Source organism: Lactuca serriola, chromosome 5, assembly GCF_051521515.1.
Source record: "Lactuca serriola cultivar US96UC23 chromosome 5, Lser_US96UC23_V15, whole genome shotgun sequence".
NCBI classification, from domain to species: Eukaryota; Viridiplantae; Streptophyta; class Magnoliopsida; order Asterales; family Asteraceae; genus Lactuca; species Lactuca serriola.
In genome coordinates this window covers 45,500,674-45,572,762 of record NC_136412.1, presented here as the reverse complement: position 1 = coordinate 45,572,762, position 72,089 = coordinate 45,500,674, and the positions used below count along the sequence as shown (strand labels likewise).

At 36.6% G+C, this 72,089-nt stretch overlaps 4 protein-coding genes, 1 long non-coding RNA gene and 1 other non-coding gene across 7 annotated transcripts; 5 read left to right on the top strand and 1 right to left on the bottom strand.

Annotated features, from left to right (window-relative positions):
* Positions 1–9,378: 9,378 nt before the first annotated feature.
* Positions 9,379–9,485, top strand: LOC145055909 (small nucleolar RNA R71). Its single transcript, XR_013685456.1, has one exon. It is a non-coding gene; the product is annotated as a small nucleolar RNA R71 (small nucleolar RNA).
* Positions 9,486–14,096: 4,611 nt separating this feature from the next.
* Positions 14,097–15,268, top strand: LOC145049483 (uncharacterized). The gene is made up of 4 exons (XM_078997880.1): positions 14,097–14,626; positions 14,908–14,987; positions 15,073–15,146; positions 15,263–15,268. Exons 1-4 carry the CDS (start codon positions 14,097–14,099, stop codon positions 15,266–15,268), a joined length of 690 nt encoding a protein of 229 aa, XP_078854006.1.
* A 12,265-nt stretch (positions 15,269–27,533) lies between these two features.
* Positions 27,534–28,904, top strand: LOC145049826 (uncharacterized). The gene is made up of 3 exons (XR_013683346.1): positions 27,534–27,887; positions 28,091–28,158; positions 28,797–28,904. It is a non-coding gene; the product is annotated as an uncharacterized LOC145049826 (long non-coding RNA).
* Positions 28,905–45,910: 17,006 nt separating this feature from the next.
* Positions 45,911–47,350, top strand: LOC145049482 (uncharacterized). The gene is made up of 4 exons (XM_078997879.1): positions 45,911–46,020; positions 46,144–46,244; positions 46,335–46,855; positions 46,988–47,350. The coding sequence occupies exons 1-4, from the start codon at positions 45,911–45,913 to the stop codon at positions 47,348–47,350; spliced, it is 1,095 nt and encodes a 364-aa protein (XP_078854005.1).
* A 3,018-nt stretch (positions 47,351–50,368) lies between these two features.
* On the top strand, positions 50,369–52,139 carry LOC145052395 (uncharacterized). 2 transcript variants are annotated; one of them, XM_079000220.1, is made up of 7 exons: positions 50,369–50,560; positions 50,816–51,011; positions 51,083–51,216; positions 51,303–51,441; positions 51,515–51,613; positions 51,690–51,779; positions 51,895–52,139. In XM_079000220.1, exons 2-7 carry the CDS (start codon positions 50,829–50,831, stop codon positions 52,024–52,026), a joined length of 777 nt encoding a protein of 258 aa, XP_078856346.1. In that variant the 5' UTR covers positions 50,369–50,560; positions 50,816–50,828; the 3' UTR covers positions 52,027–52,139. The 2 variants fall into 2 exon arrangements, with proteins under 2 accessions (XP_078856346.1, XP_078856345.1); XM_079000219.1 differs by having other exon boundaries at positions 50,373–50,560; positions 50,829–51,011.
* Positions 52,140–53,516: 1,377 nt separating this feature from the next.
* On the bottom strand, positions 53,517–55,651 carry LOC145052393 (putative arabinosyltransferase ARAD1). The gene is made up of 3 exons (XM_079000218.1): positions 55,409–55,651; positions 54,147–55,219; positions 53,517–54,068 (listed from the first exon to the last, which is right to left on the bottom strand). The coding sequence occupies exons 2-3, from the start codon at positions 55,014–55,016 to the stop codon at positions 53,547–53,549; spliced, it is 1,392 nt and encodes a 463-aa protein (XP_078856344.1). The 5' UTR covers positions 55,017–55,219; positions 55,409–55,651; the 3' UTR covers positions 53,517–53,546.
* Between the last annotated feature and the right edge of the window lie 16,438 nt (positions 55,652–72,089).

Here is a 72,089-nt window from a genome sequence, read left to right as displayed (position 1 = left end):
AGAAGAAGATAAATGGTGTAACTAAGGGTTAATCACCAATGGGTAATACGAAGCAGAAAAGAGAGAAAAAACCCACTAAATAATAATCGCAAGAGAAATTTGACCAGCCCTAGCCCTGCCCACGTTTCATCCCATCGGAGAAGAAGGGGAAGGGTGAAAGTAAGGGAAAGTCGTCGACATATTCTGAAAATAAACATTGTATGCTTCAATACTATATTAGGTTGCATAAAATTTGGGACCGTATTCCCGCTTAAAATTTTGAAAAATCATTTTAAAGAAGGTTATGTAAAATAGCTCATATGAGGAGTGTTTCATCAGTGTTGGTGTAGATGCATGTTCACTATGAGAAAGAGAGGAAGGATGCCGATGTATGGCATACATTGTTTTTCTAGTAACAACATAGGGCGTCTCTCAAGGAAGGTCGGAATGGGATAATTGTGGCGTATTATACTAGCAATGTAGTTATATTTATACGAGAGATCATTTATAGAGTATATTATGAGATTTTTTTGAGAGCCAATGTGTAACGCCCTATTTCTAATCAATTCCTAATTCGAGGCTGTGGCCCAAAGGGCGGTCATCATAAGGATTAGGGACTTTGAAGAGGTAAGATATAGGCCCATTTGGATGTGGGTAATGTAGATATCTGACCTAATAGTTCAGTTTGCACTTTGGAGTGAAAGGGTAAAATGAGAATGTAGTGTTTCAAACTTCTTTTATGAATTATGGATTTTATTTCGGTGTGTTTTAAGTCAAAATTAATTAGATAGGGTTGTATAGCTCATCAATACCTTTCAATGGATATAAAGAACATCAAAAACGGAGTTAGAACGAAGAAGTTATGACCGTTTGAAGTTTGGGTAGTTTTGGGCCAAGCTAAGTACGCTGGGTGTACTAATTGAATCTTGAGTACGCTAGGCATACACAATCAGTGCCCAAACCCTATTTTTGTGGTTTAAGCCCTATTTAAGCTCCTTAACTCCCCAAAACTCATTCCATTCTCAGCCTCCACCCCTCCAACATCCCTTTCTTGAAACCCTAACCTTAGATGAGCCTTGTGAGCTAAACGAAGGTGATTTTGAGTGCTTTGGAGTATGCATGGTGCACCTTGGAGAAAAAGGAACTTCTTATAGAAGTGTTGGTTGCATTGGATCTTGTATATCTGGACTTTGTTCACCTTGATCTATCTTATAGAGGTATAAAGTTTGAATCTTGATGATGTATTTGTTCGATCTAGCTAGTTTTGGATGTTGGGAGATTTTGGTCATTTTAGTGCATAAAATATAGATCTTGAAAGTTTGTGACCTTGTTATGGATAAAGTTGGAAACTTTATCCATCTAAACGTCATTGTGATTCAGATATGAAGGTTGGAGACTTAGACATGATGGATTAAGTTGAAAAAGATGCACTTTTGGTCCCATTTGATGCTTAAAGGCTAGATCTTGGTGGTTTGGACCATTCTAATGGATAAAGTTGGAAATTTTATCCATTATGGATCTTTAAGGACCCATCAAAATGTAATCTTGATCCTTTTATACCTTCCATGAAAGGACTTAAGAGATTAAGCACTTAATGGAAAAGTGCCATTTGGCTGGGTATGTCGGGCGTACCTTCGAGTACATTGCGCGTACTCGTATGGGGTCCCGATTCTGGTTGGTAAGTACGCCATGCGTACGAGCTGAGTGTCGGATGAAAGGACTTAAGAGATTAAGCACTTAATGGAAAAGTGCCATTTGGCCGGGTAGGTCGGGCGTACCATCGAGTACGTTGCGCGTACTCGTATGGGGTCCCGATTCTGGTTGGTAAGTATGCCATGTGTACGAGCTGAGTACGCTGGGCGTACTCAGCCTGAAGTTTGATTTGTTTACTTTGACTTCCGTTGGCTGCTAACTTTTGACCAAGTTTGACCTTGGGCCAAACTTGAGAGTTTTGGCCTATTAACTAAGATTTTATATGGTTCTGGTATTGATAGCTCAAAAAGCCGTCGGGGCATCATCTAAGGATTTCGTCTGGGGAGCTTCTGCATTCGAGGTGAGTTTTCCTCAATGTACTAACAGGGTCGAAGGCACCAATGTCGACCCTTTGGATTGTTATCCTGGTTTATCTTTTGCTTGTATGTTGTAGTGATCTGTTAGATCGGTATCCTGGTAGATAGGATGATGCTATGCTTAGTGATCGGTTAGATCTACATGTTATATGTTCTGGCTATATGTTCTCCAGTAGCTTGTGTTGATGTAGTATGGTTGGGTTGAGACTGTACTACTTTGTACTGTCAGTCAACAAACCCAGTAACGTTTACATCAGTACATTATATGCATGCTTATCTGTTATATGTCGACATGGTTTGTGTGTGTGGTTGGTGATGTGCACGAAAGTACCCACTAATTTTAATATTTATAACCTAACAAACTTAGACTAACTATGCACTTGTAGGCAGTGCACCTAGTCAGATTACAGTATAGCTTAGGTAAGTCAGGTGTCGATCACAGGGAACGGTGTTATTAATTAACCTATTCACTACTAAATTAATCTAATTATTAATAAACTAAAAAGGGGTCTTTATCTAATTTTGCAAGTTTAGATGAACTTAATCCTTTAACAAAAACTCAATCAATAATTAAAGACACTCCCATCTAGTTCGAATCCACTTCGTCCTTATGGCTAGCTAATGATTATGGATAATTAAGTTGGTTGTTATTATATTAGTAATTTAGGTCTAAATTTACCAATAGTTAATTAATTCATGTATAACTACGTATGGTCACACATAATTAAACACAAAACCAATTATGTTATGAATATGCTATGTAAGATTTATCATGCAAACACAATTATGGTCATCAATTATGTTCTCTAGCACAGCAAAGTTAATTACTTCAATTAATCACTAAGATTATGGTTGATCCTAGCTCTAGCAATTCAATGTTCACTAAATTACTAGGTTATCATGTTCATGTAGTTAATGGTCACTATGCTACACACAACATGAATTAAGGCAGCTTAAAGTAATAACATGAGCATGCTAGGTAACAATAAATCAAACACAAGAAATTCACCAACTAAATAAATCCATATAAAATTATGCTATTCATAAGTTAGAAGCTTCATCTAGCCAGATAAGAGTAGCTAGATTTAGCTGCTCATAGTAGCAACTAACACATAAACACAATTGAAATAAGAAAACATGTTCATAAGTATTAAACAAGTAAACAAATTATGAACTTTTACTCTCTTGGTGTTGAAAAACCTTTTCTAGAACCTTTCTTCTGATGTAATTCGCCTCCTGGAACATCTTCCTTCAGCCAAAAGTCTCCCTCAATCGTAATGGAGAAGAGTATATATACTTTCTGGAAAATCACTGTTCATGTCGTGAGTATTTAAAACTCACGTCGTGAACTCGAGGTAATCGTGATCGTCAAGGATTCCTTCACCCGGATGCTTATCTTCTAACTTTTTCTACTCACGTCGTGAACCATCAACTGTTCACGTCATGAGTACGTCTTTTTTTTTTGTGGTATTTTTCTTGTCTTTCAAGCCTTCAACCTCCAAAGTTCCATCATTTAATGCTTTTAGTCCCTTTCTTCAAAATGTCTTCTTTTTGGCTGCAAAATATAATTTAACCTTATAAGTATCATTATTCTATGCAAATGACCAAAATATGTATAAATGTACTTAAATGTTGCCTAAAAATATGTATAAATATGGAAAATATCAAAATACCCCACACTTAGGCTTTGCTTTCCCTCAAGCAAATCTACTTATTTAAACTCAAACCTTCATCACTAGCATTTCATAGAACAATCCAATTCCAGCTCAACCATTATGCCAAGACCTCAACGCATGCATTTGTGTCTAATTTTTTTTTTCATAAAGTACCCCCATACTTTAAATACTCACGATCTTCATAAACAATTACCCACTTCTTCCGAACAATGCTCATTTTATGCAACCCTTCGAATCCATCCTCGGAAAGCTTTTTAACCTTAAGATATTTTTGGTTAAGTTGCCCAAGCATACATAATCTAGAAATTACAACTTTAGAAACCACAATGGAGCTCTTGGAATTTTTCACTTCTTTGATATTTGATCTTTGATTGCTTGAATTCACCACATTTATGATTTTTGGTATCTTCAACTTTTGATTCTTTGGAATTTTGATCTTTGATCTTCAAACTTGATAGCTCCAAACTTCTTCAAGAATTTTTTTCTTTAGTAATTTCTCTCTCTTTTTTTACATGTATACCTCACTTTTTTTATTTTTCACTCAAAAACCTACATGCTTAAGTAGGGGCGCTTAACTTCAACCTTTATTGGTTAAGATATATCTTTCTTGGATACATTTCAGGTTCAGGCTGCTAAACATTTTGCATCCCTCAAATTAAGCAGGGTCATGTTTTTGTTCAATGATTTCACTAAAATAAGGGAGACCACAAATGCACTATAACGTGTATTGGCTCAACTAAACATTTGAGCTCTTAACGGATCATCTCATATAACACTAACAACTATAGTTCAAATTATTATTACTAGATTTAATTATTAAAAATTTCAAAATTTACCATTATCTAGCAATTTACTTTTTCTACCCCTACCCCAGACTCGTTTCATACAATGCCCTCACTGTATGCTTAAATTAATATAGAAATTAAAAGAAGAGAAAAAAGGAACAGACTCCCCTGGGATAGTAGCATGACCATCTCCAAAAGTGCGGATGGAATGTGCATCTTGAATACAAACTTTGAGAAATAGAAATTTGAATCTTGAATACGCGAGATAAGTAATGTACCGGCAAAATATGGAACCGAGTCTTCAATATTCAACAAATGTGGTGCAGAAAAATGTGCACAATGGAAAGAACAATGTGGGAAAGCAAACGCCACATTGTATGGTAGAGAAAATGAGCCATTATTATTTTCATAATATTCCCAAAAAGAATGATGGTGAAACACATAATGAATAGGAAAAAAAATAAGATTCCTTTTGTGAAAAATAAAAATTCACGAAGTGAGTGTGTAAATGTTCACGACGTGAATTCGATTGGAAGCGGGTTCTAGAAAGTCACCATATACTGACTCACGACGTGAACAACAAAAGGGTCACGACGTGAAAACTGGATTCTCAGAAATGTATTTCCTCCAACCTTTCTTCCCACTTCTTATATTTACCCCATGTCTTAATGGATTAAGACTCTGCTAACCCTATTAATTTCAACTCTTCTCTCCAACTGTCTTCTCACTTGACTCACCCCACACTTAATTTAAGTTATGGGTCTCGATTGTCAACTTTAAAACTCCCGGCTAAACACATATGCACTCGTATCTCGACATCGTTTATATGCACTCCTAGTAATTCTGAAAAATAACAACGAGGAAGAGAAAAAGTAACATAATATCTAAATAGTTTTACAATCCCAAACAAATAAAAAGAAAATGAAAACAAAACAAAACCAAACAAAACTAAAATAATAAAACTAAAAAAACGATCAATCATCCTCTTCATCCTCGTTCACCCCGCTAGTGCCCGCTCCGTCGCCTCTTGGCATCCACAATTCTTCCCACGTAGGAATATAAGGGCATTGAGGTTGCATGGTGGGTGGTCGCACCACATTCATATGAGAGAACATGGCTTCAATCATTTGGGTGTTATAAGTCATCCCACCGCGTAAATTATCCAAGTAAGAACCCACCCGACTTTGGAACGGGTCGGTGGGTATTCCACCCTCATGTGGTTGGGATCGACCCATCTCCCCCTGGGTTCGTACGTTTCTTCTTCGAGACCTCAGTTGTTGCTCGGGCTCTTCGGTCGGTTGGTCCTCACCCTCGCTATCATTGTACGGTATCCCATAATGCGTCCCATAATTAAGCACAACTCGCATGGTCTCAAGATATCCCATAGAAAATTCGTTCCCTTGTTTACACGTAAGTGTCCGTGTAACCATGGGGACGAGCACGCCATAAGACTTGGCTAAGCGGGTAACAAAGTGGCCAACATAGATTGGGCTCCCAGTTCGGGAACTTACTGCATACTCTGCCAAGTAACGAGCTAAAAAGTAGGGAAGATTGCAACAAAACCCCGGTTGTAAAATAGAGCACAAGAAAAATAAATTAATCTTGGTGACCTTATCTCCAAATTTCTTATGGTGGATGGAGAATATGATTAACCTGTGCAGCAAACGGTGAATGGGTGATTTGATGCTACTTTCTGGTGACACACCGGAGTTGAAAACACCAAAAGCGATATTGGTCCAAAACTCATATCTCGTCATTTCCCCGGAATGAGTACGGACAGAATCTCGTAAGAACATAGAAAACCCGGGGGTCACGGTCTCTTGGGCATCGTATAAACCCATCCTCCATGAGAATTCTACCAAACTGCACTCTCGATACTCCCCACCTAAACGAAAGACCAATGCTTGTGAGTAGTTAGGATCTTGGACATTTTCATGGAACACCACAGTAGAAAAGAATTCAACACACAACTCCTTGTAAACCATTTCCTAGATGGCGAACAAGTTACTCCATCCCTTGCATGTAAATGAATACCCGTTTCCCATTTTTGGTAAGAAACAGGTTTAGTCTGTCAACTAGTCCAACCTCCTAAAGCCTTTGCCAATTAACTGTTGGGGCAATAGCAAAATCCCTGTTATGCAACCATCCCAATCTAGTGTTGTATCGAGCGAGCACGTCCCTAGATATATTTGTCAGGAATACATAAAATGGGTGCAAATTAGCAATCCCGCCTTGGACGTTACTAGCCTCACGTCTAGGTGCCATATTTCTTAAAGGAGAGATTACGTAATCACACGAGTAGATTGTGTTAGATTATGGCCAAAATCGGATGAGGGGGGGACCAGGCGACCGTCTTCACTTCGTGAGAGTAGAAAAGTGGTTTGGTCAAATGATTCTGAATTGTTTAAACTGTGGTCCCGTGTTTTTCAAAACTCACATCGTGAGTTTATTCGGACTCACCTCGTGAGTTCTGTTGGGCTAACTTGTCTGGACATCTATTCTAACAGTCTTGGGCAAATAAATCTATTGTGCTTAAATGTCCTGCCCCGTATATAGAACAGACTCACCTCGTGAGTTCTTTTGAGCTCACCTCGTGAGTTCTGTCTGACCAAAATAATCCTATTTTAATTAACAATTCTTCTTATTTTACCACTTAATTTAGAAACACCACATTCAACTTTTTACCACTTAGTTTTAATGATTTAGATGATTGAATGTCTAAAAACTAAACGAAAAAAAACAAAAACATAAAGGAAAAGAAAATTCAAACCGAGCTCGGGTTGCCTCCCGAAAAGCGCTTCTTTTTGAAGGATTCGTAAGCTAGACTCCGTGCTTCTTTACGTTGAATCGTCAGAAGAATCCACCAATAGGATCTTTTGTTCTTTGAAACGCCTCTTGTAATCTTGAACTCGTCTTTTGTACGCCTTTTTCGAATTTTCCTTTTTAGCTTTGACCTCGTCTTCATCAAGCTTGCATTTGGTCCCTTTAGTTTCTTCCTTGCACTCCATAGCATTCTTCTCTTCTTTCACCATTGGAGTTGTTACTTTTGAAGTAACCTCCTCTTCATCACTCATTTTCTCATCATCTTCCTTGCTCACCCAAGAAATTGGACTCGTATAAGCAATGACTTCAGCTAAACATGGAACATATGTTCTTGGTTTTGTTCTTTTGACTTGATGAATTGTCTTGATCTCTTCTTCCATGAGCTTCTCTAATTCTTCAAGTTCATTGTCTTCATCAATGTTGAACACCTTTTCTTGAGCATGATTTCCTTGAAATCCATCTTCCATTCCAAAAATTTCCTTTTCATTACCAACCCTCAAGGTGAGCTTAGACTCCTGAATGTCAATAAGAGCTCCAACAGTGTTTAGCAGCGGGCGACCAAGAATAATTGGTACATTGGGATCTTCTTTCATATCTAATACTACAAAGTCTATTGGAAAAATGAATTTCCTAATTTTTACTAAAATATATTCCATAATGCCCCGGGGCTGTGTCACTGAACGCTTCGCCATGTGCATAGTCATTCTTGTAGCCTTCAACTTCTGAATATCCAAATTTTGATAAAATGAATATGGCATCAAATTTATGCTAGCCCCAGAATCGGCTAAAGCATAAACCTTAATGTTGTTCCCAAACTCACATGGAAGAGTGAGGCATCCAGGATCCCCCATCTTCTTAGGTATGTCTCCCAAAACAGCCCTTGAATTTTGATCACTTAAAATAACTTTGGAATTCTTCTTTAGTTGCTGACGAGTGTCTATCAAGTCTTGTAAAAAATTTTCATAGTCGGGACTTTTTGATAATGACTCGACAAAGGGAGTATTAATCGAGATACCCTTCACGTGCTTAATAAACTCTATATGCTCTCTTTCCAGTGGACTAAGGGCAGCTCGGGAAGGAAACGACAAAGGTGGCTGATATGCTTGAACAAAGACAGAATTTTTCTGTTCAGACAGAACCCACGACGTGAGTATAGCGGGCTCACATCGTGAACTGGGTGTTCCAGCAGCTTCTTCATTTTCGATCTTTGGCTTTTGATCGGGCTGTGGTGGCTCCTCTTCTAATGCTTCTAGGAACTCAGAGATGGCCTCTTCTTCAGTATCTATGGCCATTATGTGAGATTGAGTCTTCTTTTCAGGATTTTTTGGGGAAAGCTTCTCATGAACCAAAGTTGTTAGTTGACCAAGTTGCACTTCAAGATTATTGATGGAGGCTTGTTGATTTTTTATTAGAGCCTGCTGTTCTACCATCATTGCGTGATGAGTCTTTATCAAAGCTCTTTGTTCATCAATAGCAGAATCAGTAGCCTCGTGTCTCTTTTCTGAAGCTTCCATAAACTTAACTAACATGGTCTCTAGATCATTTTTTTTAACTGGTGGCTGCTCCTTTTGGTAGAAGCCTCGACTTGTTTGCTTATACTTCTCTTCCTTTCGCTTCTTATATTCTTCATATGGCAGCTACTCTTTCTTTGGTTTCCTCCAGTCTTCATCATACTTGTCCCCACTCGAGTAGCATACTTGAGCCTTTTTATTCCCATACTCATCCAAATTGCAGTCCTTGGTCAAGTGTGGACCATTACACCGTTCGCAACCAACTCTTATAGCATGAATTGATTGGTCCATTTGTGTTAACCTCCGGTCCATATTATTTAGCATAGCCATCATAGCTGCTATTTCTTCAGTTTGGGCCCCTCCACCGCCTTTGATTCCATCTTGCCTAGGGTCACGAGAGTGCTTCGCGAATTCTTCAATCAACTCCTTGACCTCCGTTGGATTTTTCTTTGTCAAAGGTCCTTGAGAATCAAGGAGTTGCCTTGTCATAATGTTGACCCCATCATAGAAGATTGACATCTCTTGTTGAACATTAAGATCATGTTGAAGGTAATTTCTGAGCAAGCCTTTGTAACGCTCCCATGCTTCGTATAATGACTCCCCCGGCTGTTGTTCAAAGTTGGCTATTGCCTTCTTGAGTTTAGCTATCTTGGATGGTGGGCAAAATTGGTCAAGAAACTGCTCACGCATTTGAGCCCAAGTGGTGATCGTACCCGGTGGAAGTGATTTTAACCACTCATTAGCAGCTCCCTTGAAAGTAATGGGAAGCATCCTAAGCAAGACGGTGTTTCTGTTGACATTCGGGACATTGAAGTAATCTGCAATGTCATTGACTTCATCAAGATGCTTAAAAGCATCCTCATGATCCTTCCCATAAAATGGAATGTCCTTCAGTGCAGTCAAGATTTGCCCCTTCAGCTCGAACGTGGCAGTGGCAGGTATTGCGGGTTGGACTAAACCGGGACCCACATCCTCTCGGATCCGCTTCTTGTAAGCTCCCATGGACATCTCCTCAATGTTTGCCATTTCTTCCTCTTGCTTGTCTTCGGGCTCATTCGCAAATATTTCAAATTCTGGGTCTGACTCGTATTCTGATTCGTGTGAATTAGAAACTGGACCAAATTCTTCAACTTTGCTTTTATCCCTTGAGGTTGAACTTGACTCTTCTGTCTTCTTTCCCGACTTCCTTGAAAAGGCTGATTTTAGTTCTTGCAATGGCGTCTTCCTTGGCGTGTGATCTTCCTTCGCGTTCTTATTCTTGTTCTTGTGAAGGGCTGACTCTGGATCTTCAAGTGTTGGCACCAAAGGTGTGTTCGAACCTCTGGTCATGAACTCCTGCAGATAATCTATAAAGACCACGTAAAAACGAACTAAAATAGAAAAATAAACTAAAAACTAAAGAAAGCTAAAAATCACAGTTCTCACGTCGTGAGTCTATAAACCCGCGTCGTGAGTTTTGTGATCAGAAAAAAAAATCAAACCTTCCTAAAAAAAACATAATTAATAAAATTATCTACTAAATGAATAAAAGCTGATAACTACTAAATTCACGTCGTGAGAGGTGCCCTCACGTCGTGAAAACTGAACAAACAGAAAAGAAATAAAAACTAATGCTAATAACAACCTTGCTGGAAAATTAATTTTTTGCAGGTTTTATCCCACAAAAAGGATCGATTAACCTAAAGCAAATAAATAAATAAATAAACTAAGCCGTTCCCTGACAACGGCACCAAAAACTTGATGTGCACGAAAGTACCCACTAATTTTAATATTTATAACCTAAGAAACTTAGACTAACTATGCACTTGTAGGCAGTGTACCTAGTCAGGTTACAGTATAGCTTAGGTAAGTCGGGTGTCGATCACAGGGAACGGTGTTATTAATTAACCTATTCACTATTAAATTAATCTAATTATTAATAAACTAAAAAGGGGTTTTTATCTAATTTTGCAAGTTTAGATGAACTTAATCCTTTAACAAAAACTCAATCAATAATTAAAGACACTCCTATCTAGTTTGAATCCACTTCGTCCTTATGGCTAGCTAATGATTATGGATAATTAAGTTGGTTGTTATTATATTAGTAATTTAGGTCTAAATTTACCAATAGTTAATTAATTCATGTATAACTATGTATGGTCACACAAAATTAAACACATAACCAATTATGTTATGAATATGCTATGTAAGATTTATCATGCAAACACAATTATGGTCATCAATTATGTTCTCTAGCACAGCAAAGTTAATTACTTCAATTACTCACTAAGATTATGGTTGATCCTAGCTCTAGCAATTCAATGTTCACTAAATTACTAGGTTATCATGTTCATGTAGCTAATGGTCACTATGCTACACACAACATGAATTAAGGCAGCTTAAAGTAATAACATGAGCATGCTAGGTAACAATAAATCAAACACAAGAAATTCACCAACTAAATAAATCCATATAAAATTATGCTATTCATAAGTTAGAAGCTTCATCTAGCCAGATAAGAGTAGCTAGATTTAGCTGCTCATAGTAGCAACTAACACATAAACACAATTGAAATAAGAAAACATGTTCATAAGTATTAAACAAGTAAACAAATTATGAACTTTTACTCTCTTGGTGTTGAAAAACCTTTTCTAGAACCTTTCTTCTGATGTAATTCGCCTCCTGGAACATCTTCCTTCAGCCAAAAGTCTCCCTCAATCGTAATGGAGAAGAGTATATATACTTTCTGGAAAATCACTGTTCATGTCGTGAGTATTTAAAACTCACGTCGTGAACTCGAGGTAATCGTGATCGTCAAGGATTCCTTCACCCGGATGCTTATCTTCTAACTTTTTCTACTCACGTCGTGAACCATCAACTGTTCACGTCGTGAGTACGTCTTTCTTTTGGGTATTTTTCTTGTCTTTCAAGCCTTCAACCTCCAAAGTTCCATCATTTAACACTTTTAGTCCCTTTTTTCAAAATGTCTTCTTTTTTGCTGCAAAATATAATTTAACCTTATAAGTATCATTATTCTAAGCAAATGACCAAAATGTATGTATAAATGTACTTAAATATTGCCTAAAAATATGTATAAATATGACAATATCAGTCAGGTTGAGGCAGACCTGCTTTGTGCTGAAGGCCAACATACCTAGGGCGGCCCGGATAGACTGAAGGCCCATGGGGGAGCACCAGTCAGGCCGAAGGCCCGGAGAATGGTCCAGACAAGTTGAAGGCGCAGCGAGGCAGACCAGACATGCTACAGGTTCTGAGAGTGGCCCAGACAGGCTGAAGACCCAGTGAGGCGGTCCAGACATGATGAAGGCTCTGAGAGTGGTCCAGTTATGCTGAAGACTCTATATGCATGCTGTTATTTGTATATGTGTTACTGTTTGCGTGTTGGTACTTTCGGGGAACTCACTAAGCTTTGTGCTTACAGTTTCAGTTTATTGTTTCAGGTGCTTCAGATGTCTTGGCAAGGCGAAGACGTGACCATACACATCCTCGCGTTTTGAACTTATGGTTTCTGGGAAACTCTGATAATGTGAATGTTTTGAAAACAGGGGCGGATGTGTGTGATGCCCGGGGGGGTCCCAGGCCACTACTCCGCTTCGGTCCGTAAGGGTAAAAAAAATCTATTAGGTGCACCGGCTTCAAATTCGTTCGGGTGACACTATACTTTCGAGAATTCGAGGCCCAAAAAAATATAAAGTGTAAAAAATGCTAGTCCAATAACATAAAGAAAATTAGCCCAATAGTTCAAATACATTGTGAGTTTGTAGCCCAAGTTGTTTATTAAGTTTTTAACCCAATTGACCCACATACCCACCCATTACCCATTATCCATCATAGTCAAAGAAAAGAAGAGGAAATCAATCAGCAGAAAAAAATCAACACTTCAGCACTTCTGTGAAATCTGCGAACAAGAAAAACAAATCGGCCTCCGCCTCTTCCAGCCTCCATTCAATCGATTACAACCAAGATAGCAAGGCATAAGTATTTCGATTTTGCTTGGCTTGACTTCACACTCCTTTCAAACCTACAAATACAATGAAACAAGTAAGTATTGATAATTTTAGGTTTATGAAATTAGTCAAATTAGTTGCTTTTTTGTTGAAATTTATTATTATTTAGGTGAAATTAGTAGTTCTTAACCTTGAAATTACTTGTTTACTTGTAACTTGTTAGAATGTTAGATACTTAGATTGTTAACCTTGAAATTATTCAAATTAGTTTCTTTTCCATTGAGTTTTTGAACAATTGGATGGCTTATTTGTTTGATATTGAATTGTTAGGATAAAATTGGGTCCTTTTTTGGAAGAACAAGCATCAATAAATCAAGTGTTGGAGAATCCTCCAAAAGACCATGCTCCAATGATTTAAGTTTTGATGAATCCTCTAAAAGACCATGTCCTTCTAATCAATCATTCCCTTCGGTTTCTAATGTAAATCCACAACCTACAACTACTCCAATTACAAATGTTGAATTGAAAGATCTTCCAAAAGACTCGTGTGTTAGACCAAAGATTACAACTTACCATCCAAATCAAAGAGATGAAATAAGGAGGACATATTTGCTTCAAGGACCTTGTCAACCAAGGGGTCATACATTCCCTTCAAAGAAAATAGGTTCAAAAGAAAGACGTTTTGTTGTTAAGTGGTTTGATGACTTTGATTGGTTAGAATATAACATAAAAGAGAACAAATCATTTTGTTTATTTTGCTATGTATGTAGAGACATGGTGGGAAAACAAGATGGGAGAGATGCATTTGTTTCACAAGGTTTTGATAGTTGGAATAAAAGACAGTCATTGAGAGATCATATGGGTGGTATTGATAGTTTTCATCACAAAGCAAAAGAAAATTATGAATTTTTATTGAAAGAAAAACAATCTATTAGTGCAGCCTTCAAGAAGCAAACCAAGATTGAGGAGAGTAATTATAAACTTCGTTTAGGTGCTTCAATTTGGTGTTGTAAATTTTTATTGAAAAATGGTTTACCATTTCGGGGTCATGATGAGTCGAGTGACTCTCTTAATAGAGGGCTTTTTTTTGGAGTTATTATCTTTCTTGAGAGACCATAATGAAGGCATTTGCAATGTTACCTTAGAAAATGCTCCTCAAAATAATCAAGTGACGTGCCCGAGGACTCAAAAGCAAATTGTTGAATGCTTTTCAACAGAGATAGTTGTAGATATTTGTAAAGAAATTGGTAAAGATGTGTTTTCTTTATTGGTTGATGAATCTAGTGATGTATCAAAAAAATAACAAATGGCCATAGTTTTGAGGTATGTCGACAACCGTGGAGTGGTGAAGGAAAGATTCATTGGAGTGGTGCACGTGAATGATACATCCTCTTTGACTCTTAAAGTTGCCATAGATGACGTTTTTACCTGTAACAGTTTGAGTATTGACAAAACAAAGTTGTTAAAGTTGAGTGAGTTATACAAAAAAGATTTTGATGATGCGAAGAGGATGCAACTTGATGGTGAACTAGAAATATACTATCACGCTTTACATAAAGATGATCGGTTCACTAGTTTGCAAGGAATTTCTGACCTTTCTCGTTTGATGGTGGAAACGGGGAAACATCAGTCTTATCCTATGGTTTATAGGTTGTTGAAGTTGGTTTTGGTTTTACCCGTTGCAACCGCAACAGTCGAAAGATGTTTTTCGGCGATGAATTTGTTGAAGACGGATTTGCGTAACAAAATAGGTGATGATTTTTTGAACAATGTCATGATTTCTTATGTTGAAAAAGAAGCACTTATGAAAGTGAAGATCGAAGATGTAATGGATCGGTTTCAAAAAATGTGTACCTGTAGATGTCAAATTTAAATATTAAGATGTAATGGATCGGTTTGATGTATTAGTACTTTTAAATTTTTTTTATGTTATTATATTCGGACGAAAAAAATTGTGCCACTGCTATGACAACTTTCCGCGTCCGCCACTTTTTGAAAACCATGTGTAAATGATTCTAGTTTTAAATAAATGTTTTGGAAACAAAGGTTTGTAAACACTTATATAGAAAAAAATTGTTTTGGAAAGTTTAAATTTTACTGAATTTTATGGATGTTAGAAAATGTACTACTATTCTCGAAGAGATCTACCATGTTCTTGATCTTGGTGAAGTATTACGTGATTGTGAGGTCTCCCATTGTAACATTTTGGAGTTGGTTGCTGAGTTCCATAACCTTGGCATCTTTATTCACCCAAAAAAGATTTTTGAGATTGATCTACGTAGCTCGAACCGATGAGTATTTTCTTGAGCACCATTTGAAGAAAGCACCATTTGAAGAAGGATTGGGATATGGTTTCGTAAATCTAAATTTTGACTATAGAGTTAATCTTCTTCCGCCCCAGATTAGTAGATGTTAAGTGCATTTTATGTAGCTTTTTGCATGTTCATTTCATGTTAATGTGTTGTGTTTTAGGTTTAATCTACTCATTTATTTCACCGTTTGGGACATTTTTGTGGACGCTTTTACTTGTACATTTTCGAGAGTTTTGGAGCTTTTAAATGTTGGGTCTTGCATGGGATGCCTCATAATGTTAAATTTCAGAATTTCTAGACATGAAATGAAGGAGTTATGAAGTTGAGAAGATTCGAAAACAAAAGACTACACGACTGTGTAAAATTACACATGGATTTTACATGACCGTGTACAAGGTGAAGGTTGGAATGGATATAAAAACTTACACGACCATGTTTTTTACATTATAAATTTACATGACCGTATAATTGAATAAAATGCAGATTTGAGCAAAGTATTTTAGAGATATTTCTCAAATGAGTAACGTACTTTAAATAATATACGACAGTGTAAATCACAATGTAATTTTACACAACCATGTACATGCAAAATGCAATTGAGTAGATTTCTCTCACTTCGTAAGAGGGAAAACCAACCTCATTTATGGGGAATAAGAGTTTAAATAAAAAAGAGACAACTTCTTGAAGGGTTCTTGATCAATCTAACGCTTGAAAACATTTTAGTTTTCATTTTCTAAGTTAAATTTGGGATTATCTTTGCATTTAGACTTTGATACCAGTTTAGTCATGTGTGGCTAAACTCTTTCATTTCCGATTCCATAGTTGCTTTTGAATTATGTTGTCAATGACGTGGAATTCCGTGTCTATCTAGTAATCTTTGGTTTGGATTTCATTCAAAGTGTGATTTTTTTGATGTAATTTAATTTGAGTATTTAGATTAAGGTTAAATGATCATTTATTCAATTACAAATATTCTTAAATGTCGTAAGATCGAAATTGCAGAACAAACATTGAGTTGACTTTGTAATGGAATCGATATTGTTAGTGTAAACCAAAAGTTACAGCTTTAACACTTTCGATTTGTGAAGAGTATTAAGCATTATTGGAAACATCCATATAGCATTTAATACAATCTTTTAATCTAAAATCTAAGAACTTGTTTTGACTAGATTAAAAAGATTAAGTTTATTTAAAAATGTTGTTTTAGTTAAAATTTTGGCTAATTAAAACAAACACTTAGACGTTGTTAGTATATATGGTACAAATTTAGTTAAATAAAATTAATGTCATTTTCTAGTCTGATAAATGAAGGTTTTTTGCCACATGTCAAAGTCTTATTCAATTTGCCAAATGTCATTTTGTGGTTATTTTGAATTAATTTCTTTTCCACATGTCATTTTATGGATTTTTCTATTTTAATAAATTCTACATAATACATTAATGTAATAATTACAATAAATGTAGTAATAAATGAATATCAATTTCATTAATGAACTTACCTTCTTATTTCAAAATAACCAAATTAAAGCTCATTAGTTTATTTTGTTTATTTATTTAAATTTAACATATAAAGAAATAAATTTTAATAATTCAATACTTTTCTTATTTTCTTATAAATCAAAAGTTCTTAAATATTAAATTTTTTTAATTAACCCATGTAATACATGGGTCTGACACCTAGTAAGATATGATAGCACAAGTTTATAAGTAAAATTCGGAACCGCATCTTTCATAGCTTATATTATTTATTTCCAAATTTCCTTTATACAAACAAAATCCTCCAATTTCCCTCATTTTGTTATTGGAATGTCTTAGTATAAAAATGTAAAATATATAGACATGCGTCTCAACAGACTGATTATCTTGTGTTATATTTTCAGTGCAAAATAACAGAGAAAATCTTTCTTCACACCATAATTAAGTCGGTCAAGATCAAGAAGAAGCGGAATGTGAGCCTTGATGTTTCGGATTCCAAAGACTTTGATGGGTTGAACATGAAGTGATGCATCCGTCATGGACTCATGGTGGAAGGAGGTAGCAACATAGATAAGTGGCACTAGTTGGTGAGAATGAGGTCGGATGTAAAATTAGGATTTTAGGAATGAAATTGTACAACCAATATATACAATTTCAATCATGGATAAACTAGACCAAAGAGCCTAACACATAAGCGAGCTAACTATATATATATATATATATATATATATATATATGTATGTATATATATATATATATATATATATATATATATATATATAGAGAGAGAGAGAGAGGTAGGTTCAAATGTTTCTCACATCTATTGTGTGCTAGAATGCACCAATAAGAGGTTAGTAAACATTAAATGTATATTAAATGATATCCATACTTATAATTTTTTTTTATGGAAACTAATTAAATTCATTATTAATATCAACAATAATATTCTTTCAAAATGAATTTGTATTTAGAAGAATAAGAGAGTATTCTAGTAGAACGAGAGTATATTCTACTGGATTACACTTTCATTCTTCATATTCCATACAAATTTATTGTATTTTAAGTGAGTGAGTCTTGAAAAAACGTTATTGCTAACATAAAAACGTAGATACGAATTCATTCTGAAAGGACATTAATGACAAATTTAACTAGTTTCCATAAAAAGAAAATTATAATTATAAATATCATTTAATATACATACAATTATGGAAACCAGTTAATATCTATCTTTATTTAATTAAATAATTATTTAATTTTACTAAATTACTATTGGTGCATTCTAGCATACAATAAATATAAGAAACAAATTAACCTAACCCTATATATATATATATATATATATATATATATATATATATATATATATATATATATACTAGTTGTGAGACTAATGTATTACATTGGTTAACTTTAAAAAAATTAAATATAAAGATAAAAATATTTGAGAACTTTGAATTTATATAAAAAATAAGAAAAATAATGAATTATTATAATTGAAATGTGTTTATCTTTTAAAGTTGAACAAATAATTTAAATAAATAAACAAAAGAAACTAATTAGCTTTAATTTGGAAATTTTGAAATTAAAAGTCAAGTTCATTAATGAAATTGATATCCATTTATCACTACATTTATTGCAATGGTTAAGTTAAAATATTATGTTGAATTTAATAAAATAGAAAAACTCATAAAATAACACATGGAAAAAAAAATTAATTCAAAATAACTATAAAATGACATTTGGCAAATTAAATGAGAGTGTGACATGTGGCAAAAAAACATTCATTTATTAAAGTAGATATATATATATATATATATATATATATATATATATATATATATATATTAGTTTATAACCCGTGGGAACCACGGTTATAAAATTAATGAAACTTTTATAGTAAAAACTCAAAATTATTAATCAGTTATTATAAATAAATTATTAATTTAAGATATATTTTTATTAGTTATGTGAAATTATAATGGTTGATTCAAATAAATATGTAAAATTAAATTTTAATATATATATATATATATATATATATATATATATATATATATTAGATATTTTTATTTGTGAATTAATGAAAACAATAATATAAAATTTAAAATTTAAAATAAAGAATAAATACATTGACAAATAGCATCACATTAATGAGGATGTTTAATATATTTAAAATGGAATGTCAATAGTTTGACAAGTGGCAACACATTAATTAAGATGTCTAATATAGTGACACGTGGCAAAAGAACTACTCTTTTATTAATATAAAGATATATATATATATATATATATATATATATATATATATATATATATATATATGCTTAGGTTATTGTATTCTAACTAATTATTATGTGGATGTAGGAATGATTGTGGGCCAATCATTTTACATATTTTAAGAAAGTGATTAATATATAATATTAAATTAAAGACAATTAAAAAATACCAACTAATTACATTCTAAGGGTACTTTAGTCAATTAACATAAATTTTAAATAGGAAAATTGGATATTTTAAGGAATAATTAATTCTCTAAACTTTAAAAATCTGATTTTTTGGATAATAAATATATTAATTAGAACATTCTAAAAGAATGTGTTTATGATTATGTTGAAAAAAAATATTAAATTCTAACAAAATACTATAAACATATATTATCAAGGTTAATAATTTCTAATGAATACAAATTTTATATGAAAAGAATTTTAATATCTTAAAATTAGTAATTACATTCATTCTTAACAAATACAACTATGAACATATATAAATGACATTCACTCTGAAAGAATATAAGTAATAATGGTTAACAATTACATTTATTCTTTAAGAATAAAAACTGAGAATGGTTAAAAATCAAATTAAAACATTGAAATCTAAGCAAAACACTAATACATTCTAATATAATATTTGTAACGCCCGGGTTTTCAGGGCTAAGCATTTTTGTCAATGTAATAGTCTAGGTCAACTATTGTAACTCTTTTTGAAGTAATAAATATAAAATATTTGAGTATTATGTGAATTATGTGTGTTTATGTGTTTATTATTTAATTATAAATGTATAATTAATAAAGAATAAAAATGAGCGTCAAAATTAAAGTGTGAGATAATCCTGATATCTCTACATAAAGTTGTAGAATACGTCTCAAGGTTTCCGTACATATAAAGAATGCCGAAATCCGAGCTATAACAAAGAAGTTATGGCCCGCCGAAGTTTTACGGCAAAACCGGCACGACACCGGGAGACGTAAATAGTGAATTTACGATAGAAGACTTTTTAGCCTTATCAATCTAAACAAAAGTCGTAGAATATGTTAAACTAAGAACATCGATAAAAAGAACACCCAAATCTGACTTCGTATGAAGAAGTTATGATTTTTCTAAGATTCGGCTTAGCAGTGCACGGCCTGAAACTCGAATTTTAGTTCGAGCGGTTTTTGGCTTACGCAACGTAAATGAGAGTTGAAGATCTCATTAATAGGAAATCAACGGTAAAAAGACAGACAAAAACAGAGTCCGTATGTAGAAGTTATTAATTTTACGCAGACGTTTAACAGTATAATCTCCTTGTACTGTTAAATTTAAGATCGATCGAGAACTGGCTGACGGTGTCAAAATGAAAGTTGTAGATCTTATTATTACCTACGCGTGGATATAAAGAACGTCAAAAACGGAGGTCGTATGTGAAAGTTACGGATTTTAGAAGTCGGAAGTGTGCTGTGCGAAAATGGGTGATGTGGCACAATCTTGGCCATTGCTTTCTCCCCAAGGCTTGCCACCACATGGTGACATGTGGCACCAAGTTCAGCCACATTTCACCCTATAAATACCACCTCTCCCACCCTCATTTTCTTCACACCTTTCCCATTCTTTCTTCTCTTTACTCTCTCTCTCTCTCTAGAACCTCTCTCTAGCCCCGAAATCCCCCGAAAAGCCTAGGGAACCTCCCTAGCACGAGGCGGAAGCCCCGAAGTGCTCGAAGGCTCCGAGAAGAAGAGCTTTTCGGCTCGGGAACGCTGCTCCAAGCAAAGCCCGTTTTTCTATAAAACCCGCTGTAAGTGAGCTACGCCTACGCTATTTTTAATATAGCTTTTATTTAATTATAGTAACGTTATTAGGAACTTATAATAAATACTTGGGCTATTATTATGGGTTATATAAGTATTTTTTGACGCTTATATAATAATAATAATAGCTAGACTATTAATTAGTCTCGACGAATAATAAACTAAACTCTAGTGGTAATAATACTAGGTTTCGTCGAAGAAAATTCTTTTTAAGAAGCGAAGCGCTGTCTGAGTTCGGAATCACCACCTTTTCAGGTGAGTGCATATTTACTTTCAACTTACACATAGATATGAAGTATTTAATATAAATTACGTGCTATTTGTGCATATTATCTGAATACTTGCTATCTATGCTGGATGAACGTTTTATACATGTTTTCAAAGATTTAAACTGTATATGTATTTTATATCTACAAAATGTGTTGGGTAAAACATGGGTAGATGTAATAGTTGCTGTGTGACAAAATAAAATAATGAGAGGCCTCGTTATAGATGTTATTGATGATCCAGTCATCTAGCGGAGTATAGATGACGACCACGGACTATTCTAGACAGTCCAGTGGAACACTAGCAGGCTCGCAACCTGTAGGTGTTTATTTGAACTGTGTGTTTATTTGAACTGTGTGCTCACCAGATGTACTCCATCCCCCACATGGTTGCCTATTAGGACATTTATTGCTGAGGAATCCCCTTAGTAGTAGTGTCCGTCCCGATGATGATCCTTAGGCTAGGTCCCTTATGATAGGTGTTTAGGGACGTAAAGTGAGGATAACGGGAACGGGTAATCGGGTTATTGTTGATTGATGAAATTAATAAACTATTTATTGTGGGTTGAAAACCCTATGTGCTCACCAGGCTCCCAAGCCTGACCCACTCAGTTTTATGTATTACAGGTAGTGGCGCTTGAGCATATATATGATGTTTGGACGAGGGATTACGGATATAGGCCTGTAGATATGAAATAATGTAGTAAGGCTTGTATTGTACTATTTATGCTTTTGATCTGTACGAACATGACATCCCGAGTCTTTTAATGAAATACATTTCTATGGAAATGCTTTTGATAAATCTTTATCATATTATTGTTTTGGGACAAATTCCGCAACACTTTTATTTAAAATGTTACTCTGATTTTTAAACAAAGCATAAACAAACCGGTCTTTTCTGGCCGTGATTTTGGGGATGTCACAGTTGGTATCAGAGCATTAGTTTAAGCGAACTAGGAATTTGTAGGATTTCTAGACTTAAACTTAGAATGCTAAGTGATGATTGTGAGGTGTGAGCACTAGCCTATTTTAGGAATTGTGCGTAAAATGCTTTTATGTGCTAAATGCTTTGTGCATAATATGCTGTTAATTGTTCGGATCTATGGTCTGTTGCCGACCGGATCTGGAAACTTTATGTGCTTAGGATTCTAAACGTACGACTACGCTATTAGAACTAGCATGTAAATGTTTCGGAGTGATAAGGACGATTTAAAACGTCTCTCCTAAATAAAGATCTAAATTCACCTTATTCGGTGTATAGATCAAGATGGCAAGGACTCGTAGCGGAAACGTAAACGCAAATGGGAACAGACACCAACCCCCCGTGATCGAGCAAATACCAGTTGTGGAAGCCGCTGTCGGACCAATAACGATGGCCGGAGTGCAAGCGATGATCCAGGCTATGTTGGATCGTCAAATGGAGGAAACTAGACGTTTGCTCCAGCAAAATCGAGAGGAAGGCACTATTCAAATCGAACAGCCCGAGTTGAACGAAGGGCAGACTGAGGAAGGAGACTACAGTGGAACTGTTGGTCAAGTCAACCAACCAATAGTTCAAGAAAATAACCAAGATGACGGATTCGAGAGAAATGGATGCAAGTACAAGGATTTTCAGACTTGCAAGCCATCGACTTTCACGGGAAAGGAAGATCCAATCGGAGTCATGGATTGGATCTCGGAGATGGAGTTAGCTTTCATGACATGCGGTTGCAGAGGAAAGCTACAGACCACATTTGCAGTACATCAGTTTCGAGGAGGCGCTGTACGTTGGTGGAATACCTTGGGGAAGACTTTAAGCCCCAACAAGCCCCTGCAACTGACATGGGCAGAATTTCTGGTGCAATTCAAACGAAAATACTGCTCGGCTCAAAACCTGTTAGAGTTAGAGAACCAGTTTCTAACCTTGAAGAAGGGAAGCATGTCAATCGATGAATACACGAACAACTTCACAGAAAAGATGGAGTTTGCCTTGCGTCTTGTTCCGGATGAGCTGACGAAAATTGATAAGTACGCAAAGGGACTTCCATGGGAGTACGCGGTGCCAGTACGTCAGGCACCTACTTTGGAGGCAGCTATCTGGGCTGCCAAGTCTGTGGAGGACATGATTAAGGGAAGAGCTGCCAGCAAAATCGAGGTTGGCGAGAAGAGGAAATTTGAAGGGTCTGCTAAACCCAACAAAAAGAAGAGCAAGTTCGGTTCAAAAAAATTCGGGGGAGGAAACGAATTTAAATGGTGCGAGAAGTGCAAGAAGAAGCACTCGGGAAAATGTGGCGATGAAGTAACCTGCTACAAGTGTGGGAAAACAGGGCACTATGCCAATGAGTGCACCACCAACAAGAAGGTGTGCTACGAGTGTCGTGAAGAAGGGCATATTGCTAAGGATTGCCCAAGGAAGAAAGATGCGGGAAGGCCCAACATACCACCAAAGCCAAAGGCGAGAGCCTTTCAGATGACGCTCGAGGCTGCGAAGGAGGCAGCAGACGTCGCTTCAGGTACCTTTCTTGTAAATGGTTTGCCTGCAAATATACTATTTGATTCCGGAGCCAATTACTCCTTTGTGTCGCATAAATTTGGTGGAAGATTAGCATTGCCTGTAGAAAAACTAGATAATGCTCTGATTGTAGAAGTTGCCAGTGGCAAACTCGTACCTGTTAGTAATCGTATTAGGAACATCGTCATTGACCTAAACGGAAACGAATTCCATGAGGAACTATTACCCATAGAGTTAAACGGTTTCGACATCGTTTTGGGTATGGATTGGCTTAGCGCCAACGATGCCGAGATATTATGCCAAAAGAAGATAGTTAGGATAAACCCACCCGGAAAGGAATCATTTATGGTGTACGGGGACAAACGCAGAGTAACTTCTGGAATCATCTCCCTGATGAAAGCCAGGAAATGTTTTTCCAAAGGATGTGCATCATACTTGGCATTCGTAATCGATGCTAAGAAAGAAAAGAAAGAGGTGCAGAATATACCGGTTGTGTGCGATTATCCGGAAGTCTTTCTCGAAGATCTTCCCGGATTACCACCTGATAGACAAGTGGAGTTTTCGTATAGACTTGTTACCAGGAACAACACCGATAGCAAAGCCACCTTACCGATTAGCACCGACGGAGATGAAGGAGCTCATGACACAACTTTAGGAGTTGTTGGACAGGGGATTCATTCGACCTAGTTCATCACCCTGGGGAGCTCCGGTGTTATTCGTGAAGAAGAAGGACGGAAGCATGAGGATGTGCATAGACTACCGAGAGCTGAATAAGGCAACGGTGAAGAACAAGTATCCATTGCCGAGGATTGATGACCTATTCGATCAGCTGCAAGGTTCGAGCTACTTCTCAAAGATCGATCTTAGGTCAGGATATCATCAGCTGAAGGTGAGAGAGCAGGATATTGAGAAGACTGCATTCAGAACAAGATATGGACACTACGAGTTCTTGGTTATGTCATTCGGACTAACCAATGCTCCCGCAGCATTCATGGATTTGATGAATAGGGTCTGTAAACCATTCCTCGATAAATCTGTGATAGTGTTCATCGACGACATTCTTATTTACTCGAAAAGCCAGGAGGAGCATGGCAAGCATCTACGAGAAGTGTTGGAGGTGTTAAAGAAGGAGAAGCTTTTTGCGAAGTTCTCCAAATGCGACTTCTGGATACGGGAAGTCCAATTCTTGGGTCATGTTGTTAACCAAGAAGGAATAATGGTTGACCCCGCCAAGATCGAGGCTGTAATGAAGTGGGAACGTCCGAAGAGTCCCACGGAGGTTCGAAGCTTTCTAGGATTAGCCGGATATTACCGACGATTTATCCAAGGCTTTTCTTCGATAGCTGCTCCATTAACAGCTTTGACCCATAAAGGAGCTACGTATACATGGAGTGAGAAACACGATGAGGCGTTCGAGAAGCTAAAGAAGAAGTTATGTGAAGCACCGATACTTTCTCTACCCGATGGAGTTGAAGATTTCGCGGTTTATAGTGATGCATCTGGAGTCGGGTTGGGTTGTGTTCTGACCCAAAGAGAAAAGGTGATAGCATACGCATCTCGACAATTGAAAGAACACGAAAAGAACTACCCCACTCATGATCTGGAGTTGGCAGCGGTAGTATTTGCCTTAAAGATATGGAGGCATTACCTCTATGGCACGAAGTGTAAGCTCTTCACTGATCATAAGAGTCTCCAGTATCTCTTTAATCAGAAGGAGTTGAACATGAGGCAACGACGCTGGCTAGAGCTTCTCAAGGACTACGACTGTGAGATACTTTACCACCCAGGTAAAGCAAATATTGTTGCTGATGCTCTCAGTCGGAAAGTCAATCTTGAAATAAAAAGGCCAAGAGCGTTAAGAATTGAAGTCGTCTCGACGATTGTGGAAAGTATCAGGAAAGCTCAAGAAGAAGCCTTAGAAAAGAATGACCGAAAGGAAGAACGTTTGGGAAAAACGTTAGTGTTCGGTACAAACAGTCGAGGACTGAAGGTATTCCAAGATCGAATCTGGGTACCTAAGATGGGAGGAATAAGAGATCTTCTAATGGAAGAAGCACACAAGACCATGTACTCGATTCATCCCGGTAGCACTAAAATGTATAGGGACCTAAAACCCTACTACTGGTGGCCGACGATGAAGCTCGATGTTGCGAATATGTGGCCGAGTGCGTAACATGCGCGAGGGTTAAGGCACAACATCAGAAACCGTATGGGAGTTTAGAACCTTTACCTGTACCCATGGGTAAATGGGAAGACATCACCATGGATTTTGTGACTAAACTGCCCAGAACGAAGAACGGACACGACATGATTTGGGTAGTCGTGGATCGTTTCACCAAGAGTGCACACTTCATAGCCGCCAACGAGAAGTGGTCTATGGATAAGCTCGCAAACGCTTACGTGAAGGAAATTGTAAGACTTCACGGTGTCCCTCTTACGATTGTGTCAGATCGTGATAGTCGTTTCACGTCAAGGTTTTGGAGGAGTCTACAAGAGGAGTTGGGTACAAAGTTGTGTTTGAGTACTGCTTACCATCCGCAAACTGATGGTCAGAGCGAAAGAACAATTCAGACGCTGGAAGATATGTTGAGAGCATGTACCCTCGAATTCCAAGGGAATTGGGACGAGCACTTACCTCTGGTAGAATTTTCCTACAACAATAGTTTTCACTCGAGCATTAAGATGGCACCTTATCAGGCCTTGTATGGACAGAAGTGTCGTACGCCGTCTTGTTGGCTTGAAGCCGGAGAGAAGCAGTTTATGGGCCCCGAGATAGTCCATGAGACTGCTGAGAAATTGAAGGTGATTAGGGAAAGAATGTTAGCAGCTCAGGATCGTCAGAAGAGCTATGCTGACAAGAAAAGACGACCGATAACCTTCGAAGTTGGGGATTCCGTTTTACTTAAAGTCTCACCGTGGAAGGGACTTATACGATTTGGGAAACGAGGAAAGTTGAGTCCAAGGTTTATTGGACCGTTCAAAGTTCTTCAGAAGATTGGGAACCAAGCTTACAAGCTGGAATTGCCCGAAGAACTCAATGGTATTCATAACACCTTCCATGTGTGTTATTTGAGGAAATTCATGGGAGATGTTCCCGACATAATTCCAATCTCGGAATTAAGGATGGATGAGAATAAAAGGCTGATCGAAGAGCCTGAGGCAATTATTGACCGTAAAACTAAGAAGCTACGACGCAAGATGGTCAACTTGGTGCTAGTCCGATGGAAACATTCGAATGGGCCGAATCTCACTTGGGAAAAAGAGGATGACATGATGAGTCGCTATCCACATCTGTTTGCTGATGCATGATTCCGGGACGGAATCATCCTAAGGGGGAGAGAATTGTAACGCCCGGGTTTTCAGGGCTAAGCATTTTTGTCAATGTAATAGTCTAGGTCAACTATTGTAACTCTTTTTGAAGTAATAAATATAAAATATTTGAGTATTATGTGAATTATGTGTGTTTATGTGTTTATTATTTAATTATAAATGTATAATTAATAAAGAATAAAAATGAGCGTCAAAATTAAAGTGTGAGATAATCCTGATATCTCTACATAAAGTTGTAGAATACGTCTCAAGGTTTCCGTACATATAAAGAATGCCTAAATCCGAGCTATAACGAAGAAGTTATGGCCCGCCGAAGTTTTACGGCAAAACCGGCACGACACCGGGAGACGTAAATAGTGAATTTACGATAGAAGACTTTTTAGCCTTATCAATCTAAACAAAAGTCGTAGAATATGTTAAACTAAGAACATCGATAAAAAGAACGCCCAAATCTGACTTCCTATGAAGAAGTTATGATTTTTCTAAGATTCGGCTTAGCAGTGCACGGCCTGAAACTCGAATTTTAGTTCGAGCGGTTTTTGGCTTACGCAACGTAAATGAGAGTTGAAGATCTCATTAATAGGAAATCAACGGTAAAAAGACAGACAAAAACAGAGTCCGTATGTAGAAGTTATTAATTTTACGCAGACGTTTAACAGTATAAGCTCCTTGTACTGTTAAATTTAAGATCGATCGAGAATTGGCTGACGGTGTCAAAATGAAAGTTGTAGATCTTATTATTACCTACGCGTGGATATAAAGAACGTCAAAAACGGAGGTCGTATGTGAAAGTTACGGATTTTAGAAGTCGGAAGTGTGCTGTGCGAAAATGGGTGATGTGGCACAATCTTGGCCATTGCTTTCTCCCCAAGGCTTGCCACCACATGGTGACATGTGGCACCAAGTTCAGCCACATTTCACCCTATAAATACCACCTCTCCCACCCTCATTTTCTTCACACCTTTCCCATTCTTTCTTCTCTTTACTCTCTCTCTCTCTCTCTAGAACCTCTCTCTAGCCCCGAAATCCCCCGAAAAGCCTAGGGAACCTCCCTAGCACGAGGCGGAAGCCCCGAAGTGCTCGAAGGCTCCGAGAAGAAGAGCTTTTCGGCTCGGGAACGCTGCTCCAAGCAAAGCCCGGTTTTCTATAAAACCCGCTGTAAGTGAGCTACGCCTACGCTATTTTTAATATAGCTTTTATTTAATTATAGTAACGTTATTAGGAACTTATAATAAATACTTGGGCTATTATTATGGGTTATATAAGTATTTTTTGACGCTTATATAATAATAATAATAATAGCTAGACTATTAATTAGTCTCGACGAATAATAAACTAAACTCTAGTGGTAATAATACTAGGTTTCGTCGAAGAAAATTCTTTTTAAGAAGCGAAGCGCTGTCTGAGTTCGGAATCACCACCTTTTCAGGTGAGTGCATATTTACTTTCAACTTACACATAGATATGAAGTATTTAATATAAATTACGTGCTATTTGTGCATATTATCTGAATACTTGCTATCTATGTTGGATGAACGTTTTATACATGTTTTCAAAGATTTAAACTGTATATGTATTTTATATCTACAAAATGTGTTGGGTAAAACATGGGTAGATGTAATAGTTGCTGTGTGACAAAATAAAATAATGAGAGGCCTCGTTATAGATGTTATTGATGATCCAGTCATCTAGCGGAGTATAGATGACGACCACAGACTATTCTAGACAGTCCAGTGGAACACTAGCAGGCTCGCAACCTGTAGGTGTTTATTTGAACTGTGTGTTTATTTGAACTGTGTGCTCACCAGATGTACTCCATCCCCCACATGGTTGCCTATTAGGACATTTATTGCTGAGGAATCCCCTTAGTAGTAGTGTCCGTCCCGATGATGATCCTTAGGCTAGGTCCCTTATGATAGGTGTTTAGGGACGTAAAGTGAGGATAACGGGAACGGGTAATCGGGTTATTGTTGATTGATGAAATTAATAAACTATTTATTGTGGGTTGAAAACCCTATGTGCTCACCAGGCTCCCAAGCCTGACCCACTCAGTTTTATGTATTACAGGTAGTGGCGCTTGAGCATATATATATGATGTTTGGACGAGGGATTACGGATATAGGCCTGTAGATATGAAATAATGTAGTAAGGCTTGTATTGTACTGTTTATGCTTTTGATCTGTACGAACATGACATCCCGAGTCTTTTAATGAAATACATTTCTATGGAAATGCTTTTGATAAATCTTTATCATATTATTGTTTTGGGACAAATTCCGCAACACTTTTATTTAAAATGTTACTCTGATTTTTAAACAAAGCATAAACAAACCGGTCTTTTCTGGCCGTGATTTTGGGGATGTCACAATATTGCTGCTGATCATTCTGACAGAAAAAAAGATAATCCATTCTGAACGAATATTGTTGCCTCACTTTTCATTCTTCACCAGGCTTCAACCTGAGTTTCCATTCTTCACCAAGCTTCTTTTTCTTTACTTGCTGATATTTCTTTCAGAATTTATAGCTTCATAAGAACATAAATAAGTTGTTATTTTTATAAACTTATCTCACTTCCTGCTCATCCAAGTTTTCTCATTGCTATAGCATCACGAAGTTGATCATATCGCATATTTTTCTAAATAAGAAACACTAATATCAACAAAAGAAGCTATTTAATTTCGTAATAAAGTTGAATTAAAAAATAAGTAAATAAATAAATAAAAAATAGAAGAACCTTGTATTACCACCATATTTTATGTTTGACCTCATCACCATATTTAAATCCTCCCATAATTTGAGGCATTGTGTTGAACCAAAATGCAACAATGCTTGGATCTTTCATGCTATCAATAATATGTTGAAACACAAAAGTAGATGTTTTTGAAGTGAGATAATTGTTACAAGAGGAAAAGGGGTAGAATCGTAATTGGCATTTACCTCATAAGGGTTTTTGTTTTTTTTTTTCATTATGTTTTAAGCTTTGCATGGAGGCTCGATAATTTGTAAAGTAAATAAAACTAAAGGGGTGTTTATTTTTTCATTCATTAAACTATATAATGAATGACTATATGGATAAAGTATTCTATACATAAAGATTGTAGATAAAGATGGAAAATAAAATGCAATGGATTATGAGAAATCACAAAAAATAAGAACCAAACCTAGGAACCAACATCGAACAAAAACCCTACTTTCTTTACTTCAAAAAAAATCAGCATACCTGCACATACTCAAAACCGTAGAAAGAATTTCACAAAAAAAATGTTATTTCATAAAAAAAGGAGCCTGAAAAAAAAGATGGTGGTAAACTGAAGAAGGCATATCAAAATCAACAAAAAAAAAACGAAGATATAAACATAAATGATAGACCTGATAAATGATTTCTATCATATTATCCCTAAAATAAAAAAGAAGCCATCAATGAATCTTAACATTGTCGGTGATAGTAACAATAACTTAGATTAAGGGGAAAAAAAGATATGATATTAGAGATGAAGTGGAGGGAGATGATTAGCTTCGTTGCAAATTTATTGGTTATAGTTTCTTTATATTAAATATTGTGGGGGGTTTTATTTGATTCATTTTGAAAGAACATAAATAAGTTGCTATTTTTTGAAATAAACAATTATATTTCGCAATATAACCATAAAATAACAATGTATTTTGAAAGTATATTGTTAAATGTTGGATTATACTTGTGTAGACTCATTTTCACGCATGGTTGACTATATATAATTGTTTTCCGTGTCACAAGTAAAAAATGTTTGAAGGTACTTATATGTGACAAACAAGGTCATTGAACTAATAAAACAAAAAATGTTGTCTATAAAGAGGTCCTTTAACGCTATATATATATATATATATATATATATATATATATATATATATATATATATATATACCTATTTTAGTGTAATTTTTACACATTTCAATAACACCAATAACCCTACTTTTTTATAATTATTTTGTAATATCTATATAAATTTGCATTTTATTTATGTGTTCCCCGCGTTTAACGCGGGTCATAATCTAGTTACATTTATTCTTTAAGAATAAAAACTGAGAATGGTTAAAAATCAAATTAAAACATTGAAATCTAAGTAAAACACTAATACATTCTAATAGAATATTGCTGCTGATCATTCTGACAGAAAAAAAGGTAATCCATTCTGAACGAATATTGTTGCCTCACTTTTCATTCTTCACCAGGCTTCAACCCGAGTTTCCATTCTTCACCAAGCTTCTTTTTCTTTACTTGCTGATATTTCTTTCAGAATTTATAGCTTCATAAGAATTTATAACCTTCTTAAACCTTGCTTCAGCAATGTCTGTACACACAAATTTTTTTTTACAATTTTCTTAAGCATGAGAATCTCTAGTTGGAATCATAAGAATTTTGTTGAGATATTTAATATGCAAACCAAAATAAAGCAATGTAATGTTGAATTTTAATAATCATTGTTCTAAAATACAAGGAAAATGAAAAAATTACCATCTTCAACTACAATAACACAATAAACGAAACATGTTGCTACATGACTAGATAGTAAAAAAAAAAAAGGTTCAATTTTTTTTTACATATGTCATGATCACTAAGTTACCAAATTACCACTTGCATAGTACTAGACAAAATTGTAGACATAAAGAAACATACCAAATATATAGAGTTCAAGAAACCCAAAATCCAAATCTAACCTAGAAACTGTTTTAAAGTCAAAGAAGATGAAAAAAATGAACAATCAAATTAATTACAGTTTTTTGTTTTTGTCCCCACTCAAAACAATTGGAAAACAACATCAAAATTTAACAAACCTGGAATACTTGTTCAGTAGTACATGAAACAGTGAGTGAGAAGTCGTGGTTGCAAGTTACCTGTCGGAAAATATGGAGAACATCAGATGTATAAAAAATTGTTTTTTAGATTTCATTGTTGTTGAATTTTCCAACAAAATCCCATCCAGATGAAGTGGAAACAATAAGTATGCTTCATGTGTCCAAGGTTGTTCCGATGTGGCCTACCCAATAGAATAGAATCATATTAACAAACAAAAAATTATTTGTTCAATCACACTCAACAAATTTTGAGTAGGTGAAATGAAAATAGATGATTTTATATGATCACAGATCTGATTGTGGATAGAAATAAGCTACCTTTAATAGAATAATGGCATGATCCAATGGAATCATATTCAGGTGGCTAAACAGGGAAGATACACAAATCTCTTCCTTCACCTAGGGATGGAAATGGGGCGGGGTTGACCATCCCTGTCCCCATCCCCGAGTGTCTAACCTCGTCCCCATCCCTATCCCCATACCCGATGGATGTGGGGAATCAAATCCTTTCCCCTTTGTATTTTGGGCTTTTCCCCAGCCCATACCCAACCCATCCCCAATCTATCAACATAATAAACTCAACTTATACAAAAAAAAAACAAGTTTAATAAGTGATCAAAACCATATGCCATAAACAAATTCGGGGATTTCTATTTACCGGAGATGTGAGAGGGGTCCTTGAACTTCTTAGAGGCGCTACCGACTGAAGCTTCCGTGAAGGCTTTCCTAACAAGGAAGACATATGCAAAACCACCCTCGTCGAGCTGCCAGACGATCTTGAAGCGGTTTGTCGTTGATCCAAAATATCAGTGCCTCCATTAACGACGTCGTATAGGGATGAAACTTCGAGATTAAGGAGTTCGCGAGTTTTTGTGTAAGAATAGATCATGGGAGATCTGGAGCTGATTGTAAATCGATTATATTTCACACAATCATGCCGATGAAGATGATGGTGTAGGAGATCAGTGGGTAAAAGAAAGAAAGAAGAATCATGAGATCGAGTTTTCATTATAAATCCCTAAATCGGGCGACGACGTGTGATGATGGTGATAAAGGATCTGTGGTTTTGAAAGGTTAAGGAACTAAATCCCTAATTTAAAGGATTTTAAATGTTTATTATAATTAAGTGTGACCAAGATTACTATTATACCCCTAATCCGATTTTTGAAATGATTGACTCAATTCATACATCCATACAATAATTACTTAGAATACTTGAACCTTGCTCTCTCTCTCTCTCTCTCTCTCTCTCTATATATATATATATATATATATATATATATATATATTGAAGAAACAAAGCAATAGTACATATAACTTTATCTCTTCTTGTTATATATCATCTCCAGCATTACAGTATCTATAGCTTCATAACCTTCATGATCAATACCCAACCTACGAGAAGATGACTATTGATAAGTAGTTATTGTACTTGAATTCGTTGATGCTTGCATCCCAATTGTATTCCACTTCTTTTAATTCGCTTTGACTTTGAAGCATGTATGTTTAAATAATTCTATGATGTCTTCAAGTTGTAAATTCATGATTTCTTCCATCTTCTTCCTTTCTTTCTCCAATAGCGCGATCACTTCTTGTAGCTTATCTTTCGGTTCTATTCCCAGATGATTTCCCTAATCATGCTTCCAAATCCATTTAGTTTACAAGATTAGTGACAAGGACGACGAGTGCGACACCCTTTGATAAGATTGAAGTAGATGACTAAATTGGATTATATTAAACATTAGTAGATTGAACCGTTAATCACCATGAAATTCAATTAATCCAAAGTGTCAATTTGGCACCCTAACACCATATGATCTACACGTGGAGGCTTGATTATAATTTACCAGTTCAATCTTAAAAAATGTAAACTTTAAAATAACAACATCAAACAATAATATTATAATTAAAAAACTATGACTACAACTGGGATTGTATTTCAAATTTAAGAAGTTTTAATCATCATTTATTGTTTTGAAATCAAACAATCTTTTCCTAAACAAACAATTTATTAGAATAGTAGATATCCTTGTAATATATATATATATATATATATATATATATATATATATATATATATATATATATATATATATATATATATATATATCATAGGGTTAGGATTAAATATGAACTACAAATATAATGTGAATGTATGACCATTTTTGGTTCGTTAGATTCAGGAAAATGAAGAGTTATGATCTTAGGGTACATGTTATTAACGTAAGATAACATGTATTATATAATCACACCTAATTAATAGTAAGGGTAAATTAGTCCAATGAGTTAACAATAATTTATGGAAAGTGAGGATAATATGAGATGCAATTTAAATAGGTTTTAAAAATAAAGTTATGTATTTTATATTTTAAATTATTTATAGCATCTTTTAATATGATTGGTAAAATCGTCTTGAAGGTTTTTTTTAATCATTATTTATGCATTCTTTAAAGAGTAAATTATTGAAATCGTCCCTATGGTTTGGTAAAAATTACACGTTTGGTCACTAACTTTGTTTTTTGCACTCGGATCGTCCCTATGGTTTGATTTTGTTGCGTTTTTCGTCCCTATGGTTTGGTCAAAATTGATGGGTTTGAGTAATAAGAACTTTCCTATGTGCACATACAAACCCTAATGCTTGGATCTAGGTTTCTCTAATTGAACATGCAATGTATCCAAGACTTTGATTGATAGATCTAAAGTAAACATTCAAATTCATAACATATGAAATCAGATCTAAAGGAATACCTTGAATTGCTTGCTTGAATCTTCTTGACTTTGGAGCTTAGAGTCACAATTGTCACTCCTCTAATGGCTTACAAACACCAACTAGCCGGAGGATGATAAGAGAGAGAGGAGGAAGAGAAAATCGTCTCTAGGGTTTCTTGATTAGCAAGAGTGTCGATTTCCTCCTCCCAAGGGGTCTATATATACTAATGGCTACTAGGGTTACACCTTAAACCCTAATTGAATAACTTAGGCCCTAAGCAATCCAATAATCCTTTAGATCTCATTATACTCAAAGACGCTGTCAACCTCTGATCTCATCAATCCTGTCCTTTAGATAAGGGATCGTATAGTCCTCTGTTCAGACGTCACGCAGACACAATCATAGTCCAACATTTAGTTTCTCAATCTCATATTTATTCGACATAGAACTTAATCGAACACATCAATCCAGTTCTGACCGGGCCCGACACATAAGTCAAATCAAATCATCGAGTGGCCGAGATATCGCTTTTACCCTCTTAGGATAAAAGTAACAGATAAACTTCGACTTATATGCATTTACTTATTTGCCAATCAATTATACACAACAATGCGTTTTATAACATCAATTTACTGATGCGGTTTTCGCATCATCAATGTACAACCAATTAACAAATAACAAACCATATATCTAGGTTTTAAGACCATATGATATTATCATCTTGCGATCACTTACAATATATATATATATATATATATATATATATATATATATATATATATATATATATATATCTTAAAGCGATTCCAGCAAGTGCGGGTTTGTTCCAATGCTCAAAACTAGTTCATAAGCACTCATGAACGTTGCAGCAAACTTTTGTTATGTCTAATACCATTTAGACAATCTACATACCAATTCATGACAAACTTCTTTCATATATACTCCCAACATATGAACGATTGTGGATCATTTGAATAATTCAATTATTCTTAATAACTCAATTATTCAGGAAGTCAAAACATGCAAAGTGAAACAATAATTAAATAATTAACATAAGACAGTAATTCTACTTATAAATAATACTCCTTTATTTAATCATAAAATGTCAATTACATTTATCTATTACAAGTTTCTAAAACTATCTAATCTAAACTAATATCATCCTTCAACCCAATACTCCTAGCATGCTGCAAATGCTTAACCCTACTCAGTCCCTTCGTAAGCGGATCTGCTGGGTTATCTTCTGATGATATCCTCTTAACCACGAGGTGTCCTTCTTCTACTCGATGTCTAATAAAGTGATATTTTATGTCGATATGACGAGATCTACCATGATCCCTTGGTTCCTTGGTCAAGGAAACCGCTCCTTCATTATCACAGAAAATTTCCATAGGCTCTTTTATGGTAGGCACAACTCCAAGATCACCAATGAAATTCTTCAACCATATTGCCTCCTTCGACGCTTCGCTCGCTGCAATGTACTCTGATCCGCACGTTGAATCAGCTACAATTTCCTGCTTGGAACTTTTCCAAGTTACTGCTCCTCCATTAAGGGTAAAGACCCAGCCCGACTGCGAAGCGGTAGTTGTCCCTGTCGGTCTGGAAGCTGGCATCACTATACCCTCGCACTTTTAAGTCATCACTCCCCCCGAGGACTAAAAACAATTCCTTGGTCCTCCGAAGGTACTTAAGTATATTCTTGACCGTAATCCAATGGGCTCTGCCAGGGTTCCCTTGATATCTACTGACCATGCTCAAAGCAAAGGCTACATCAGGGTGAGTACAAGTCATAGCATACATGATTGAGCCAACTGCAGATGCATAAGGTACTCGGCTCATCTCTGCTATCTCGGCTTCGGTACTCGGACTTTGAGTCTTACTCAACTTGGCATTACTTTGTATCGGTAATTCTCCCTTCTTCGAATTTTCCATACTAAAACGTTTTAGTACTTTATCTAAGTAAGTTTTCTGACTAAGTCCTATTAGTCTCTTACTTCGTTCTCTCACTATACTTATTCCCAAAATATAGGAAGCCTCTCTGAGGTCCTTCATAGCGAAACACTTCCCGAGCCAGGACTTAACCTCCTGTAATGTCGGGACGTCGTTTCCTATGAGTAGTATGTCATCGACATACAAAACGAGGAAGCTAACTATACTCCTACTGGATTTGACATAGATTCATCTTCACTTCGTACAAATCCAAACTCTTTGACTTTCTCATCGAAGCAAAGATTCCATCTGCGAGACGCTTGCTTAAGCCCATAAATGGACTTCTCAAGCTTGCACACTCTATTTGGATGCTTCGTATCGACAAAACCCTCTGGCTGAGCCATGTAAACATCCTCAGCCAACTTCCCATTAAGGAAAGCGGTCTTGACATCCATCTGCCATATCTCATAATCATGAAATGCAGCAATGGCTAGCGTCACCCTAATATACTTTATTTTCGCAACTGGTGAGAAGGTCTCATCATAGTCAACTCCGGGAGTTTGAGTAAAGCCCTTCGCAACTAATCGCGCCTTATATGTGTGTACATTTCCATCCACGTCGGTCTTCTTCTTGAAGATCCATTTGCACCCAACGGTCTAATGTCCGGGCACATTATCAACCAAATTCCAAACTTGGTTGTCATACATGGATTGAATCTCGCTGTCCATTGCCTCTTTCCATTTCACAGACTCCGGGCCTGCCATGGCTTCCTTATAGCTATTAGGTTCATCTAGATTTATTAGTGTACCATTACTAATATACGTGTCCCCTTCGGTAGTAATATGAAAACCATAAAAATGGGGTTGAACTCTAACTCTTTCGGAACGTCTAAGAGGTAAGGACTCGTCAATTGGTTCAACTAGAGTTTCCTCCTCGGGTTGAGTGCCAGCGGTAGAGGTTCCTTCATCACTCGATTCTTGAATCTCTTCAAGCTCGATCTACCTCCCACTGTCTCCTTGGTTTATGAGTTCTCGCTCTCGGAAAACCCCTCTCCTCGCAACGAAGACAACATTGTCATTCGGTCTATAGAAGAGATATCCAAAGGATTTCTGTGGGTAGCCGATTAAAATACATCGCTCACTACGAGGTTCGAGCTTGTCGTGTGTATCTCGTCTTACGAAAGCCTCGCAACCCCAAACCTTGATATGTGCCAACGAGGAAGCTTTCCCTGTCCACATCTCGTGAGGTGTTTTGGAAACCTTCTTTGTAGGGACTCGGTTAAGGATATGGGCGGCAGTCTCTAAGGCATACCCCCAGAATGAGATAGGTAGTGAAGCACGACTCATCATAGAACGAACCATGTCTAACAAGGTTCGATTACGCCTTTCTGCCACACCATTCAACTACGGTGTCCTAGGTGGCGTCAATTGCGAAACGATTCCGCATTCTTTGAGATAGTCGTGGAATTCAAGACTTAGGTACTCTCCTCCTCAATCGGATCGAAGCATCTTGATTTTCCTGCCCAATTGATTCTCCACTTCATGTTTGAATTCTTTGAACTTTTCAAACGTTTCCGACTTGTGCTTGATTAAGTAAATATACCCATATCTACTATAATCATCGGTGAAAGTCACATAGAAGCGGTTTGCATCCGTTGTGGTGGATCTAAAGGGTCCACATACATCGGTATGTATGAGATCCAACAAACCCTCGCCCCTTTCACATGTACCAGTGAAGGGTGACTTGGTCATCTTTCCAAGCAAACAAGACTCACACGTGTCATCTTCCCTAAGGTCGAATGACTCCAACACTCCATCCTTTTGGAGTTGGGCTATGCACTTCTTGTTGACATGTCCAAGACGACAATGCCACAAACATGCTTTATCCATACTATTGGAAGAATCCATGCATAAAACATCATTTCCTAGGTTATCTATAATCATAACAGTTTCATAAATTCCATTACATGGCATTGCTTCAAAATATAAGACACCATTTAGATAAGCATAAATTGAACCATTCTCATTATTAAAATAAAATCTAAATCCTTGTCTAAACAAACCATGAAACGAAATGATGTTTCTTGCCATATCTGGCGAGTAGCAACAATTATTCAAATCTAAACATAATCCATTACTAAGCACTAAAGAATACACTCCAATCTTGGTGATAGGCGACGATCTTCTATTCCCCATGATTAGATTTATTCTTCCACGCTCCACATCCCTATTTCTTCTTAGTCCCTGCAATTCGGAGCAAATATGGTAACCACACCCAGTATCAAGAACCCAAGAAATAGCATGAGACTAATCATTAGATTTAATGGTGTAAATACCTGCGAAAGACGGCTTGATCTTTCCATCCTTGATGGCTTGCAGATATTCTGGGCAGCTTCTCTTCCAATGCCCTATTTTGTGGCAATGGTGGCACTCTGCCTCCTTCGGGTTAGGGTTGGGTTTAGCAGGATCAACCTTGGTGCCACTAGAAGAGGAACCGTCTCGGGACTTTCCCTTGCGGTGGCTCTTTGACGGAGCCTTCCTCTTTTTTCCCCTTCCCTGCCCAATAGCGAAAACAAGAGCAACGGGTGGATTGGGAGTTGGTGCAACAGACTTGTCCTTAAGGTTGCTCTCATCAACCCTTAGGAGCCCTTGGAGCTTGCTTAGACTGACCTCTTCCTTGTTCATGTGGTAGGTCATCCTAAATTGGTTGTAACACGGAGGCAAGGAGTGAAGGACCATGTCGATAGCCAGGTCTTCCCCAAAGTCGACATTCAACTTGCGAAGACGATCGACATACCTTTGCATCTTTTGCAAATGCACGGTTAGAGAATCTCCATGTCCCATTTTAGTAGTGATCATGTTAGTGAAGATCTCGTAACGTTCCTGCCTCACGTTTTGATGGTATCTCTCCAATAAGTCTTGATGCATCTCGTACGGATACATGTCCTCATAGGACTTTTGGAATTCGGCGTTCATTGTGGCTATCATGATGCAATGAACCTTCGTTGCATCACGTTCATGAGTCTCAAAAGCAGTCATTTTAGCCGGAGTAGTGACTTCTGGATTGATCTTCTCGAGTTTCTCGTCAAGGACATACTCCTTGTCCTCGTAGCGAGCAATCATGCGAATGTATCTTATCCATTCGCTAAAGTTCGTCCCATCGAAAGTCACCTTTTGGCAAAGACTCATCAATGTGAACGAGCTAGCAGCAGCGTTATTCGCGTTCAACATCTACAAATAGAAAGGACAAAGATAGATTAGAATTTGAATCCCTAATTATTACCCAATAAGAATAAATTAGGGCTAGGATCCAACAACAATATTTACATATTAGAAAAGGGATGCCGTAATCTAACATGCAAACAATTTGAAGGTAGGTGAATGACGATTCACTAATTCTCCGCCATGAAAACATAACCTTAAGTTCTAAATGTATTGAGAATTCCAAGATTTTGATGGGATTCATTGAACTTTTCAATGACATGTTTAAATCTCGATATGCTCCTCTTGTTTGTGACTGGGATGCCGAGGATCACAAAGTGGGTGTGAATGACCATGCAAATCTACATGGTGCCTTCATTGTTACAATCACCTATTCGATGTGCCGGTAAACCACGCACGCTCCACCGAACTATGATAAACAATGAATCACCCTTCGCCACCTTTGCTTAGAACCAATTAGTGTGCCGGTAAACCACAGACGTTCCACTAACTTCTTAGCAAGGGTGCAAAGTGCAATTTCATGGGTTTGCATCAATTCACTTTTCCTAAAGTAACTAGGACTGAGAATTTTTTAAAAAATAGTTTAGTTACTTTATGTGTTCATCATACTTATTAATGATGAGAGAGAGTTTCCCTATCCTACCCGTTCGGCTAACAACCCTCCACCGATCAAGCAAGCGGTGGGTGTGAGTGTACACCCATTAAGCGCCATTTTATAGGCCGCAACCTTATACCCACCTTATAGACCGGCTTCGTGAATGAGGCCTACTAACGGTAAGACTAGCATTTTAATTACACACACACACACACACATATATATATATATATATATATATATATATATATATATATATATATATATATATATATATTAGTCTTGTAATATTATATTAGTATATGGTTGAATTTTAAACTTTTAAAATTCTAGGGTTTGAAATATAATTTGTCTAAATTAAACTTTTAATCACAAAACATAAATTTCAAAATTGAGGACAAGTTCTAAACTTTTGAAAACATAAGGGATCAAATAACAAATAATTCAAATTAACCATTTAATCTCATAATTATCCATATTTGATTTATTTAAATGTTTCTTGCAAAACAATTTACCAATTCAATTAAAATAATCAATTAATATCACATATTGAAATTATTATTCAATTAATTGGTAAATATCTTGTATTAGGTCAAGGATATACTCTAATATATGTTAAAATTGGATTTATCTTGACCTATAAAGATAAAGGCAAGTTTCCATAAGAAAAACAACAAGAAATCCTGAAACTAGCTCCATCTGACGCTCGAACTCGCCGAGTTGAGGCCTACTCGCCGAGTTCACTATGGAACTCGCCGAGTTCATCAGGCAGATGGACAAAAATCAAATTTTGCAATCAACAAGCAATCAACCAATGCATCAATTCAATAGAAACCAAACAAGGCTCTGATACCACTTATGGGTTTGAGCAATAAGAACTTTCCTATGTGCACATACAAACCCTAATGTTTGGATCTAGGTTTCTCTAATTGAACATGTAATGTATCCAAGACTTTGATTGATAGATCTAAAGTAAACATTCAAATTCATAACATATGAAATCAGATCTAAAGGAATACCTTGAATTGCTTGCTTGAATCTTCTTGACTTTGGAGCTTAGAGTCACCATTGTCACTCCTCTAATGGCTTACAAACACCAACTAGCAGGAGGATGATAAGAGAGAAAGAGAGAGGAGGAAGAGAAAATCGGCTCTAGGGTTTCTTGATTAGCAAGAGTGTCAATTTCCTCCTCCCAAGGGGTCTAGATATACTAATGGCTACTAGGGTTACACCTTAAACCCTAATTGAATAACTTAGGCCCTAAGCAATCCAATAATCCTTATGGACTAGGCCTTGGACGATTTCTAGGCTCTTCCAAACCCTAAAATCATCCACCCTCTTATCCTTAAGGATTCATAGCCTAAAACACAACCATCACACATTTGACAGTTTATGCCCCTTTATTCAATTAATCTCTTTAAGTCACCAAATTAATTCCTAATTAATTTATGACTTATATTAATCAAATAACAATATTATTATTCCTTATATTATACTCATAATATATTAATAATATTTCTTCTCTCATTATAAATCATCCTGTCAAGTTGCTATGGTGAAGGCAACCCAAAAGGACCATGCACAACCGGGTCAAATACTTGCCAAATATAGTTGCACCCTTAGACACTATTCCAACAAAAATTGCACGTTTGGTCCCTAACTTTATGTATGTAAGGGACGAAAAACGCAACAAAATCAAACCACAGGGACGAAAAACGCAACAAAATCTAACTATAGGGACAATCCGAGAGCAATAAAAAAGTTAGGGACCAAACGTGGAATTTTGACCAAACTATATGGACGATTTCAGTAATTTACTCTTCTTTAAAAGAATATGATATATTAAATTCTTCATATTTGAAATTCTTTAAGAATACATCCATTCTTTTAGTTTGATTTTGTTATTTATTTTGCTTGTATTCTTTTTTAAAATATGATATACTACATATTAGAAATTCTTTAAGAATAGCTCCCTTGTTTTGGATTTAGTATGATGATTTGCAGGTTTGTAACACCAAAAATTTTGTTATACAAGTGTTAATTCTTAGAGAATCCAAGCATTCTTAAAGAATGCATAAATAAGACCATATTTAAAACTCTCTGATTGATATTAATTACCAATGTCTTCTGAAGAATTCTTGGAGCACTGAAGAATAAGAATTGACTTATAGGTCTGTTATACAACACATATTTTATACAACCGAAGAATTCTTGAAGAATTCAAGCATTCCTGAAGAATGCTTGAAGAATGAATTGTCTAAAACTGTTTTCATTTCCACTTTCTCTAATAGATAACCATTGGCAGTAAAATCTATCATTTTGACCTTGGATGTCAAAAATCACGAATAGCATGTAACATAAAATTCTAAATACATAACACACACATACAAATATCACATACACCAGCTCAAAAAACGTATTGATGCATCATATACCATTAGTAGTTGCTTCTATTGTTGCCCGAAATTATTCCAAGTGCCTCATCAAATGAAAAAACTTCTCCATGCAGCATGTGAAAATGATGAAAATTAGAAAGGACCATGAAAAGCAATTTGAATAAGCTAGACCTCTTGCTTCGCTCTAGAGACTTGAACGTAATTAGTATTAATAATAAGCATAACAAGAGGAAAAGAAAAATCCGGTCACTTGTATTAAAAAAACAACATGGTCTTCTATTATATTAAACAAATTGTTAGCCTTAAGATCATCCAACATAAAAATCTTTGCCTTGACCTCTAATGCGAAACGCAAGTTAGGACTTTTACAAATTAAAATTGAATTTATGGTCATGTAATATGATATACAAATTGAAAATTTACATAATTCATAAAATCCACAGAAAAAAATAACATTAACGGTAAATGAAATAACACATAATGAACAATAAGAAATCTTTTGATGTTGTACCCCACACCAATTTAAAAACATAATTGCATCTGTAAAACAAAATTGACATATTAAAAAATAAATCAAAAATATCTCAGAAAGACTAACATCAACAAGTAATAAAGTAATGAAATTTATATATTTTTATATTTTTTTGAGAAAATTGCAAATTTAGCCAAATACATTAATTACTTTGTGGAAAATAGCCAAAAAAAACAAAATTTTCATTTTTAGCCACTAAAATCGAAGATGAGTATAATCCATATGCGATTTCGCCATGCCATCTGTGAACGTACAAGTGGCTAAAGCATAGACGTGCTTTAGCCACTTGTACGTTCGCAGTTGGTTTTTTTTTCGCTGTATATATACCCTTTTTTCAGCCTAAAATCGCAGATGAACTATGTCCATATGCGATTTCCTCTCATTTTGTTACACGTTTAGTCCCTGTCTTACCTCAAAATACTATTATTTAAATAGAAAAAAAAATGGTGAGGTAGGTAAGGTAAAGTGAGGGGGTTAGGGATGGAGTGTATTTATTTAAATAAATTAAAAAATCAAGGGAAAATAGTATTTTTAGGTAAGACAGGGACCAAGTGCGTAACAAAAACAAACAGTAAGGGCTTTCCGAGTTAAAAAAATAAGTTAGGGACCAAATACGCAAATTACCCTAAACCATAGGGACCATTCATGTAATTTACTCTTGTTTAAAACATACCTAAGGAACTCGTTCATCATAGCTCTAAGGAAATCGTGAAGAGTGAGTTTCTCCAAGAAAGAGAGTGAAAAATGAAAAAAAAAAAAAAACGTTTTTATACTAGATCCCACGAAATCGCGGATGGACTTCACAAAATCACAGATGAACTTTTCCATCTGCCAACGTACAAGTGCCTAAAACACATTTGTGCTTTAGGCACTTGTACGTTTGCAAATGGAAGGGCAAAATCGTAGTGGGTTTAATCAATCTGCGATTTTAAGGGCTATTTTTGTAATTGGAATTTTTTTTGGCTATTTTCCACAAATTAATTAATGTATTTGGTTAAATTTGTATTTTTTTTTTTAATCTGTAATATTTGATTAGATTTCCATTAATCCAATAATAGAAGCGAGTTGAGATGATGGTGGGTTTACATTCGTTAGATAATGAATTGGAATCAACAAACATTACCATAACAACTCGATAACTTTTAAAGAAGGGTTAGAAACCAAAGAGTTGGTGATTACGCTTGATTGGGCAGGTGATTAGTCCTCATTATGTCTGTGGTCTAGAATGGCGAAGATGTCGGAGCGTGTCAATGATCGAGAATGACGAAGATGTCGATGATTGCAAAGTTGACGAAAGATGGTAGAGCGGCTGACAAGTGCGCCAGTGATCGAAGATGGTCGACCAACGTCAGATGATGAAATCTCTGGTGATAAAGAAGCGGACCAACCACCATTTCAACTTTCCATCTCGATAGAATGGGTTTCTGATTCTAAAGGGGAGGTTGCGATTGAGGACCTTTGCTGCTAGATATGAGGGTTCGACGACTTCTGTTGCTGGAGGGGAGTGTAGATGGAGGAGGAAATATTGGGTTAAAAAAAGGGTTGGATAAATACAGATAGTACAATATATTAGGGAAATTATTAGATTATCATAATTAAATATAATTGAAGTTACTTTTATACCATTTTCAAATGATTGGTTGAAATTTAACCATACATTCACACAATAGTTATGGTTTACATAGAATAGTAGATATCCTTTTTTATATATATATATATATATATATATATATATATATATATATATATATATATATCCAAACATTGTTTTATTAGAATAGTAGACAAATTTTATTTGATATAAAGTTATTATTAATTTCCCTTCATTTCATAGCGATTAAAATTTATTCTTAAATATTAGGTAGAACAGACAAACAAATCAACTTATAATCATGTTGTTTAATAACTGGTTAATGTTAAAAATCTAAAAATATAATTAAAAAGTAAACAAGTAAAAAAGTTATCAAAATATATTTTTTAATGACAAGAAAAAAAATCTTAGTAACCGAACGTGACCCATTTTGCCCTATACAAAATGTTTTTGTTCCACAGCCCACTTTGACATGTTATATATGAAGCCCACAATGCCACCCATCTTTTGCTTTTTATCATCTCATTTCTCAAATTTCTAAATTCTAACTACACAAAGACAATAATGCAAAGTTCCAATTAATCTAGTGAACTTAACCATAATTTAAGAAATATCGAGATTCGAGAGCTAACAGATTTATATAAATAATAAAATAATTTAATTCGTGGTATCAAATCAATCTTTAAGCCCCCAAAGCGATAAAAAATGTAACTTATATTTGCTAGTAATTAAATTCTTGATCATGATGATGTAATTAATGCCCACCATCATCACCACTAATTTTCCGTTAGTGATAGTAGATTAGGATTTTATATTTTCATGCAACTCCCTCACATACAAAATTACTCTTTCACCCCTCAGACCCTCACTATTAAGCTCAAGTATAATAATAAATATATGTATAAAAAGTGGTTGATTTAATCCGTAACACCTACAGTTTATATATATTACAATTCTCAAGTTCGAATCCAGCATAAGTTATCTACAGATGGTTAAATAAAAAGTGGTTGAATCAGTCTTTGAGTTTCTATTGTACACTTATGCGACGACTTATTCTGTCACAAAATGGACTTCTAGAGAAAAATGAGTATTTTTTTTTTCTTATGACACGGAAACTCATCTCCAAACTTTTAATATAGAACGGCGCATGATCTTCACAACAATAATTACATGATTAATTACTTTCACATTAACGTCAAGGAATAAGCATTTAACACCAAATTAACATTAACGAACCACTAATTACTTAATTACAAATGTACAATCACTTTAGGCTTCTCCACTTCCTATATATCCATTCAGAAACAAATAATATCAAAACCCCATAATCCTCCTAAGTGTGTTCTAGCATCTCATGTATAAGTCAAATCTAGTCATGGGAAGTAAAAATCCTTTGGAAATAATAGAGTGGTCAAACCATGAAATCATTCCCAAAGAAGACGAAGTTTTCTCCTTTCAACACCAATTGCCTCCTCTTGATTTTAGGTACGTAATCAAGACTTAATAAATTTTTTTTGTTTTTAATCATGTTTTCATGAACATTTCGTAATGGGATCAGAAATGAAGAACATAGGTTTCAATTCATGTTCAAATTGGATTGATATGTAGGTATCCAGAATCAGGATGTAGTAATTATGATCTTGATCCTACTTATTTGATGGATATCATTTCAAAGAATCCAATCTGTTCTTCCATGGAAATCCTACCAGGTGATTCAAGTTAATTTCTAGTTTGATCATGCATGTAATCCAGACTAGGGTTTTCGTTCTTTCGTGATCTTATATGTTTTACATGTGTAGATCCTACGCTCTATGAAAATGGTTTCTTGGTTGGAAGAGATGATGTTTTAGGGTTTCCAGATCAAGAAATGTCCACCATGAACTCGTTAAGCTTTCCAAATCAAGAAATACCATTGATGAACTCATTAGGTTTTCCAAATCAAGAAATCATAACGAACACATTAGGGTTTTCTCATCAAACTCAAACTCAACCAGCGATCATGGCAGCCATGAACATTGACGATAAAGAGGAGACAAAGATGGTAAGATCTGGGTATGAGAAACCGCAGAAAAAGCTTGATCACAAAGGTGATAATGGCAATGGCAATGGCAATAATGGTGGTTGTGATTCTAATTATCCGTCCAGAATGGCGTTAAGCAGGGAGACGATTTCACAGTTCTTTTACATGCCGATAACACAAGCTGCAAAAGAACTTAATGTCGGATTAACGCTTTTGAAGAAACGGTGTAGGGAATTGGGAATTCGTCGTTGGCCTCATCGCAAACTTATGAGCCTTCAAACTCTAATCAATAATGTTCAGGTAATTAGACTCCAGTTTATTCAAAGATCGGAAGATTATTATCTACAAATGTTTAATCCAATTAAAAGGTGTTAATTAGTAACCATCGATCCTTGTCACTAATCTTGTTCGCCAATTGGATTCTTGAAGCAGGAATTAGAGAAATCATCAGGGAATGGAGTCGAAGAGAAGCTACAAGAAGCTATCATGCGACTGGAGAACGAAAGAAAGAAAATGGAAGAAATCCCGGATTTACAACTTGAAGACAACACGAAAAGATTAAGACAAGCTTGCTTTAAAGCGAATTACAAGAAGAGGAAGACAATTGGGAATAATTCTTCGACATCAATTACTACTTACAGACAGTCGCCATCTTCGTGTTCTAGCACTTGTGTTGATAATGGCGGTTATGAAGCCATAGAAGGTGGTTATGGTGGTGATTTTGCAGAACAAGAAGAGATGAAGTTGCTATTATATACTGGTTGTTTTCCTTCTTCTAGCAACGCCTTGTTATAAAAATGGTTATGTGTTTTCTGGAATCTAGGCCATAATCGACGTAATGTAAGTTTTTTCTCGTATAGTCGGGTCAGACGTTTAACCCAAACCCGACCCAGATATCAGGGATGCAGTGCTTTTGACTTATGTTTATATAAAGTTCTTTTGGTTTGGGTCAAATTTGAGATATATTCTTGAGTAAAGTGCAAATTTGGTCCATTATATATTTTAGAGTTTTGTTCCATATTTTAAGACAAAATTATAATTTGTCAAAAGAGACATGGCTGCAAAACTTCATGATAATTTGTACGTGTTTACAGTTAGATTTTTTATTTTTATTTTTTTTATTTTTTATTTTTTTTTTAAATCATTGTTAATACTTGTGTTTTGATTTTTTCTTTTTTAAATTGGTCTAAAATCACTATTACAACTTTGATTGAATATTTTTATTAATTATTTTCAATATAGTTTTAGCAACAGTTTTTATTAAATAAAATAAATACCCCATTTAACCCTAATCCTAAAACTCATTACCTTTTTCTACCACAATCCTCCTCTTGAAGAGGCATCCACCACCTATACCTTCCGCTCTGCCCTATCTCTAAGGCTATGTTTGGCGGACTAGCTGAAAAGCTAGCTGATGGCTGAAAAGCTATCTGTTAAATAAAAAGCTAGCTGATAGCTGAAAAGCTAGCTGATAAAAAATAACGTTTGGTAAAACTAGCTGAAATATATAAAATTACATAAAAGGACATGTAAAAATACGTGTTTCTATAATTAATTAAAGGGCGTATTTGGAAAATTTTAAAAAAACTCATAAAAAGCTAGTCTAAGTAGCTTTTCAAAAAGCTAGCTTATCAGCTACTTTTTGGCTTACCAAACACGTCAACATGAAAAAGCTCGAAAAATAAGCTAGCTTATCAGCTAGCTGTGGCGCGCCAAACACAGCCTAAATCACCACATTATAGAAAGATACATTGTGTATCTATAGTTGTAAACACTTATCTTATTAAACACCACAATGGAAAGGTACCTCTAATTCACACAAAACCAACCCCTTAAATATATAATGGACCAAAGAATAGATAAGTGACGATACGATGATGGTGGGTTTCCACTCAAAACCAAGAATTTAGGGTTGTGTTTTTAGGGTGACAAGGTTTTGGCGACATAGCAGAGAGACAAAATGAAGAAGCATCGATGGTTGTGGGAATAAGCTTTGTTTATGGATGGTGTGTTAGGCTATGAAGGGTGTGCATCGGAGATGGATGATGTCGTTAGCTTGTTTGACTCTTCTAGATAAGGAGCTTGGTGATGGTCATAATTCAAGATAGAGAGAAAGAAAATGTATAATATACTATCAGGGCTAAGGAATGAAAAATATGAGGAGAATGGTGGTTGTGGCGCATTCTGTGGAAGCATCGTATTGACCATGACCAGAGGGAGAAAGATGAAGAGGATGGTAGACGCGACTCGATCTGTGGCGGTGTCATGTCGTGTCGTGTTCGTATTATATAAAAAATTATCATGTTGTGTTGTGTCAGCTAAAAACACGACACCACTTCTCGATTATAAAAAAATTGATTATTATCACATTTCGGGGTTATCATATTTAGTGAGGGTTTGACTGTAACGATTGTATTCTAAGATTTGAAAAGTTGAAACTAGAAATACAAGTTATTGTCACTCGTAAGATTATTTTGAACACAAAATAATAGTTTAATGGTCAATGGTATAACAAAAGATGAGATTAAATATGAACAAAAGTGATAGTTGGTCATCAGGGCCTGCTCTTAGAATTCAAATGCCCAGAACAAGATGGATAAAAAACGCCCTCCACCTTTTTTTTTTTTTTTTTTTTTTTTTTTTTTTTTTTTTTTTACTGCTGCCGGATGATTGTTTAGACTTCATCTCTACAAGTTTATAAGTAATAAACATAATTTGATTTTTTAAACACTATGGTTTCTGAATTTCAAATTTCTGATAAACAATTATACAATAAACATAATCTCATAATTTAATTTTGTTTCTAATAATCTATTTCACATTGTGAATCATTCAATCAGATTTCAATATGATAATATAACATAATGACAATACAAGATAGTGATAAACAATTAAACATTCATGAATAACATTCAAGAATCTAAAAAATTAAATAGTTAAAAGATACAAAGTTAAACAATTACACAATTACACATACCATGAATCCAAAAAATTGATAATATATTTAATCTATAACTCATTCAATCATTCAACTGATTCAAGTATGCAATCGAATTGACAATTATAATTTACAAATCATAATCCTTAATTCCTTATTCCTCGTTCCTTAATTTCTCATAATCTATTAAATTACGAAGAATCAAGAATGAAGAAGAAGAATCATTGATAAAGTGAATAAGTGATTGATGCTCACCTAGAATAGTAAAATCTGTTGTATCGAAGGAATGCTACTGCTGCAATCGATTTTTTTTTAAGATGTTGCTGGCTTGCTGCAATCGATCGCTGCATGGTGCACTTTTGTCTTTGGTTTGGCGCTGGGCCGCATTACCGTTATGATGCTGTTGGATTGATTGGGCTGAACCAGACACACCATATACTATAAAAAAAATTGGGCCTCTTCAAATTTTGGGCCCTGTTCCCATACACATATTCCTTAAGCCGGGCATGGGCACGTTGGTGATCCTCTTAAATCATTTTTTCAATCTCATATGTCATATAGATTTCACGTGTATGCTAATTGGATGTTAACTACTACAAATGATGGTAATGATATAATTTAAACATAAAATAAGGGGTTTAATGTTAATGGTTTAAAAAAATAAACAAATGCGAATAGAAGTAACAAGTTGTTACTCTTTTATTCATTTTTCCTTTTAAAAATAAGAGTTTAATCTTCCCTTTAAAAACAGTAGTAGCTGTTTATACGTATATAATTTACCGATTGTTGCATGTACGAAGAACACTTTCTTGGTAAATCGATAACGTATTTGAAACTTTCTTTTTTGGTGAAAAATGCACAAGATTCGTCAACGTCTGAACCGCGTCAAACAATGCGAAATATCCCATAATTGCATATCCATTTTCTTGTATTTTATCCAAAATATCCATATCCCCAAATCAATATGCTCACACCCTAGATTTTGAAACCAGACCAAAGTTACAATATCAAACATACGATTTCATCTGTCCAACACTAATTCCACCTACTCGATCTCTTCTTTTAAGGTATTCAACACTCGATTCTAGTTCAATTTCGTATTATTTCTGTGTTTTGAGCTCCCCTATTGTACTAGGGTTTTGGACTATCGTTCGTTATTGCTTTGATTCAGTTTCTATGATGTTTACGTAGGTAAATTGTGTATTTTGTCGACTGATTTTCTGCAACATAGCCGGTTTTTCTGATTCGTGTACGCAGCAAACTAGTTTGGGGTTTCCCCAAAATCTCGTAATTAGAACTTGAATTAACGATATTGATAAAAGTGTGGTTTTGCAGATGGAAGACCACCTAATTTCGCGTGTTGATCAGCTCAGTGATGCCGCTAATCTGCCGACTGACACAACGGAGGCATCCGGTGAGAAAGAGCCATTGATTCCGTCAACTGAATGCCGCATCTGTCAGGAGGAAGATAGCATCAAAAACCTAGAAGTTCCTTGCGCTTGCAGCGGCAGCCTCAAGGCAAGTTTCTTCTTTATTTATTAAAGACAAATTTGTCGATATTATGCTAAAATCATCATCATATTTTACAGTTTGCGCATAGAAAATGTGTTCAGCGATGGTGCAATGAAAAACGAGATATAATCTGTGAAATCTGTCATCAGCCTTACAAATCTGGTTATTCTGCTCCTACACCTCAATCACAAGACACCGTTATTGATATCAGGCATGTTATATCTTATCCCAATCCTTGATTCTTAGTCTGTTATCATTGATCAGAAGAAGCTCTATATTGATTTAATTCTTTTACAGCGGAAGTTGGACTATTGCTGGTTCACCTGTAGACTTGAATGATCCTCGAGTTTTGCCTATGGCAGCTGAGAATAATTATGATGAATACGAAGACAACAGTACCAGTGCAGCTTCTTTTTGTCGCTCAGCTGCTATCATAGTAAGCCATTACCATCTCTTTAATCAAAAGTCAAATACATTATTAGATTTTTATTATGGAAATTTTGTCACAGTTGATGGGTCTTTTGCTGTTGAGGCATGCTCTCACAATCGGATATGGTGGTGGTGATAATGATGATGATGATGTTGATGATCCTTCTGCCTTTTTTGCTGTAAGTCGAATTTATTAAAACTTTTTTATATGCTGATAAATTCACATCTTGATGATTCTTATATGATTTCGGGCAGCTGTTCGTGCTTCGGGCAGCTGGGTTTCTTCTTCCTTGTTACATAATGATTTGGGCAATCAGTATATTGCAGCACCGTAGGCAATCCCAGGTAAAAAAAAGACAATTTTTTTTTAATAAAATTATGTCCCACAATATAAATTAAAAGCTTTAAGATTTGTTAAAAAAAAGAAGCAAGTTTTCATATTATTATTTTCGATAAGCAGGAAAGGGAAGCACTGGCGGCAGCTGACGTGGCATTCATGATTCATTCAGGGCAACATAGAGGGTTGCAAGTCACCATTGCACCAGGACCTGCCATGTCACCGACACCTGTCATACCAGTGCCCAATCACTAGCCACTTTAATAGGATATGTCTATGGAGAAACATGAATGTGAAGTGTTGTTGATGTTATTTGTATCAAAAAATGAAATTTGAAATATATATATATATATATATGTGTGTGTAAATTCTGGTTGTGGTGACGTGTGACCATTATTTAATATTTGTATTTGATTAAATGAGAATCACAAAATAAAAATAAAAATAAATGGGGGACCCATAAGAGAAATATAAATATATATGAATTTGCAAAAACAAATGGTTATAGGGAAAGAAAGAAAAGCATAAAGCAAGATATTAAGACACAAGAAACAAAGACTGGTTTGTGAATGCATGGATATAAGAGCTTGGAATTCTAAAGTTGAGTTTAAGAGAGCATAAAGCAAACTCTTGTTGTTTTTTTGAAGATGTTTCTATTCCCTCATCTTTTCCTTTATCTAGCTTTCTTGCATCTGTAGCAATCTCCAATAGCTTTTGCAGCCAAGATACATTTTCACATTTTTTTTAAAAAAAAATTCGAAATAAACCATTTAAATTGTTCACAAAAAAACAAAAGAAAAACTTATTATATTTCATAATTTTCATACTAGTCCCCCATCAACCAATTCCGAACCTAACACATCACTTACGGATTCTTGCTAACGAGGTTAGTTGAAATTGGATTCTATAATGGAGAACACATAACTTGTCTACTTAACCCTTCATTTACTTTACAAAGAAGTGAAGATGACGTAAAAATAGGGAACAAATTCTATAAAGATTCCAAGATTGATGTCCCAAGTTGCTTTTTCATTCAAACCTGTCAGAAACTCATAAAGAACATCCCCTTGATATGCATATGATTGAAATGAATCTACTTCTTTGCTTTTTCCATCTTTATTTGCATCCAAATCTCATAAAAGATCAAACCCTACCTTATATGTAACAGTCATATTCCACTCCATAACAATCACAACACCACCATCTCTCTCTCTTTCTTTCTTTCTCTCTCTCTATTCAGCCATGGGGATTACCATTACCACTTACAAGGTGATGATAATCCTTGTTTGCATCATGTTTCTATCTACACAATCAGAAAGCATCACTCCACTTAAAAGCATCGACCTTGCTCTAAAATGGGGAGAAGAAAGATTATTTTCAAGAAATTCGCGTGTTCTCAAAGTTGAAGAACAAATGGATAATACAAAGTTGAATATAGCACCAACACCCGCAATGATGTTTGATCCAAATCAATCAAACAAAAGAAGAATTCGAAGAGGTTCAGACCCTATTCATAACACAAGATGAAAAGAAAAAGTTTGATCAAAGTTCACAAAGTTGTTCTATAGGTTTGTTTGATTTCCATAGTTTTGTTTAAGCTCCTTTCTCCCTCTCTTGTTCATTCTAAAACCAAGCTAAATACAAGTGTGTAGTAGACTCTATTTAATTTACATAGTTTTTTGTATGATCGATAGTTTTTAGTTTCAAATTAAAACAAAAACTTATACTAGCAATAGAAGCAAACATTATAAAGCACATATATTACGATTATACTATTAACGTGATTTCAAGAATTCTTGTGACATTCGGTATCTATTTTTTCTATAAGTTTGATTATTTACAAAAGACACCTTTCGGGAAACCGATTGCCAAATCATATCAACAGCATCACCATGTCTCGAAGGATACTGATATTCAAAATGTGGTGCAATTTGCTTCAATCTTTCCCACATTTGTCTCCATTTTTGTTTCTTGACACCCTTAAGAAGGTTCAAAAGGTAACCTTTTTTACATGCATCCGAAGAATGAACAAAAATGGAGAATTTTGAGTAGTCAAGAACATCTTCATATGGTAATTCAATTTCATCACTGATTATAACAGGGACACAATGAGTAGCAATTGCATCAAATAAACGATTTGATGAAGGTGTGTCCCCAGCAATATTCAGACAAAATTTAGAAGTTGCCATTCCTACAGATGATGTACGTATCCCACCTTGTTGTGCACTTCCAAAAGAGAAATAAACGTCTTTTTCATCCTTCATTATGTAGTATAGTTCTTGACGAATCACTCCACCCTATATTCATAATCACATTAAAAAAAAATGGAAAAAACTTGAGATATAATATAACAGATAAAGGGACAAAAAGCGTACATCTTTTCTATAAATTGCTCCACGAAAATAAACCAAAGTAGTTCGCTCTTCAAAGTCAAGTGAATTGCTAGCATTGATGCTTTTAACAACATGTTTATAAGGAGCAATTAAATCTTTATCAATATTAGCAATCTGAACAGGGTATCTTCCAAAATCAGAAAGCAACACCATTGAAGAACTCAAGTGTTTTCTTGCTAAAAGCATACTATTAGGATGATGAGCTATAACAAGATGATCTTTCCCTCCAAATCGTTTCCATTCGTCTCTACCTTTTAAAAATTTCACCAATTTCTCTTGCAAAATCATGTTCATGTCTTTTTTCCCCTTTACATAAACCCTTGCATGTCGATTGTAACTCAAAGATGAAAAAAATGGGACGAAAATTATATCTGCTAGGGTTGAATTTTGTACAAGAATTGCAGTGCAAGGTCTATGTATGTTTGGAGTTGTTGATGATGATGATAAAAGATCAAGTGTTAGCCAATATTCTACACTATGTTGCAAGTTTAATCCACCTGGGTATGATGGGATTTCACTAAAATTACTCACATTAGGCCAAATTTGGTTTGATTTTCCTTTCCAACCTAGTAGTCCAAAGTGGAATTCGGGAGGTAAATCATACATAAAAACTTTTAGTAGTGCTTGATTTGGGTTACATGAATCTGGTGAAGGTGGAAAAGGGATTGATTTAAGTTGAATTGGGTCGGTGTTTTCAGTGTTGTCGAGAAGAATTAGGTTGTAAGATGGTGTATTGATCCAAGATGTGTTGCTGAATCTAAAGAGGAGGAATAATGAGAGGATCAAGAAGAAAAGTGTGATGAAGAATAGGGATTTGAGGAACCTGGATTTGAACACATCCTTTTCAGGCATTGCAGCAGCCGATTGCTTAAGAACAAACGCCCATTAACTAAACCGAATGATGGAACCCTAAAAAGGTTTAGCTGTTTGTCATGATATTTAATGAGCATTGAACAAAATTTTAAAGCTCAGATTCTCGATTCAAATATCGACAAGTAGAAATCGTTAAAAGTTCTCCGTCGTTGATGGTGTCGCCGTTCAAGAACACAAACAGCCTGAAAATCGAAGGAACCCTAATTTTAAAATAGCTTCGTATTTCGTATAAACAATCTCAATAAAATAAAAATGTTTCATGCAATAGAGATAGCCAGAGATTCGACTGTTAAAATCCATGTTTGAAGATAGGGTATTATTTAGAATCAATATCGACAAAGAGAAAATGAATGTGCAAGTAAAAGTATTACCTGAAAGTGGAATCGATCGGCCTGAAATATGGATAAAATCGATTCAATTGGGTGAAATGAAAGAGCGTGAAATTTCGTGGGTTTTTCCTTCTTTATCTAACGCGAACTAGTGAAATTCTGAAGGGTGTTGATCTCTGTTACTGGAAGTGCGAGCTACGTTTTCAAAACGGGATGACTGTATATTCTGTACGGAGGAAGAAGACGCTCATGGAATGCGATTTCAATGTGCGATGTATGCATAAAAACGATGATAAAACGTTAAACATGTCAAATGTACAAGCTTAACTAAAAAAACGAAAAATAAATAAATAATCACATTTTTTTAAGAGTAATTAACAAAAATTTAATGGAATTTTATTAGGAAAACTAAATTGACACATATAAATAAGGGAAATTAAGAAATTTAATCTTTATAAATGACTTTTTTTTTTACATAAATGACAAATTTTTATTTTTTATTTTTAAATAACCACATTCTTTGGAATACCTTTGTTCCGAAGAGATCTTTGGAATTTCGGAGTACGGTTCCGGAGTACATTTTTTTTAGTTACGTGTAACATTTGATTTTTCTTTTAGCTTAAGTTTTGATTTTATATAATATATAAGTTTTGTTTTTATAAGATGTATACTTTTTTGTTTTATCAAATATAAAATGCAATTAAAATCAACAAATAACTAATAAGTATATAAACTAAATAAAAGATGTGTCTGTAGGTGGTATTACAAATACGATGTTTAAATTATCTATGTCCTTGTATCCCAAAAAATTTCCGTTGGTCGTTTTTGATAACCCAAAGCCCATGAAACGATTTTACCCTCTACAAAAATCGATTTCTCGGTGATTAACGCCTCCATGAACCAACACAAAAACACCCCACAATCCCCTCTGTTGTAAATCTATCGTGGTACGTCTGGGGCATTTTCCAGGGTCATCTTGAAGCTTTCAAGTGGGATTGAACCAGTTGGTTCGGTACCCTAGTAGTTGACTCCCACTACCAGTTTGTGGATGCGAGCTCTCAGACCTATAAACCAATCCTCATTTATCGAACAGTAACTGCCCTTCCAATGACTATCGTATATAGTCATTTTGAATGTCTTCAAATCCAAAGAACCCAAAAATCAATGAACTTGTCGTATGTTGATTGGGATGTAAAGCTACAAAAATGTTAGAAATAATTAATTAGTATATAAATACTCAGATAATCTAATCTAAACAAAATTATACTGTATCACACTCTGCCCAAGCTGGGTAAATGGATCCGTCAGCCGTGTCACTCTAGTCATATGCATCGGTGTTGAAAGTTGATGGCACCACCGTCCACCGAGCATCATCCGCTCTACGCTCTAGCAACAGTGAGATCCACATCATGATGTGTTGCCAGTTAATTTTTTTGTTGTATAGTAGATATTATTATTAGAAGTGTAGTATGTAATAATCAAATAGTTATATTACTTACATCACATGACAACCATCCTCTATGACTATCCACATATAATCGTGTCTAAAACTCAAGTGCAACAAAAACGGTCAAATAATTATGAGCACACAACAGAGAACCATCTCGTTCTTTATATACAATATGTACGGTAGGATCTACAAGATTGTCCAACGGTGTTGGTTGTTGTCGTGTAACACCTTTCCTCTTCATTTGTATCCATGACGACTTATACCATATGGATATAAAGTTTTGGCGTTTAGATCGACTAAGAGGTGCTTGCGCTGGTGTTTTGTAATCATCCCTCAGAATCTTTGTTACATTCGACGGGTGAATAACCAGAGACTGCTGCTTAGGGATGACATTCAACGGTTGTTCAGGGCCGACATTCAGTGGCTGTTCAGGGCCGAAATTCACCTGCTTTTAGAGGCTACTTAAGACATAATCATGCTCCCATAACTCATTGTCATTGTAGTATCCCTATACGGTTCAATAATATATACTTATGACGAATGCAAAAACATAATGACCATAAACGATGAAATAATTAAAAATATACCTCCATCCTGTTCGAGGTACCAACATCATATCCGGGAGTCTTATGGATACGTTTTAGAACCATGTATAAAGTAGCCTCATGCTCTACTAAACGCTCCTCCTAAGACCGCAACTACTCACGACATTGACGAATCTCATTTTTCAATTGATCGACCTCGTTCTGCAAGTCACTAATAATTTGGTCCTTGTCAATTGATGGGTCAGTGGGCGGCGGTGGTGGGTGAGATGGATCATTTATCCATGTCTTCTTTTTCTCGATGCTCATGGGTAGGGGAGTTTTTGGGTGATGGTGTTAGGGAAGGTGCCATGTGAACTTTAAGGTCGGGAAAATATGTAACACCCGGTTCCCGGTACGTATTTAAATTTAAATAATCGTATGTTTTTACACTGGACTCGACGAGTTGGAGGCCCAACTCGTTGAGTAGACTAGAATTTGGACGCGAGTTTTAAGTAACCTACTCGACGAGTCGGAGAGTCCGACTCGGCAAGTAGGACTGTCTGGAAGAAACCCTAATATTTAGGGTTTGTACCCTATTTAAACACCTTATCTTGTCCTAACCCAGCCTCCATCGTCCCTCCCAGTCCAGAAAATCCCTAACTCGAAACCTTAAAGCATTTGGAGTGTTTTTGAGCCATTTTTGTGTGTTTTTGGTTGTTTTAAGCTTGGAGAAGGAAGTAGAAGCTTGAGGGTTCTAGAAGAAGCAACTAGATCCAGAGGTTTTACTTCATTTCTAGTTCATTCAAGGTAAAAAGCTTCAACCTTGACCATCTATCTCTTGGACATCTAGTTAGGGTTCATTTCTACCTTTTCTAAGCCTTAAAAGTGCCATATTCAGGATTTTGTGGTTACAAAGGGGTATGACTTCAGATCTAGAACCATTGAGGGTTCCTATGGCATAAATGTGCCAACTTTATTGCCATAAGAGCCCCATGCATATTGTAGACTCCATTTTAGGTCCATTTGAGCCAAATACCTCATGCATGAACGTCAAGTTTGTAACTTTTGTAAGGTCCTGAAACGGATCTTACCAGTGATCAAGCAAACAAAACAATCCACAATAATAAGAATGAAGTAGAAACAGAAATCAAAACAAGCTTGCACACACTTCTATTAACGAAAAACGTCTGGTACAACTTGTTTACAACAACCGTGAGCTCTATGGCATCAACAACCATTAAGTGACCTACATTACGTCTATATATAGTGACCTGGGCTGACTCTGGGTTTACGGTCATAAACTCATACTATGGCCGTAAACTATAAACCGAGCTACCAAAACTGCATACATACCCAAAAGAACCTATCACAACGAAAGCCTAGACCAAACCATTAATTAGACCCTTCAATCTCTCCCTTGGTTTGGTGCTAGCTTGGAGTTAATCTTTGTCAATCACCATCACATCTGCCTGCCCCATTTCCCTGTTCCACATGCGTTTATTGATGATCTCAGCAACCATGGACGTGTATTCCTTCGCAGCTTGCTCAAAAATCTCCTCAACAACTTTAATTTGACGATGACTTAGATGATGAATATCCCACTTCATGAACTGGAACAAATCCCTTCGATCATAAAGATGGATGCATCCGTCTTTAAGTTTGATAACAGCAGACGCTGTAGTCTCTTCGAAAACCCAATAAAGCATGGAGCTTAGGGATCAATCTGGATAACTTTGAAGCACATGGATTTGTTTGACCTGATTGGTTGCAGGCCACATCACCACATGAAGTGGATGACCAGTCTTGGGATCTATCACATCAGGATAATGCTTTATGACAGACTCAACAATCTTCATCGAAGGAAAACCCTTTTTTACCTGGTCTTCTAGAAAATGTTTGAACTGAGTTGCCTGTTGCTTATCAGAGGGATTTGCAAAAGGATATTGGGATAGCTCTGATAGATCCACCCTAGTCCACGAATTGAAATCATGACAATCTTTGTAGAGCTCCATGTTGCCACTCTTTCTCCGCACTATCCACATGTTTAGGGTATCATGAAATCCCCAAGAAATGATCCCTGACCGATCACCATACGTATCTCTAAAGCGTACGGCCTCAAGATCCGTAACGGTGATTGCTGGTTGGTTCCCTGGTGCATTTTTGTCAGAACTCCTCTTAAATAAGAGTTGACCCTTTTGAGCAGCTTTAGCTTGTCTATCACGTATAATTGCTACAACATGAGGAGCATGAGCGGGCTCTTATTCAAAACAATCTACAACCCGTGAAGTTTGAACGGTTGGCATGGCAACAGGATGAGCTTGAGTATGTAGATCGATCCTATACTCATCTGCAGATGTTTTATACTTGACACCAAGATATTATTCAAGCTTCTTCTTTAAATCAAAATAACTAGAGGTCAGGAGATTAAAATGGGCTTGAGGCTCAGAGATTTGCTTTGTCTTTATTGCTCGATCATCCTGAAGATCAGAAACTTGAATTTTCATATTCGCATTCTCGCTCAAAAGATCTTTGACTTGAATGCTGAGGTCTATATTCTTCTGGTCAGGCACATTGACTCTCTTTTGAAGCTCATCAACCACATAGTCATCTTCTCCTGAATGAACTTCTCTAAAAGCAACTCCTTTAGCTTTAGAAAAAGGTACAACAGTTTGTTCCTGGGCAAGATGCATAGCTAACCGCACAGAGGCATCATCAAGATCTGCCCTAGGAGGAGAGAATCCTAGTAGAGCAGAGGAGCCACCAGCTTCAAAGGTGGTGCTAGGACCTCCACAGAAAGGTTCTGTTGATACGATAGTAGGGGTAGTTGTTGGCGTAATCGGCATGCCATGAGTCAAGTTAGAATCCAGAGGCCCAAACCTTGGATCACATCTTCTTCTCTTAGATGGAGGCTGTAAGGTCTGGTCTGTTGTATAATCACCCTGAAGTGGTTCAATTGTAGGTGAGGCAACGTCAAGGGGAGGAATCCATGACACTGTCACCATTGGAGCTGTAGAACCAACCACTTGATTTGTAGAAATAGGTGTTGAATCGAGAACGTCTTTAGAATCCCTTATCTCCGTTGCTGGGAGAGCAACATCGCTGATATTATCAAGAAACGTGTTGAGGTTGACATTAGACAAAAACTCATCATTGCTTCCAAAATTGGTTGGAATCTCATCTCTATCAAAACCTGTAAGGTCAAGGTCTTCATATTGATCAGTCTCAGTTGCATTCTTGGAAGACCCTTCATTGTAGTCACTTTCGATTTGAACTGATCGCAGGTCATACTCCTCAACTACAGACACATTAGGAGCAACTGTCTCTTCCCCTTCCTGATCTGATATAGTGATCACATCTCCTTCCGAGATCACCCTTTCTGATGAAGTGGGATCTGAAGATATCTTATCAGAAGATTCGTGGAACTCGGACGCCTCATTCGGCTCAGCAAATCATCCGAATTTAACCAGTGGATATAGTCCTTGAAAAGTAACTTTTCCTTTGCGATTTTGTTTAATGAGCCCAATAGTGGGAGAGCAACATCACTGATATTATCAAGAAACGTGTTGAGGTTGACATTCGACAAAAACTCATCATTGCTTCCAAAATTGGTTGGAATCTCATCTCTATCAAAACCTGTAAGGTCAAGGTCTTCATATTGATCAGTCTCAGTTGCATTCTTGGAAGACCCTTCATTGTAGTCACTTTCGATTTGAACTGATCGCAGGTCATGCTCCTCAACTACAGACACATTAGGAGCAACTGTCTCTTCCCCTTCCTGATCTGATATAGTGATCACATCTCCTTTCGAGATCACCCTTTCTGATGAAGTGGGATCTGAAGATATCTTATCAGAAGATTCGTGGGACTCGGACGCCTCATTTGGCTCAGCAAATCATCCGAATTTAACCAGTGGATATAGTCCTTGAAAAGTAACTTTTCCTTTGCGATTTTGTTTAATGAGCCCAATAGTGTGAGGGCCCAAGGACTTCATATCAAGTGTATCTCCCTCATTTACCATATCAGGAAATTGTTTGTTGATGAAGAGCTGAATGAATCTAGGATACATCAAAAAGGTATCCCGTGTGATGGCATTGATGTTGACCACAAACTCGTCCAGGATAAACCTTGAAAAGTTGAAGCCAATTCCTGCAACAAGAGAAACGATAGCTCCAGTGTTTCTCAGGGATATTTCATCCGCACCAGACCTCCCGCCTAAGATGCAGCTCACTAACACATGGGCTAGAAATCTCCAATAGGGTGGCAAAAGCTTTTTCAATGTAGAAGGAGAATCGCCTTCATACCCCATCTTTTTCAAAAATTTCTGAGCATCTTCAATTCCAATTTCAGTGGGAAAACTCGGTAGGTCATTGATCAACAATGTCTCTCTAATGAACTGCTCATCGATCACAACTTTGCATCCTTTAACGATTGCGTCTACAGTCACTGCTCCATTATCGTCTCTTGTCATTTTGGTAGTCTGCCAGAACTCTCTTATAATTTTCTGATAAACAACGGTGTTCATGGTGATGGAGGAGGCCAAACAACATTCTCTCAGTCCATGAATCATTGACTTGAATTCCCCATGGGCCACCGGAGGATCTGCTGGTACCATTGCCAGATTGTGCATGTCTGCGAACTTTTAGCCTGCCATTTGATATGCATTAAAACATACTAAGTAAGACAAGAAAGATATTTGAGCAAATAATATTTTAAATGATTTAAATTCGAGCCCGAAAATGAATTATTTTTTGTCCAAAAATTAAGTTTAAAGTCAACCAGGAGTTTACGGTCAATATGGGGTTTACGGCTGTAAACTCGTGACCGTAAGCTTAGGGCCGCAAACGGAGTTTACCGCCGTAAGCTTGGACCGTAAACTCCGACGAATCCTTTTTCGTTGATTTCAGGTTCAAAACTCGTCAAATCCAAGAATTAAATACATATCTATGGACGGAATCATAGTACCCTTGAAGTGATCGGAGCAATTTCACAAAAAACAAATTTTATTTCGAAGAGAGAGAGAGAGAGAGGGAGTTTGCGACCGGAATCCAAAAAATGAGAGGGTTTCCGGCTGTAAACTCTTTATATACCTTTGACCCTTTTACCTGCTGACCACACGGTGTAAGCACAGTACAATATTTTCAAAATTTTTCAAAAACAAAACTTTTGAGGATTAAAATTAAAATTAAAAATAAAAATAAAAATAAAAATAAAATTAATTTCCAAAATTTAAAGTTAACAATTAAATTTTGACAATTAAAAATAAATAAATAAAAATAAAAATAAAAATAAAAATAAAATAAACAACCTAAAAAATATTTTAATTACTGAAAATAATTTTTGTGACACCGGGATCAAAGTTGTTGGACAGCCCTAATCCACTTGTCAGTACCCTTATTTTCATGTCTTTGTCTGATCGATCGCCGGTATTGTGGTCCACTTAAGCATGAAACATTTGTGACAGAATTTGGACAATTTAAGAATGACACGATATTTGAGCCCTTATTCTTAAATAAATTTTCTCTGCACCATTTAACTGATTATAACCAGGGATATTGTTGTCCACCTAAATTGAGCAGCGAGATTTACAGACAATCTGTATGTGTTTAATTTTAATTGTACTAGAACATGTTTCCCGCTTCCCGATATGATCCAACAATCAAGGACTTCTAGAATACTCCTTACACCGGGTGAGCAGACAATTATTAAGAAAGAAGATAGATTTAGAATGCATATGCTATACACCCAGGTCAGATCTCTTCCAATCACGTAGAGGATGAAACATATGACTAACTGAAGTTTTAGAGGGATTGAGAAAAGAATGATGCATATACTGTGTACCAGGTCGGATTGTAAGTCACACAGAGGAGACAGTATATGGCTAACAGATAGAAAGAATTGCATAGAAAGAAGATGCAGAGAGATAGAATTGCATATGTTACAGTCCAGGTCGGATCTCTCGATCACACAGAGGGGGCAACATATGACTAACAGACAGAAAGAAAGAAAATAACCTTCTACATACCTAATTTATCGGAATTCCCCAGTCACCCCATCAATACCGGAATTAAGGATAGAATCCACACATCAAGGAAAAGTTAATACACAGTTCTAGATACGGGTTCTTTTAATGTGACCAGTAGATTCTCATGTATATCTCCCTGCTCAACCTATCCGAGCGTCGTATTGTCAGGCTAAATGGATCTAACTAGTTCAATATTTGTCAAGTCCTTGAATTCCTTAAGTTCAAATCTTCCTAGTCAAGTCCATTTAAAATCTTTCGTGCCTACCAACGCATCAAACACAGAGCATAAATACTTTAATTTTGGTACGTTACGCAGATTCAGATTGCCCGTTATGACTTGATAATATCACTTCCCGTCACAACACCTACAAACAAGACTATTAGCAACATTTTTTTTTTAATTTTCTAGACTTTTTATTGTTTTTGGATTTTTGATTATTTCTCCCCCTAAATTTGTGCATGGGTGAGAATGAAATAAAAATGAAATAAAAATGCGCAAATTTGAACTAACCTATCTACAAAAAAAACTAGAAAATAAAAATTAAGAAAATGAAATAAAAAACTTAAAATAAATAAAAAAACAGAAAAACTTAATCCTCAAAACGATTCATTTTCAAAAATCCCACAAGCACATCGAATCAAGCTTTGTAAAAGGCTTGGTGAATAGATCCGCCACATTATTAGCAGTGGGAACCTGTTCCAGCCGGATGAGTGAACGCTCATAACAATCTCTGATGAAATGAATTTTAATATCAATGTGCTTGGTTTTGGAATGTTGGACAGGATTTTTAGCAATTTGAATCGTGACCTCATTATCACAGTAAATAGGGGTTTCTAAATAATTCAAACCGTAGTCCAACAGCTGATGTTGGATCCAGATAACTTGGGAGCAACAAGAAGATGCAACAACATATTCCGCTTCCGCTGTTGAGGTTGAGACAGTGTGTTGTTTCTTGCACTGCCACGACACTAGCCTGTCACCAAGATATTGATACCCTCCTGAAGTAGATTTCCAGTCAAGCTCACAGCCTCCATAATTACTGTTAGCAAAAGCATATAAATCAAATTCGGAATTCTTCGGATACCAAAGACCCAATTTTGGACTGCCTTTGATATACCGAAAAATTCTTTTGACAACAATAAGATGTGAAAGTTTAGGATTAGCCTGATAACGTGCGCATTGACAAACTGCAAACACGATGTCTGGACGGCTTGCAGTAAGATACATCAACGATCCGATCATCGATCTGTAGAGTGTCTAATCTACAGAGTCGCCATCAGTATCTGGAGTTAGAAGTGGTCTTTCAGCCATTGGCGTCGATGCGGGTTTAGCGTCTTGAAACCCGAACTTCTCAAGAATATCCTCCACATACTTGGCTTGATGTAGCAGGATTCCGGTTGAATTTTGTTTGACCTGAAGCCCCAGAAACATGGTCATTTCTCCCAACAAACTCATCTCAAACCGATTTTTCATAACACCTTCAAACTCCTTGCATAGCTGCGGACTAGTCGACCCGAAAATAATGTCGTCAATGTAGATTTGAACTAGAATCTGATCATTACCAACATGCTTGATAAATAAAGTTTGATCGATAGTGCCACGAGAGTATCCATGCTCAAGCAAGTGCTTTGTAAGAGTCACATACCACGATCGAGGAGCTTGATGTAACCCATACAATGCCTTGTCCAACTTGTAGACATGATTAGGAAACTTCGAGTCAATGAACCCAGGGGGCTGATCAACGTAGATTTCTGTAACACCCTGAGTTCGGAAGTGCAAGTTCAGGGTTCTCAGTGTAAATAAGGAAGGCCGACTCGGCGAGTCGAGTCGCGATTTTTGTAACGCCCGTAGATTAGGGCTAGTCAATTTAAAGACGATAAGCATCGAAAATGAGTTTCTGATAGAAGATTATTTAGAATGAATAATCTTAACTAGGTTATAGTATATGTTACAAGGATTCCGTACATATAAAGAACGTCGAAATCCGAATTATAACGAAGAAGTTATGACCTGTCGAAGTTTCGCGACAGAACCGGCACGACGTTGAATGACGTAAAAAGTGAATTTATGTTAGAGCGATATTTAGCCTTAGCGATCTAAACGAAAGTCGTAGATTTCGTTAAACCGAGAGCGTGCATAAAAGGAACGCCCAAATCTGACTTCGTATGAGGAAGTTATGATTTTTCTAAGTTTCGACTTAGCGGTATGCAGCCCGAATACTCGATTTGAGATCGATCGGTTTTTAGCCGAAACAATCTAAATGAGAATCGAAGATCTCGTTGTTAGTAGCGAAACGATGAAAAGTTAGGCGAGAACGGACGTCAGACGAAGAAGTTATGAATTTATAACGAAGTTTTTCTGTCCCGGCCTTCTAAAAATAAATAATAAAAATAAAATTCAAAATTAGCCGACGGAGTCTAAATAAAAGTTATAGAGTATGGTCTGACCTTCGCGTGGATATAAAGAACATCGAAAACGGAGCTCGTATGCGAAAGTTACGCAATTTAGAAGTTCGACGAGTCAATTACGCCCCGCATAATTTGAGTACGCCCCGTGTACTCAGGCGGATGCAAGTTGCCTGACCAATACTCGAGTGCCACAGATCGACGCATGCAGTGACGTCAAAGTACGCCCCGCGTAACCGAGTACGCCCCGCATAATTTGAGATTACGCCCCGCGTAATCCCAGACCCAGCAGCCTATAAATAGAACTCGAGAACAACCATTTCCTTGCGATTTTCTTACTTTCTCTCTAAGTTTTTGCCTCGATTTGCGTGCCAATCATATCCCAAAGCCCTGGTATTATTCCCGAGCCCCGAAGCAAGATCCAAAGCCCTGAGGATCCCGAAGAGCATTATTCCCGAGCCGAAGCGCTGCCCGCGAGGAGCCGGTTTTTGTGAAGATCTTCCAGATCTACGGAGAAACACTACTTCTGCAAGCCGTAGTGCTGTCGGATCATCTTCTGATCAGGTGAGTGTGTAGTCACTTTCATCTTACACATAAATATGAAGTATTTTATAAAATACGTGTTATGTGTATATTTTTATATATTTTTGTACGGGTGTTAAATGATTTAAATTGTGTTGTATTTATATCTACAAAAATGTTGGGTAGAACATGGGTAGATGGAATAGTTGGTGACGATGCGACTTCGTGCCTATTTGATAAACCCTGGTGACTATGAGACGTAGTGCCTATTGTGTAAGCCCTGGTGACTATGAGACGTAGTGCCAATTGTATGAACCCAGGTGACTATGAGACGTAGTGCCTATTGTGTAAGCCCTGGTGACTATGAGACGTAGTGCCATTTGTATGAACCCAGGTGACCATGAGACGTAGTGCCTATTGTGTAAACCCTGGTGACTATGAGACGTAGTGCCAAATTGTGTAAACCCTAGTGACTATGAGACGTAGTGCCAATTGTATGAACCCTGGTGACTACGCGACGTAGTGCCTGTTGTATAAACCATGGTAGCAAATGGACTGTGTGCCAGTTCCTTAGGTAAACCCTTAGGAATGAATGAAGAAAGTATAATTGATTTTTAGGGTAAAACCTTAATAAAGGAGATAATGGGGATGGGTATTTGGGTTGGTTGTTGATAATTGAATATAATAAATGTATTATTGTGGGTTGAAAACCTTATATGCTCACCAGGCTCCCAAGCCTGACCCACTCAGTTTTCTTTGTATCACAGGTATCAATACGAAGACATAATTCACTGAGAGAATGAAGGAGATGTAAATCATTAGTGTAAATAAATGTAAGTTCTGTTTATGCTTATGTTCCTGTATTGACGATGACATCCCAAACGTTTTAAAATGAATAAAATACGTTTCTTCGAAAATGTTTTAATAATGTATTTATCATGTTTTTCTGGGGACAAATTCCGCAACACTTTTAATAAAGAAGTACTCTGATTTTTATAAAGCATAAACAAAATCGGTCTTTTCTGGCCGTAAAAATGGGGATGTCACAATTTTGGTCACGCGTTAAGTGACCAACTCGGCGAGTCGGAGGCTGGACTCGACAAGTTGATGCTGGAATGAGAAAAACCCTAATCCGGAGTTTGTTCCATATATAAAGAACATAATACCCTCTCTTCAGCCTCTTCACATTCTCTTTGAGTCCCAGAAACCCTAATAGCCGTGAGTGAGAGCTTAGAGAGTGTTTGGAGCTTTGAGGAATGAATTTGGTGAAGGAGACTTGAAGAGCAAGAGGCAACCATCAAGGATTTCATGTGGATCCAAAACCCACACCAGTTTGGGACACATTTGTGAGTGGTAGAGTTCGTATCGGAGGTGGGAGCAGCGTGATCTTATCTTTTCAGTCAGCAGTTGTGAGGTGAGTTATCCTCACTATATCGACAGGGTCTACGGCACCAAGGTCGGCCCTTTATCGGATGGAAATCTAGGTAGTTGTTATGTTATTGCTTTGCTATATGTTTGCATCCTGGTAGCTAGGATGGTATATGTTAGAGACCTGGTTAAGGTCGAAATCCTGGAATATAGGATGATGCTATGTTAGTGACCGGTTAGGTCGGTATCCTGGTTAGAGTATGCTATGTATGTGATATGCTAGATCGGTTGATTGGTGATTAGCTGTTATATGATTATATGTTTATGTGCACATGGTTGGTTGACTGTGGTTGGGTTGAGGCGGGTCCTGCTTTGTGCTGTAGGCAAACATACCCAGGGCGGACTGGATATTCCGAAGGCCCAGTGAGCGGTCCGGATAGGCTATAGGCCTACGAGGGCGGACCAGACATGCCGAGGCTCGGAGAGTGGACCAGGCCGACTGAAGGCCCGGTGTAGGCGGACCAGTCATACTGTAGACTCAGAGAGTGGACCAGGTGGGTTGAAGGCCCAGTACGGGCGGACCAACCACACTGCAGACTCGATGTATATGGCTAGACTCGGAGGGTGGACCAGGTGGACTAAAGGCCCAGTGCGGCGGACCAGGCACACAGTAGACCCGAAGTGCACGACTGTTCTGTTATGTTATGATATGTTATGTGTATGGTATATGTGGTTGGTATTTTGGGGGTATCTCACTAAGCTTTCGGGCTTACAGTTGTGGTTTAATGTTTCAGGTACTTCAGGAGACCGTGGCAAGGCAAAGGCGTGATCGTACCGCTCCTCATGTTTTTTGTGTTTATGATGTGGTTATGGGAAATACTCAGATAATAGTCGTATCGAAAACCTTTTTGTAATAACTTAATGAAATTGGGTTGTTTTTGAAAAGTTTAAATTGGTTGAAATTTTTGGATGTTACAAGTTGGTATCAGAGCCTTGGTTTGAGTGAATTGGAGGAACATTCGTGTGAATCCAGTCTCAAATCAAGGAGAGTTTTCAAAAGAGAATTTAAAATGGTTTTCAAAATGAGTAAAGGAGGACGCGGAGGTACGATCAGCCGGAGCCAGTAAGTAACCCCAAAATACCATACAAGTTATTTGATTATGTGATATGTTAGAACAACATGCTAGTGTTAGGCTAGGGATCTTCAGGAAGTGTATGATAGAGTTGCCTGATTGTGATGCCTTCTAGCCTAGGGTCTTCTTTTACGAGAATCTCAATGTTCCTCTAGGGGTGAGGGTAGATTGCTCGTTAGATATATTCATCTTTAGGGTGTTGTGGTGATACTTGATGTAAATATGGGTAGGTGTGGAAGGTAGTATGGGCCCGTACTACTAAAAGCATAGGACCCATACGCGCATCAAGGAAGTCACAACCCCTAGGGTCGGGTTGCGGGTTGGTTCCCGGGTTAGTGGGAAGTATCTGATGTATTGCGGTGTTTTTCAGTATGGTGGTTATGAGGCATACTGGGAGTGGATCCGGGTCATGATCGGGAGCAGGAGAGGGCGGTCAGGGTGGATCGGTGCCACCCGAGGTCATCGGTCAGATGAGTATGGATGAGTTGGATGCCAGGATTCGTGAGATCATGCATAATGAGGTTGCTGCTATGTTCTGGGCTGAGTTTCCAGAACTGTTTGGGTCGATCAAGACCGCTATGGTTGAGTAATTTGATGACCGCCATGCAGCTCTTTCAGAGACGGCTGCCGTGGCGGCTACAACGGCTGTAGCAGTGGCAGGAGGAGGAGCCGGTAAAGGTTTTCAGTATCGGGACTTCGATAATACGAAGCCCCCTACTTTTTATGGAGTTCAGGATCCGATTGTTGCTATGAGATGGTTGTCAGACGTGGAGGGATGTTTCTTCACATGTTCATGCCATGCTGATTGTAACGCCCGCAAATCCGGGCTAGTCAAATTAGAGGCAATAGGGGTCGAAAATGACTTTTCGAGAAAAGATTATTTAGAATAAATAATCTTAACCAAGTTGTAGAATATGTCACAAGGTTTTCGTACATATAAAGAACGCCGAAATCCGAGTTATAATGAAGAAGTTATGACCCGTCGAAGTTTCGCGTCGGAACCGACACGACACCGGGAAGCGTAAATAGTGAATTTATGATAGAGCGAGATTTAGCCTTAGTGCTCTAAACGAAAGTCGTAGAATATGTTAAACTAAGAACATCGATAAAAAGAACGCCCAAATCTGACTTCGTATGAAGAAGTTATGATTTTTCGAAGTTTCGAGCTAGCAATGTACAGCCCGAAATTCGAATATTAGATCGAACGGTTTTTAGCCGACACGACCTGAACGAGAATCGAAGATCTTGTTAAGATTAGCGTAACAAGAAAAAGATGGGCAAAAACGGATGTCGGATGAAGAAGTTATGAGGATTTAACGGACCAATCCTGTCTCGGCCTGTTAATAATATAAAATTTAAAATCGAGTCAAAATTAGCTGATGGAGTCTAAACGAAAGTTGTAGATTACGTTCCCACCTTTGCGTGGATATAAAGAACGTCAAAAACGGAGCTCGTATGCGAAAGTTACGATTTTTAGAAGTCGAGAGTGAAATTTCCGAAGCCTGTTATTCGATCGATGACGTGTCCGGATCCTAGCTGCTGCTTGTTGATCACGCTTCGCCTTCGGATGCTAACACCTGTCCTTCGGACGCCCAACGTAGCCAAAGAGCGCCTCACATACGAGGTATGCCCCACGTGCGAGGATGGAGCGTTGCACGTACCCTTTCTACTTGGTCCGAGGAGTGGCCACGATACACCACCAGCGAAGCGACGCGTGTCGTACGGAGCGAGCCTTACGCCCAGCATAGCCGAGGACTACGCCCAACGCACGTCCAAGGCCTCGCCTATAAAAGGGAACCGAGGGCTGCCTCCATTTTCACACCATTTCTTCACTCTCTCTTTAATTTCTTTCTCTCTCTACAACCCAAACCCCCCTAAACCCTAGGAAAACCCCCTAGCTCCCGAGAGAAGCCCCGAGGCTCTCGGAGTCCCGAGAAAAAGGAGTCTTTCGGTTTTGAAACGCTGCTCCAATTAAGTTCCGTTTTTCGATAAAATTCGCTGTAAGTGTGCTACGCTTACGTAATTTTTTATATAGCTTTCAAATAATTATAGAAATGTTATTAGGTCCTTAAAATAATTATTTGGGCTATTATTATGAGTTGTATTGAGTGTTATTAACGCTTAATAATAGTCAGACTAATTAATTTGTCGCGGTTATCGTTAGACTAAACCCTAGTGGTATTGGTACTAGGTTTTATAGAAGGAAAATCATTTTGAGAGTATCGAAGCGCTGTCCGAGTGCTGAGTCATCACCTTTCAGGTGAGTGCATGGTCCCTTTCATCTTACACATATATATGAAGTATTTTATATAAACTACGTGCTGTGTGTGCATATTATCTGAATACTTGCTGTCTATGCTGGATGAACGTTTTATACAGGTTTTAAAGGATTTAAACTATATACGTATTTTATATATACAAATATGTTGGGTATGAGATGGGTAGATGAATGATGAGAGATATAAGAAGATGTAAGTATACATTGGTAGCTATAGACTTAGTGCCTATGGGACGAACACCGGTAGCTATGGACTTAGTACCTGTTAGACGTTGGTAGCTATGGATTTAGTACCTGTTAGGAATCGGTAGCTATGGACTTAGTACCTATTAGTTAGACGCTGGTAGCTGTGGACTTAGTACCTGTTAGGAATTGGTAGCTATGGACTTAGTACCTATTAAACGCTGGTAGCTATGGAATTAGTACCCGATGAGTAGAATATAGCAGCTATGGAATTAGTGCTTTACGAACGAACATTGGCAGCTATGGATTTAGTGCCAGTCCTATAACCCTGGAAGTAAGGGACTTCAGAATAAACGAATGCAGGATAGATGACTCTTAGGTTAAATCCTTAAGAGTAAAGAAGATATTGGGGATGGGTAATTGGGTTGATTGTTTGATTGTTTAAACATAATAATTATATTATTGTGGGTTGAAAACCCTATGTACTCACCAGGTTTCCCAACCTGACCCACTCAGTTTATTTATATCACAGGTGACGATATGAAGTGACATTACACTGAGAGATTTAAAGAGATGTAGATCACTAGTGTAAATATTTGTAAGTTCTGTTTATGCTTATGTTTCTGTATTAACGATGACATCCCAAACCTTTTAAAATGAAATAAATACGTTTCTTCGAAAATGTTTTATTAACGTATTTATCATGTTTTTCTGGGAACAAATTCCGCAATGTTTTTATTAAAAGAAGTACTCTGATTTTTATAAAGCATAAACAAAAATCGGTCTTTTCTGGCCGTGAAAATGGGGATGTCACACTGATCAGAGGGTGAGGTGCGG

Bases quoted from the DNA above. Each gene is read 5' to 3' on its own strand.
- LOC145049483 (XM_078997880.1), top strand. From the start codon at position 14,097: ATGGCCATAGTTTTGAGGTATGTCGACAACCGTGGAGTGGTGAAGGAA. The intron at 14,627-14,907 runs GTTTCAAAAAAT...TATGGATGTTAG, and splicing joins ATCGAAGATGTAATGGATCG to AAAATGTACTACTATTCTCG. The intron at 14,988-15,072 runs GTAACATTTTGG...TGATCTACGTAG, and splicing joins TGATTGTGAGGTCTCCCATT to CTCGAACCGATGAGTATTTT.
- LOC145049482 (XM_078997879.1), top strand. From the start codon at position 45,911: ATGGGAAGTAAAAATCCTTTGGAAATAATAGAGTGGTCAAACCATGAA. The intron at 46,021-46,143 runs GTACGTAATCAA...ATTGATATGTAG, and splicing joins TTGCCTCCTCTTGATTTTAG to GTATCCAGAATCAGGATGTA. The intron at 46,856-46,987 runs GTAATTAGACTC...TTCTTGAAGCAG, and splicing joins CTCTAATCAATAATGTTCAG to GAATTAGAGAAATCATCAGG.
- LOC145052393 (XM_079000218.1), bottom strand. From the start codon at position 55,016: ATGCCTGAAAAGGATGTGTTCAAATCCAGGTTCCTCAAATCCCTATTC. The intron at 54,069-54,146 runs GTACGCTTTTTG...TTATGAATATAG, and splicing joins GAGCAATTTATAGAAAAGAT to GGTGGAGTGATTCGTCAAGA.
- LOC145052395 (XM_079000220.1), top strand. From the start codon at position 50,829: ATGGAAGACCACCTAATTTCGCGTGTTGATCAGCTCAGTGATGCCGCT. The intron at 51,217-51,302 runs GCATGTTATATC...ATTCTTTTACAG, and splicing joins GACACCGTTATTGATATCAG to CGGAAGTTGGACTATTGCTG. The intron at 51,780-51,894 runs GTAAAAAAAAGA...TTCGATAAGCAG, and splicing joins AGCACCGTAGGCAATCCCAG to GAAAGGGAAGCACTGGCGGC.